The following is a 64,672-nucleotide window of genomic DNA, read 5'->3' as shown; positions in this document are numbered from 1 at the left end:
AAGGAAAGCACACATACACATAGAAAACAAAATACATTTCGACATATTTAATAAATTATTAAAGTAAAACAACTTACTAAATCATAACTTACTTAATCAAAACATACTAAATTAAAAACAAATTTATTAATTATTAGTGATTTCCTTGGGCCTGTCTTGCAGGGCAAAGTTTTTCGAAGGAAGGCTTAGTATTAGAAATAGCCACTCTCAGTTCTGTTTCTATATTTTGTCTTCAAAGAAGCCACAGCAGAAAATTCAGCTTCACAAAGGTAGGATGTTGAATGGTAATAGAATGTGAAATGTCCTTGTTTTTAGTGCAGAAAAATCCTCCTTACTGCTGCCCAAAATTCAAATAGTGATTTATTACTAAATTGTCTTTTAGTTTCGCCACTTGTCTCTAAGTCTATGAATTTTTCTTCCTCATTTGTTAAGAAGTCTTATAAAATGGATCCCTAATCTACTCGTAACTTGCTATCAGTTTGTCGTCAGCATGAAAATACTTCTTAAAATTCTTTGCCAGCATGGCTAAATGATTTTCAAAGGTTACAAAACAACTTTTACATGTTCTTCTTCAGCCTTATAAGTTTTAGTACAATCATCCACATTTGCAACATTGTTAGGTTTTTTGCTTTAAATTTCTGCTGCAAAATTTCAATTTTCTACAAAAAGCATTAACTTTATCACTCGTATCCAACTTATGTGTATTTGCTCCTTGGAGTTGAAGATTCAAGTTATTTAATTTCTCAAATATGTCGAACAAGTACCTCAATTTCATCACAAATAAACCAACGCGAAAATTCTCGACCTCCTGTATGTTTTTTTCTTCTAGGAAAAGAGGAATTTCTTCTTTTAACAAATTTATAAGCACGTTGCAAAAATTTCCCACGTGATGACCATCATGCCTCGCAATAAAATAGTAACGCTGAATGTACTTAACTCATATCTTTACAAAGTGCGGAAAAAGATTCTCGATTTCAAGGGTCTCATTTTTATATAATTTACTACGGTTACAACCGTAGTTAACACAATATTCAAACCAGGACTCATTTCTTTTAAAGCCAAAGTTTCTCTGTGGATCATGCAATGTGTGCACTGAGGCGATTTTTGTTTTACAAGCTTTTATACAAAATTTGCTTGTATACCTTGGAATCTTCGTGACATTGAACGAGCACCATCGGTGCATATTCCGACGCAATTTTTCCATTCTATGTTTGCCTCGTCCATAAAATCAATTAAAATAGCAAATAATGTGAGCGCTGATGTTTTGAGTTCTATTGGTTTGCAGAAAAGTAGTTCTTCTACAACTGACATATTATCACAAATTCGAACATAGGAATTAAATGAGCATATTTATTACTATCTATTGCTTCGTCAAGCTGTATTGAAAACAATTTGTCCAGCAACTTCGAGAAAAATTGACACTGTACATCTTCTATATCACCATTTCGACGAGCAACAGTATCATTTGAAAGAGGTATGAACTGCATTTGTTTTGAAAAATTATCTCCAAACATAGTTTCTACAATCTTAATTGCTGCTGGCAAAATAAACTCTTCACCAATGATGTGAGGTTTTTTTTACATCTGGCTATTTTATATTAACTTTGTAAGACGCAATTAAAGCTTTTTTATTCATAGACAAAGTTTCTTTAAAAAAATGATTTTTGCTTTTTATATGATTTTAATTTTAATTCGAAGAATTCTTTGGGTTTGTTGACGTACTTACTATGAAAAGGCTCCAAATGCCGTTTAAGTTTATTAGGTTTCATGCTGTCTGCGGCTAACATTTTTGAGCAAATGATACACAGGGGCCTTCCTTCTTCATTTACTTCAGTACTGGTAAACCCAAAATTTTAAGCATTCTTGAGAATATTTCCTTGATTTTATTTTCGGAACCACGCTCGTATGTAAACTTGTTGATGCATGACTATCGTCTAATGCTTGCTTACTTCCTCTTAAAAATTTATTCATGAGTCTGCATAAATCTGCTACCTTGAATATTTAATATAGTGAATTGCAATTAACACGAAAACATATATAACATACACATTCACGGTGGATTTGATTGCGATAAAAGGATCGACTCGAATGAGACTGGCTGGAATTGAAACTTGCGTTATCGAACATTTTCCTTCTTCCTATGAGAAAACATTTGCTCTGCGCATGCTCGAAACGGCATCGGTCGTGTGGATTCCCTTCCACAAATATTGCTTATTTTTTTTCACTTTTGTTTTGTCATGCTTCTGTTTTATTTCTTCTATTATTCGAAAAATTGTATTCCCAATTTCTAAATTTAGCTCTAGGTTAACTTTTATTTACGAATTTTCCTGCTTTCGTATTCTTTTACGTTATTTACCTGTTTGGTTTTCATTTCAAATATAATATTTAAATTTTCTCCCTTTTCATTCGCTTCATCTGTTCACCGCCCGCTTGTCCAAATTACAAGATATATGGTTTCTCGTCAACATTGTCTCACTTTTACTCTTGTTTTGGCAGTTAGTTAAAAATAATTTAAAAACAGAATCCAAAATACTCAATATACATTATTATTGTATACATTTTATTGTAAGCGGGGGGGGGGCGATGAAAATTATAATTGAAAAATGGGCCACGAATACTGAAAGGTTGAGAAACGCTGAATTAAAGTGTCCAACAGAACGCTCATGATCTTGAACTACATTTGACAACTATCTCCAGTTATTATAATCCCTTATAAATTGTGTAGATTATTCATTTCCACTTCTTTTCGAAAATAGTATACAATAAAAACAAAATACCGAATCTTGCGTTTTTGAATATATTAATCAGCTGCGAAGCTAGGTTTCACCATTTGGTATTTTTTTTTTCTAATAATACGCAGAGGAAAATGATCTATCTGCAGGATTCTTCGCAAAACATTCTTTGTGTCATGCAAGTCCGGTTTTAACATAACATTCTAAAACTTATTCGTTATAATAGTACTTAGCCATAAATATGGATCACTTATATTCATTTGATGAATATGTTATCGTCATTTTCATCGTTATTTTCTTATTCGATCATATTCGTATAAATATATGGTTCTTCAACGAATTTCACAGTTTCTGCGTTTCCTTTGCAAGATTGTATAGTTAGTGCGGATATTTCTTCTCTAATCGGAGATCGAATTGTAAATCTGAGGTCGAAGCATTTTCATTGCCAAATTTTATACGTAAACAAGAAAATATATCTCCTTATGACTTTTTGAAGTTTAGCATTTCTTCTTCTTTTCTTCCCCACCCTTTCTTTTCTGATTTTTTTTTTTTTTTTTTTTTGTTACTTAGAGGGATATGTTCTTGCCATGAACAGGATAAGATCTAACAATATTAAATATTTTATATTTATATTGTATGAATTTTCAAATACTATATGCATTCTTACTTAATAGGTGAAGTAAATTATTGCCTTAGGTTTGTAATATGCTGCATACTTGCATTAGAGAATAATATATCCGTATATTTCCAAACTCGGAGATTTTTAAATTTCTTCTTCGCTTCTTTCCATTCCGCTATTATAGTTCAGAATTTTATTTTAGTTCTTCATCATTTTGGGGCCCCTCAATCCCGGGGCCTCGATACATAGCATCTGCCGAACCCCTCCAGCCTCCTAGAAGACCGGTCCTATAAGTCAGGTTTATATTTTAAATGACGTCTTATATTTATTTTTGACAGATTGGCATTTCGAGCAGCTAGTTCGTCAGGATTAATGGTCACTTTAATTAATAATGATTTTCATCTAAATATTTTATGTAACTTGATCTTAATGACTTCATCAGATTTTTTTGAGAAGTCATTATGTCACTCTTTCTATTTTTAAGCCTCAAATTTTAATAGTTATGCAACTCTGACTACTTTAGAAGTTGTACATTTTATTTTATTTTTTTGTTTGCTGAAGATATGATGCATTTTCTTGCTATCTCTCTTTAAATTTTAACTTTAATTTGAAACAAATATGATTGTTTCATATTTTTTTTAAATATGAATACATGAAAGCATACATGAATAACATTGTTCAGCAGTCAAGTATTCCAAAATATTTTTATAATTTATGCAAGATTTCGAAGGATTATTCAATAAAAATTTCTTTGAGTCGTCATAAAATTCATTTTTCAGATTCAGTTTAAAAAAGATTTAAATAACGTTAATAATACTTATTTTATTTTATTCAATAATTATACTTCAAAAATTATGAAGTCTAAATTTTGTACAGTCTTATGAACCATACCGAGTAAAATATTTTTGACACTCTTAAACAGAAAAACATTTCGATTTTCTGTGATCAAATTTGACCAAGTTATGAAGATTGAATATCATTATTTAAGGGTAATCAACAATTTCCTTCATCCTTGGGGAAAATCTGCAAACTAGCTTATTTTCTTCGAGACAGTCAATGAAGTGGTCGAATAAATCCCTCATTTTTTATATAATAGTAGCATTCATATTTCCATAAATCATTCAATTGTCGGAAAATGAGAGGAACTTTTTAAAAATTTCAATTGTTTGGATCTCAAAAATGTTTTACTAACTCATACTACCAAAAATCTATGTAAAAATTAAAAATTCATCAAAACATTTTTTTTTCTCACTACATAAAATATTTTTTTACTTCACTTTGATGACCGTTTCTCCTGTTAGAAATCCTCTCGGATTTGAAAACCCTCCGCACTTTTGCGCATGCGTCAGGATGCATTTATTTAGTCAAAATAGGGAGATGTAAGATGAAAAAATGTGATGTTTACATTTAACAATAAAGTGAACTCGGATTATATATCGTCAAAAAATAAATAAATAAACTTGGGATTTTGATGAATATCCACGTGTTAGATCTCTCCGAGTTCTTGTTGGGATAAAGCGAGTGAACTATTTTTCCTCGCGTAAGAATATCTGTGTGATTGCGCTTCTGGCTGCGTTCCAGCGTATTCCTCCCGTCAACTGCTTCACATGATGCGTAACCGTCAATAATTGTGTTCCTTTCTTTTCTAATAAATGCACTGTCTTCAAGAAACATACTGAGATTTATTGAAAATTAACAACAGTTCTAAACAAATTATTTGAGCTAAACGGATGAAGTATGGTTTATAGATTTTTCTAAGTAAGGGGGATTTTAGTTAGTGTAGAGGTTATGTTTTTCTAATAATATTCTGTGTTAGGAAATTATAATAAGGTCAAATAAAATACATAAAATTAAAAAAAAAATATTATCAGGAATTTAAATTCCTTAAAAGGAGTAATCATATTGTCTATAGGAACATAAGTAAAATGGTGAGATATCTGAGGCAGGTAGGATCATACTTTTGGGTTGGAATTTCAATGCTTTCCCAACTATGTTATGTGCACTAATAATATACAATCTTAGAACACATTTAAATAAGCTCTATATTTCGTCTAACTTTTAGTGATAGCTAAATTGATAGGCAAGACAATGAAAATAAAATTTTAGCAATATCATTAACAAATTAAGATTTTTTGAATATTCACGTTTGATCTCAAAAAAAAAAAAAAAAAAAAAAATTGCTTAGTTGCAAAAAAAGGTGTTTAAACTTTCATGATGATGAATTAAACATTTTGTACAATATGGAGTTAGTCTATGATGGCAATTTAATCAGAAAATTTGAAGTGCACCATTGAATGAATTGTCTCCAAAAAATAAAAAAGCTGCATTTAAAACCATATAATAGAATTCAAAACTGTCATATCTTCATCGAATTAAAAAATAATAAATGAAATTTTTAGAAATATTAACACAATTTTATAATTACTAAAATTCAAATAATGAAAACGTTATTATTTGTAATTTTGGACAATAATTGCATTTGAGTTTTTTTCGACCCAGAACCAAAACTCCAGAACTGTGAAGTGAATCCATCACTAATGCATTGTTCCTGCATATGTACGGCAGGAAGATTTCAGAATTGATTGCAAAAATAGTCCCTTCCTACTCCCATTAGAAAGAAATGGAGACACTCTATTTAGATTGAAGCAATTTTCTTAAAAGATTTAAAACGTTTAATAGAAATTTGGGAGGGCAGGCTGATAAATTTATATATATGGCACATTATTATTTAAAAGTAATTATATTTATATACATAAAAAGGTTGCACATATTACTTTACATCAATCATTTATGATGGCTTAATGAAGATATTGTTACAAACCTGTAATGTTGCTTCGCAGCACGGTTAGTTTAATCACTGGAAAGACTCTTTGTTGAATGCCGAATGAGTCATCTCAGAGCTTGGCGATAAAATGGATACTACTGGAAACTTCGAGAATTTTAATGATCCAGCCAATAGGAATTGAGATACGCCTGATTGGTCCAGAATCTTCTCGGTACACCTCCGCGAAATATAAAAGGCCGGCAGTCTCAAGCTGTAGTCAATCGGAGTAACAGACAAATAGCGAGAGGATAATGAAGCAACAGTGAAAAAATCCGATGAAGAACCAGAGTTGTGTGGAGCTCAAGCGATTGCTGAACTAAGCTGTGTGGCGAGTCCTGGTGTTTATTGGGGAAAGAACATCGAGTCCTGTGAGGAGTAGCCAGTTGTATAGTAGTGTGTCAACAGTTGGATACAGCTAAAGCGAGGAGACAGTGGAGAAATGCAGCCGTTTAGAGAGACCGTCGAGTGAAGCTACGAAGATTCCTTCTGAGAATTCTGTCTGGCCGCTTTGTGTGTTGTGGCGATATTGCTAATGATTACTATTTGTAGGCTACTGTTTGTTGTAGTGTGTTGTCTGTGTTCGTTTCGGCAGTATATATTTGTCGCCTTATGTTAGTGTCTTCGTGCTTAATAAACGTCATTTTTTTTTTTTCTTCTACTGAGGCCTGCTGATTGTTTTTACACCATACACCCACTACAAACAAACCCAGTGACTTTACGGACTCAGTGGATTTGAAAGTTCCGTAACAATATTGAACAAAAACTGATAGTTGTTCCTTATCTAATAAATAAAGCAGAAGATTTTTCTTTTGTATATTTAGGAATTGCTATTTTTCAAATACTATGAAGTGTAAGGAAGGTCCTTAAAGTTTCGTAACAATTGAGATTTCTTTTTTTTTTTTATATAATTTCCAAGGTAAAAAAAAGCCACATATTGTGAATTTGCCTTTTTGTTTTATAATAAGAAACTTGTCTTGCACTTTAAATTTTTTATTTTCATTCGTTTTAGTATAAAATGTTTATTTTTTATGATTATTTTTTTGATAACAATTATAGTTTCTAGAAACTGTTACTTCTTAATTTTGCTAATAAGTTTTTTAAATTTTATGAATTCTTATAAACCATTGCTAAGAGAATCAGATAAAAGAGAATATTATTTTTAAAAAAAAGATGTATCGACATTTTATAAATTCTTTACTCATTAAAAAATTGACTGATGATGAGATTTTGCATATTACATTATTTTATAAAAAAGAAAACTTTAAAGATATCATGCCTAAAGTATTTTTGCCTAGAGGAGCCCAATATATTGGCTAGTTTCCCATAAAGCGCAGCAGCAGCTGATTTTTATTTTTCATGTTTTCAATACTACTTTAAATTAAAAATAGTTGGCTACAAAAATTAAATAACTAATTTAAATTATAACACACACATTTTTATTGATTTATTTATCAGACATATGAGCTTATACATGATTTTTCAAATAATCTTTATTCTTCAAATAAACACATCTTTAAAACACAAACAAGATTTACATGCATTAACTTAGTCAAACACAACAAATACATTAGTTTTACCAGAGGATTGTAAATGATTAAAAATTATCAGCATATTACAAATAGTGGATTGTATCCTTGACCAAGGAAAAGAATTGTGTAAAATCCAATACACAATTTATTTCAGAGTGATATTCAATATATGGAATTGAAAATTTTCATTTCAATGTATTATTGAAACATATCACAGTATGTTAACTTTTTTTTTATACAGTCAGAAAAAAAATGACAAATAAATGCCAGTATATAAAATAGTCTGTACAAGTATTTGAATTCCAAAGCACACAATTCAATCAGTCACTGTCACTATCTGATTCACTTAATTGCAAATCTTCACCTGAAAAATACAAAAACATATATTAATAAGTTGTTACAATTTTCCCCTACAAAATAAAAATCATATTTTCTAATGATGTTTCAGTGACCCTATTAATATAGTCACTATACCACTATTAATATAGTCACTGAAACATTTAAGTACAACAAAAGTAAGGTAAAACATAAAAATGGATATATAGTGCATATATATTAGCATGATTTTGGTAGATGCATGGTAGAGAAGATAACACCTTTGAACTAAACATCAATTTATTTCACTCTGGGAGTCCAGTAATTAGTACAAGGAGACAAAAAGGAGAACATGTCTGTTTACATCAGAATACAAGAGCAAAGTGACAAATTTTTACCCAGTTAGTAATTTTAATAAGAGGTTCTGATGGGGATTTCTTTGACGCATGTCAACTAACAGAACGTAATCTTAGTTATCAAGATAGGAATGTATAAGTGTCAGTTTTTTTTCCCTTGATCTAAGTATAAGATATATTGCAATAGTGAGCTCCTGCCAATATTCTGATAATAATGATTACAATAAAAGCTTAATCATCTATTAGTTGTGATCTCTGTTAACTGAGCTAATACAAAGGTTTTTTTTTTTTTTTTTTTTTTTTAATAAATAAAGCCACCAAGCTTTTTAGAAAAAACTATGAAAGTTGATATTGGAGGCAATGTGAAAGATTTTAAAACTCATTATGAGGAGGTGCTTTCTTATAATTCCAGATAATATTAAAAAATATATATATTAGAAGAAAAATTTTTCATAACAGCTTTGGTATCATACCACAGTACTTCAAAAGTTTATAACATTCATACATCATACAAAGAATTTTTAAAATTATCTTGAGAAAAAGAATACTTACTCAATAGACTGAATTTTGGCATGCTAGGTAAGGAACTAGCTGTTGGCATGCTAAGATTGTTATTCGAAGAGAAGGGATTTGGCATCTCCTTCTTTTTAGGAGACTGATGGAAGCCATTTGAAACAGCTATGAAAAGGGAGAAAAGCATTTGTAAATAAATCATTTTTATCTACAGAAAATAGAGAAATTATTTCATTCTTATTTTAAGAAATTCTAATAGACATTGTTGTCTTAATGCAGGAAATTTAAAGAATTCTTTAATTAGTCTAGGTTATTTCTCTTTATTTTAATAACTTCATGCAAATTTTATTTACTTATTTGTAATAACTGAAGATTGTGAAGTATCTGCCATATTTGAAAATATTATGTAATCAAAAATTTAACATTTATAAATATTGTAAGGACAAAGTGAATATAATGAAACATAAGAATCTGATCAGTTTTACTTGACAGTTTTAGTATTACCTTAATTTCTTATAATTCAGGGAATTTGCACTTATTTATAGTATTTTATTCTTAACCTATTTATTTTCTTATTAGTTAATTAAACTAATAACATTTTTTAAAATTTATATATCTATATGAGGAGCCTGTGGCACTCCTCTATCAGCAGAGTTTTCTTCCACTCTTAGAGAAAAAACTTAGATGAAGAACAAGAGTGTTAGGAGAGTGGGCTACTGGTATAAAGGGCCAGAATGAATGGCCATAGTGAATTCTAGGAGAACGATAAAGGCTGAACTAATACTTTTAGAATTCCTGTAACTGTAAATAATTAAGATGTATATATGAAATATTATTTTAATTTAGAGAATTAAAATAAAAGATTCTATAAAATTTTCTTAAATCATTGACAGGAATGTACCAAAATCTTAAAAAATGGTTGTAGGGATATAATTTATGGTTATACCAGAAAGACAGTGTTTGGCAGACAAGAAAGAACATTTTTGTTTGAAAAATACACTGGTAAATTGTAATTCCCTTGGATTATGCATCAATGTGCATAGCTAATATTTGTAGATTTTTGGTTGTACTTTGTTTTTATAATTGAATGTCTCTACATTATAATGGAAAGGTTTGATACAAACAAGGAAATTATGGTACATCATGGCACAGTTGTAGCTGCAACATTGCAGATATTAAAAACTGATTCTTATTTATAAGAGATTGAGTAGATTTTTTTGGTGCATGTATCAGTTTAACAAAATCATATTAAGATTTGTATCAAAGTTAAATAAATTGTTTTATATTTTAAAATAAGTAACATTTATGCAAAATATAATTTTTGACATATAATAAAGTTAATTACTAATAATAATAAATAAAAAATACATCATTTTTTTAGAAAATTGTTTTCATTAAATTAATTTTAATTGAAAAGGAATATCAAATATATTTTGAATACCTAGAGGTTGTGGTTTTGGAGGAGCAGGAGCTGCAGGCACTTCTTCATTATCACTAGAGCTAGAGTCACTGGACTCCTCACTACTGCTTGACCCACTAGAGCTACTCGAAGAGAGAACACCCACTGGTGGTGCATCTAGAAGTGAGAATAGGAGATACATTTTATTTTGTGAAAACAGCACAATCACTTTATATTACATATGCTAAATGAAATAATAAAGATAAAAAATAAATCAATGCAGGTACAGATGGGTAACAAAATATGAACACCCATGAAATAACAGAAAAGCTTTATTAATATCGGGTTGTACTACCCTTTGATTTCATTATAGATGCATAAAGATTATAAACAACATTTAATGGAATATAAAGAAATTCTTCCTTGAGAGTAGTCTCTAATTCTGAAAGGATAGAGTGGATTGACTAATGGTGGAGGAAATCAAGCATGGAGTTTTGAATCCATGTGTCTCCAACAAATGTTCAAGTCAGAAGACTTAGGAGGCCAGGCATTATGTCCTCATGCTCTTCAAACCATGTTTCAATAATTTTAGCAGTGTGGACAAAATGGACCTTCACTTGGAAATAAAATGTGCAAAAATAGATACTCCTGATCTTGAATATCAATATCAACTGTAACTTTCCCATGTAGAGTAACAAGTGGTAAAAAATCATGCCAAGATACTGTATAAAGGAACCACTTATACACTCTACAGTCGACAAGAGGTAGTGAGGAGAAAATATTTATCCTCCTTGAACACCCCAAATAATTGGCTATTTCAATCATCAAGCAATCAGTGAATTACATTCCAACAATCATGCCTTTTTTTAACTTTGATAGGTCAATCACTAATGAATTTTTCAGAAAGTATGGCAGATGCATGCAAAGCCTATGACTGATTTTGAGCAACTGATATTCTTCCTTTCATAACCATTAGGTGGCAGACTTGAGTACATGAAATGGGCCAGGCCTTTATCTTGGGTGTTCATATTATTTTGTAGCCACTTATATTTAATAAATTGCAAGTACAGTTATAGGGTTAGTTTTTGTATGAAGCTTTAATTTTGAGTCCTGATTGCATAATTCCTAAGATGTCATTCTTTCCTCAAATTTATATACAATGCAAATGGGAAATGTTTCTTTCTCCACATCCAATTTAATGAGTTCCAGGCCTAAATGTACCGTGAAGTTTTAACAGAATCAGATGTGCTTAGTTATGTTATATTTACATTCTGTTTTGAAGTTACACAAGGGCTATTTTGAGATGGATTTTGTAATTTTGATCTATAGTAAAATGACACCTGATCATCTATCTCTGCTACAGTGGGAGGAAATTTGGCCCCAGATAGATTTTAATGTTCATCAGATAGATAGTGTTTTGAATAGAATCAGGAGGACATCAGGAGGAGCAACCAAAATTTAACTTGGATGCAAGGACTCTTATGCATTGTAAGATGTGCATTATTATTAAAAATAAAAACAACTTTCATGTAAGTCAAAATACACAATTAAAAATACTCAATATTCATTCTTTTTTTCATTTAGATTTATTAAATTAAAAAAAACAACTTAGGACTAAACGGATTTACAGATAACAATAAGAGAAACATTAAATTATAAATTAGTATCTTACCAATTTCTTCACCTGGCAAGTGGAAAGTGGGAGTTTCTGTCACAACAGCAGGTTTTGATGTTAAGTTATTGAGGGAAGGCATCGAATGACTTGAGTGATTACTGGGGCTTGGCAGATTGTTGATAGGAGGAGACTTGGGCAGTGGAGAGCATTTCTGGACTGGTGAGGAACGTTCAAACGACGTGGAGTGTGGCTTCTGCTGAGGTGACAGCTTGTTGTTGAAAGACATAGGTGATTTCTTCCCACTGAAGCCATTCTCAACAGGAGTATTGGATCTTCTGCCTTCTGATTTAAAGGCCCCTCTGAAAGGACAGAATATAAAATATAAAAAAAAGTTCCAAAATTTTTCAGAATTTTTTTTAAATGTGAAACATAAGGAAGAAGATACAAAAATAAGGATGATCCCAAAAGAATACTCAGAAATATATGAGAAGGAAAAATAAAACCTAAAATAGAATTAAACTTTTCAAGTTTAACAAAAAAACAACTAAAAGTTAAAAGAAAGAATTTTATATTTGGTGTGAAAAAAAAAAAAAAAAAAAAAAACACCCTACAGTTATCAATATATTTCTTTCATTGCATATTTCCTTTAGATGATTTTCACAACAATATACAGAATACTCAATAACAGGGGTGAGCGTTAAGTCAATCGCAATGGACCAGAGGACCACAAAGACATTTCGAGGTGACCACCTTTACTAAAATCTAAGACGTGCACATTAAAAGAAACTAATTGTAACATTCATGTATTACTTATTTAGCAATGTTGATGTCGAAAGAATAACTAAAAAGTATAAATTACATATCACTTTATCTTATAAGAAAAGTGAAGTTTTTCTCCTTCAAAATGACAATTTTAAAAGCACATAGTTCCAAACCTAAGAATAACTTTTGAAATTTAATGAATGAAGTAAAATATCCCAATTTTTTAAAAAAGTTGTGCATTATTTAACATTGTTCTTTGGCTTTATCTAACTATGCGAATTTGCATTTTCAATGATGAATATAATGAAGACAAAATATTGTTCCCATCTCACAACCACTCAGAATCCAGTACAAGATTAACAGTTAATGTTTAAAAAAGATATTCACGATTAATAGATAATATTCAGACTAAGTCTTCTATTAACTATAACAACTAGAACTAATTTTAGATGAAATGATTTTTTTAATGTATTTTATATTGTTTAATATTAAATGAATAATTTGATATTATTATATTAATGGCTATTATAATTATTATTATGTTTGTAGTTATGTAGGTAAGTACATATTATGTATTTATTATTAAGTTATAACAAATATTGTAGACCATTTTTTTAGCTCACCACACTTATGCTACTCGGTGCACCATAACATCTTGAAAAAATTAGAAGTAACCCATATCCTGGAAAATCTGCCCACCCTTGGTAAATAACAAAGCAAGTTTAAAAATTCTTTTTCAGATGGAATTTGCTAAATGCTGTTTTTTAAACATGGAGCAGCAAAATAATTTCATATAGAGAGTATCACACAACTGAATACCTTGTTTAATGAAACTTTGTATTTGTAAATATATATACAGTAGTGATTTTTAGGGAAATAAATGCTTGCTTTACTTTTTTAAATAAATGCTAACACTCTATACAAAGAAATGAATACTACTAAAAAAAGTGTTAACTCAAAAAAGAAACTTTCTTAAACCCTAACAAAGTAACTCAAAATGGATAGATTAAAAATTACTTTAAAAGAATAAGATAATCCAATAATGGTTATTTGTCACAAATAAATAAAAATTCATAAAGTTGTGATCTTCGCCTATAAATTTAGCAACTGTTCTTCCAAACAATTTCATAAGAATTTATAAATACTTAGAATTTTCATATTATTACTACTATTTAGATTTGCCTGTAGCTATGTCCAATATTAATTTTTTTTTTTTAAGAAGTTAGACTTACCTGGTATCTTTCAACTGAACATTGTAAGCCAATTTTTCTAATGTAATTTCACCAGTAATATGATCGACGATAAGAACACATTCTTTTTGATATGGCTTTTTCGATCCTTTAAATACAGTATGAGCAGTTCCTGAACCCTATAAAGAAGAAATTAAAGAAAAATGATTTTCCAAAATTTATCAATTTAAAATAAATCAAGTAGTAACCAAAGTTCCTAAACTCTGATATATTATTGCAAATTATTTTGTACTTTTTCTTTTAGCAAAGCATGTAATAGATTCAAATATTAAAATAATGCTGCAACATAAAGCAGAATGAATCAACATTAGTATGATTACTACATAATCATTATGCCTTTTAATAGAATAAGATAAAGACTAGCCCTTTAATTGTATATTTTCTTTACTATCTAATATAATGACAGCTATTTTGAAAATGCATTATCATTTTGATTAAGATTCCATAGAACAATTGAGATATTTATAAATTCCAGATAATTTTACACCTTCATGACTTATATTTCAGAGAAAAGTTTTGAAGTTTTATAATTAGACACAGGCCCAGCATGCATGTAAATCAATTAAGTGTTTGGTATAAACCTGTAGACATTCAAAATACATGAAAGAGTAATGTCGCTAGAATAAAAGTGTATCATCACTGTAATTTTAAGAAGATTTGTCATTCATATATATAAAAATATAATTAGATAGTAATGAATAGAATATATGAGCAGAAGATAGTAAAATAACACTCCAAGTTTACTGTAATCTGAAGTTTAAAAAATATTTTGCTGAAAGGATTATGAATACAAATAAAACAGCTTAGGGAAAAAAGCACATCAGAAATGGCATGCAAAACAGATAAGAAAATTATAATGAAAGATTTATAAATAAATTTTTTAAGTACTATATAAAGAAATAAATCATTTCAATAACTTAACATACTTGGCAGAAATTAAAAAAAAAAAGTTATCATGATTTATAACAAAATTTATTCTTATTTTCAAATAATTAAATGAAAGTTAAAAATCTAAGGATAAGCTTATAAGTTTTAATAATTCTCACTGAAAAGAAGTTTTTTTTTTTTTTTCTCTTTTTCTTTTCTAATTCTGGTGGACTTCTAATTATGATGGTGATTATTATCACCATTATGTTATTGAAGGGGAAAAGAATGATTTTGTGCATGGCAATAAAACTGTGCATTAAAAGAAACAAGAAAGGAAGAAGGAAAATAACACACCTAAAAAATGTTATAATAATAATAAAATTGTAGACTTCAGAAAAGGGCATTGTTGACAAATTTGTATCTTTTCAATTGATAATTCATGAAGTTTAAAGTTCAATTCAGCATGAATATATTTAAAGGTCAGCTAAATAATCCCAAACTTGATGGAGATCCATTATATTTTATTCAAATCCTTAAATATCTTTACTAATAATAAAGATGAATATGTGTGCGTGCATGTGTGTCTACATGTTGGCATTCTACAGACCAGGTCATTTGCATGCAGCAACAAATTTGGCAAAGACACCTACATGCCCCCCCCCCCCCTTTGAAGGGTTAGGAAGTGCACTTCGAAGATACTTTTTTGAAATTTTAATTAGTGAAAAATTAAGCTGCATTTCAGCATTCTTTTACAATAATTTCTGGAAAAAAAAAAAAAAAAACCCTATTGCATTAAAATAAATTTTATGTTATTTTGAAATTTCAAAAATTGTCTTTTTAATTATATCAATTTAGTAGCTGCACAATTTTTCTTTCATGTTAATAATGCTTTAAAAATATCTTTTCGCTTAATTTCCAACAGATTATATTGTTATTCTAAAATTCAAATTATTTTCATTGTTTTATCAAATATTTAAACACAGATTTTTTCCCCTCCACATGGTTAGAAGTAAATGATTAAGGATTCTGTACAATACTTTGAAATTCAAAGGATAGATGAATTCCATATTAATAGCACTATGATATCATGGGATTGTCTCCATTAGAAAAGTTTATGTACATAATGAACAAAGCATATATAAGACAATTAAATTAACATGACCTTAATGCCTGGCAATTTGGAAGAATCATGTACTTGGAGTTATATCTAAATAAATTTAACAACAATTAAATATAACTAGCATCTCCAACAAAACAGCTGGTTGCTGGTTTTAAATACAGCAAAATATCAAAATACGTAATAACCAATATGAATACTAAAATAATTTTTACACATACAGAGAGAGAGAGAGAGAGAGAAGAATTCTTACTTCAATATGAGGCACAGTTACAGTTACTTGATGGCCTTCTCCTATATCTACAGTGGCCCTTTTTGTTGTATCCGTCGAAGCTGGCATAAAATCATCTACAGAAATTTTTAAAAATTCATTTTAGAAAGTGAATTTTAACAGTTTAGTATAAAAGATGTATCAAAACGAATAAATGCAAAAGCTCAGATTTTAAAGAATACATTACTAAATAAAGTAGCACTAGAAGAAAATAACAGATTTATAGTTTTCTCTCAGACTATGTGAAACAGCACTACAATGTTATAATTAAATAATGTTTTATGAAATTCCCATTTCTTAAAACTTATTATTAATAAAGTAACAAAATTACTATATCAATAATCTAAACTAACCAAATTTAAATTTTTGACCAACTTTAACAGATTAGAAAAATATTACACAGATACCAGGACATTCTGAATGCATGAATTCTACATTAACTACTACCTCTTTATTAATTACATGAGTTAAGTTTTGTTTAGTAAAAATAGTAATTACATGTGTTTTTTTAAAAGACATCTTTATATTCATTTGCATATCTGATGTTAATTTCTCAAATGTAAACATTTATTAAAATGGACAAAAGACCCTAACTGGGATTTAATTGAATTTTTAGTTTACCCAAAGTGGAATTGCATTATTTATCAGAGTTCTTTTAATGAAACGCCTTATCACCTTTGTTCTCAAATTTAATTTGTAAAAGGTAATATTAAATTTTAAAACCCTTTATTTACAAAAGAATCTCATTTACATTTATATTATTGGAATCCCATTGACTTTAGTTAAAATTGAGCTAAATAATAAATAGAAAAGCAAAATTGGAAATACAAATTACAAAAATTATATTTTTTAAGTAAATAAAAAAAATTAATCCATACTTTTTAAAAAATATCTTGCTAAGCTAAATTTTTTAGGCAACTAGTTGGTGAACACACCTTATCAACACGGGATCAAGTTGGATTTAAAGTCTGCTAAAAATTTCCATACTATTTAGAAGTTTCACACTGTTTGTTCATTTTCTATGTATTTTCTTACATTTTTTGCCTACATCTGTAAACAGCAGTTATAATACAGGAATAAGCAGCAATGCTTAAAAATGGGAGCATTTCAAAAAAAATTCCATCAAGCTCGATTCTGAAATCAAGTAAAGAAAGACTTTCGCAATTTTACTAAAGAACATGCCGAATATACTGAAAACCTACTAAACACGAAAACTAAGGAATAATAGAAATATATTGAACACGAACAATGGAAGAAATATTAGTAGCAACAAGAAAACGATCCAAATTTCCATTTAGCAATGAAATAATTGCTGTAAAATACACTTTAAATATTTGTATAAATTAATTAAAAACAGAATAATCATGCGTCAAAACAATACTGATTAATATCATTAAAAAGATAATTTTTTATTGATATCATTAAAAAAATAATTTTTTGAATTTTAAGATTGCGAAAAAATAATTTTTGAGCTGCAATATTCTTACCAAGTTATCATGGAAAAACATCAAAATTTGCAAAATTCTTAACTAAAATTAAAAAAAAAAAAAAAAAAAAAAAAAAATTAAAGTGCGTTTTTTTTTTTTTTCTTTTTTTACTTTTCAACATATATATATGTGCCAAGCATGGTAGCTCTAGGTCAAATGGTCTGACCCATACAACATAATCACATACATTCATCTTTATTATTAGTGCAGGGGTTATGTGAGAATAAGTTGACGGTAAGAACAAATAATACGGATTCAATTGAAACGGAAAGTCTTAAAAATGAAACATGCGGGAAAAAAAGATACAGAAGAAATCAAGAACGATTTAAGATTCCAAGCCGCTCTGAACTTTACTGGTTTGGAGAATTAACAAAACAAGAAAAACATAACGAAATTTTCCTCTTCTCTTTTTGCTTTTTATTTAACCTTTACAATGTATCATAATTCGAGATCGCGTTTTTGGTTGAAGTGAAGAACCGCGTAATACCGCGGGAAGGGGGGGGAGGGGAGATGAGTTGAATAGGGAAACAAAATACAGACTGCCTCAGGACCCTTAGTGCAATGTTAGGTCAGTAGGACTGTTAAAGTCATGCATCCTGTACAGTAGGAATATTAACTTCCTTTTGGTAATGTTCAAGGCTTTTAATATGTGGGCCAATGATTCACATAAATCTGTCACAAAGAAATTAAAAATAGAAAATAAAGGAGATCTATTACTGCAAATTTTAAATTATCTTCTTTCTACAAACGCTCCGGGTATTAGTAGTTGATTCCTAAAATAGAATAGAGAGAATTTCTGTATTATCGATCCCATTTTCATTTTTGTTTTTTACAGGTACCAACATATAAAGATTCAGGGCCAAAGAGAGGAAGGGAAAAAAAAAAAAAAAAAACCGGAGCATAGTACAAAATTGATTTGTGGAGCCTTGAAGCAAGTTAATTCAAGATAAAAAAAAAAATTACAACAAAATAATATGTATTCCATTTCGTTATTTAATACATTGTACAAATTGATATAATAAACTAAGTAGTACATGAAACATTTCAAACCTAATAAATAAAAAATTATGGTTTTTGTAAATTTATAAAAATACGTCTTGATATATGAATTATTAGATTATGTCATTTTGTTTCATTTTCTTAATTGTTTTAAAGAAAACTCGTTGACATCATATTTATTATTATTATCTAAATTGAACCCGATGGATAAAATGCCTAAGGAGGTAAAGTTATGACTAATGTTGGATCTCGTATATTTTTTTTTTTTTTTTTTTTTTATTATTATTATTATTAGTTCTTCAGTCTAAAGGAAGATCTTTCTGTATATGCGACGACAATTAGTAAGGGTAATATAATTTTCAGAACAGTAACAAAATTTAAATAGAATTTAAATACATTTTTAAATAAATATTGTAATATTGGAAAATAAAACTTGATTTTACTAAATAAATCAACGCAATTAATGTTGACTTGGGACAGTCGTATTTAAATCTTTGGAGCATTTGAGAAGATCTTCAAGCAATTTGCAATTACCGGATTTATTTATTAAAAAAATAATAATAAAACCATGTGATGCTTAACGATCTGACAAATTTCGAACCTTTTCTTATGGAATAATGGAATTTTCCATTACCAAAAGAACTATGTAGTCTGTGGTGGATGGGAAATATCCAAAAGTTCGGTGATAATATTCAGATGTATGTATAGTCGAATTAAAAACATACACATGGGGGGGATAGGGAATGAAGATATTTTTCTTTTATAAATTCAGCCCTTCATAAGGGGACCTTATAAACGAAAGAGCGGGAGGAGGGAGGGAGGGAGCTTAAAAAAAATCAATTATTAAATTAAATATTAAAATTAATTATTAAAATAACACACTTTCGAAGAAATATATTCAAATCCAAATACTAAAGAACTAATGATATTTCCAAACTCCATGAATTCCATTTTCAAGCATAACAACAAACACCTTAAAAATTCCAACGTGAGATATAATGATACTGAAAGAGTCTGTACGATAACAAAAACTAATATTATCAGTTTTGTGAAAAGGCATTTATCTCAAAACAAGATAATGAATCTCAATGTTCACGATAACGTGAAAAACAACACTCTTCATTTAAACCAACATGCGTGAATGGAAAATAAATAAATTCCATTGGTAATCTTCAATGGAAACATATTTATTAAAACGACTTTTAAACATTCCGATTAGTGCACAAAAAAGTCTAATTTTCTAACATTTATTATTTTCGTCTTTTTGTCTTTGACAATTCAAAAATAATATAACTAGAAATCAAACGTTTTCCTGAAACTTTCTAGTGGATGACACAACCCTCGTATGGAGTCGAAATTGAATCGATTAACTTATAAATAAGTTCGAAAATTATTAAGAAACGAACAAAACACATAAACGCACAAAACTTGAAAACACAAACACAGTTGTAGGTACGCGAAAAATTCATCAACTTTACAAATATGAAACCGGTAAAGACCGGAAAAAAGGACACATATTAAAAATACTCTGAACATTTTTTTATTTTCAACTATGTACCTGGAATTGAAATAATACTTTCATGTAAAAACTAAATTTGTTACACAATTTTCTTTTAATATATCACACTGCTTGATTGAAGTGGCCCATAATCACTTGTTGAAAGGCACAACTGTTCTTCCTTTCATTGACTTATAATTATGTTAATGAATTAATTGCTTTAATCAAATAAAAAAATTCAAAAGAAATGATAATAAAAAAATTCTCATAGAAGAGTATATTAGAGTTTTACTGTTATCGCATTTCAAAAGCATATGCATTAAAAACCAGCGGGAGTGCTCCCTCCAACACTTTCTCGCATATTCTCTAAGAAATTTATCATGCCAGGGAGCGTCTTACCACAACCCCCGATAGATCGGGGGTTGTGGTCTTACATGGCGCTGGCGTATAATACAGTACATTCCTAAGTATCCGGCCAAATGTGGCGAACGGGCAGACCGGATAACAAAAAGGCCGGAGTTCTATGGAATCATTTCTTTGTCCACCAATACCGGCTGACAAATTTTTTCTTAATATCGAAACTGTTATATAATACATATTTTATCACTTCTTATTGAGTACTAAGCCCTCTATTTATCTCAAGTCACGTAGAATATGAACGCGGCCGCGGCTCGGTGTATCATAGAAGCAGTTATCGATAAAATGTCGAGTTAAAATATAAGGCTCTGTACTGGTAATTTATATATATTTGTATATTGCACTGCACGTTTCAAGAATTTCTTTTAGAAAAATTAAATTAAGGGATATAAACTGTTCACATTTTAAACTAAATTCAGTAATGCCCGACTTAGATGTAGTAAATATAAACAAAACATTAACATAAATCGTAGGATTGATTTATTGATTTTATTTTTCACTGATAAATGATTACACAGATACAAAATGTTAACCCCAAGATACGAGTCAAAATTTACAGTTTTTTAATAGATGACTGCTTCTGCATTTTAACCCGCTTCCAATGCCTTGGCAATGTTGTCAATGCAACGCCTTCCCTTCCTCATTTATTACGATAAATTAAAAGACAACAAGGCCGGATAATCGCGAACCGGATACACGGCAGTGTACTATAGTTACAAAATATTAACTTTTGGCTTGAATTTAGCATTTTTACAGAATCTATTGGGTCATCTTGTGCGAGTTATTTGGCGATTCATTCCTGACATGTATTAATAGTATCCAGAATCGAATTTGTGTTTTAGATGCATTTTTTTCAACTGACTGAAACAAAAGACACAAAACTGCACTTGTAGCCACAAAATTCCGTACCAAATTTGATATATTTCACTGCATTTTTAAACTATCGCTTTTAAAAATTTCTGAAAGTACAGACGGACAGACAGGTAATCCCTAGTTGGATTTGGCTCAAAATCTGATAAATGTCTGCACTATAGTAAAACAATTTAACATTTTTCATTTTCGTTTCGTTAACAAACTAGCAATTATCCAAGCATATCGAAAGAAACTGAAGATGTCACATTTAACACAGGTGCGATCATTATCCAACCACAAGATGATCATTAAAGCAAAGGAATAACTATCAGATAAGGCAAACGTTTGTTTGGAGCAAACTAGAAATCACTACCTTCGAAAAGTGGCTATTCCAGAAATAACATTTGTCGGTCGACGATTTCTCATCATAACAGGAGTATTACTATCGAAGCTTATCCTTTTCTTCGAATATCAGTTGTTATTTTTCCGCTTTTACTAGGCAGTGCCACACATACACCTATCCGACAGATAAAGCCATCAGAGAGAGAATAAACTCACGATAGCGGAAATCCGCGCAAAAGAGAACGATGCGCCCATTTTCATCACAGAACAGATTTTTACGTCAAATTTTAACTAACGCAATCGCTGACGAAAATCGGTGTTGACAAAATGTTTTTAACACAATATTTGACACATTTTGCAAAATTTGGGTTGCAATTAAAATACATAAAAAATTAATTGCTTACACTCTGAAAAACAAATTAATTATGCTTATTCAGTAACAGGGCGTGTGCTTCTAAAGCCTTATTCCCTAGGCCCTGTGATTGACATGCCTATAGTCGCACGCACTTGGGGCCCAGCGAGGGTCAGAATCCAACCAGTAACACCGTCCCTATATTACTACCCGTTCCTTGCTGTTTTTTTGTTATTCAAGTATTTGTCAATATTTCACAGGAAAAGTCGCACCACCCCAAATCGCTGAAAACAATAGAACTGCGTTATGTCGAAGACAAATATGGCACATTTATCGCTATATCTGCCGCGCCATAGAAACAAGGTTTGTTGTTAATTGATCTCAAATAATAAATAAAAACAACATAGTATATTAGCAGTATTATTCTCTAATGATTTTTTTTTTCGTATTCATACACGTACACAATAAAGCATGATTCGAAGAATCAAGAATGCATTTGGACCTCTTACCTTTGGGCCGAATAGATCCAAAATGATGAAATTTTACATTTGTGACTTTCATTAAATATTTCATTTCGTTTTATCTCTTTGCGTTTTTTTTTTTTTCTCTTGCGTTTTTTGAGGTATGGCATTCGAAAACAATTGAATAGAAAGACAGTAAACCTTTTGTATAGAAGACTGTCACCAAGAATGTTACATGTATACAGTATGGTCTAAAATCTGTATACATGTAACATTCTTGGTGAGCAAATTATACGAAAAACGCCAAATTTCATTCATTTAACTTGCCATAATTTTCAGTTATATGAAAGCGATTAAACTGTCAGACAGATGGAATTTCCCAAAATTAAATAGAAATCTGCAGTTCAGGTGTTAAGATTAAATACCAAATTTCCAAATTTCATGCGTCTAAGAGCATTGCGTTTTTGACTTGGTACTTTCATAGATGGATATTCCAAAACTGACCTGAGGCGTTTGAAAGTGTGGAAATTCATTCAAATTTCGGAGTCGGTTTTTTTGATAATAATTTTCACAATCCATACAATAGATAGTGAAAAAAGACTTGAATTTGGGTTAAATAGGCCAATATGGCAGCTGCAGGTGACCTTGATTGTTATATTTAAAGTCGATTAAAAAAAAAAAACTAGGATCGACTCTCCAGGACTTCCTCAAATAAATAGGTATCGTCCCCCGCCCTTTCCCCACATAAAAATTGAGAGGAACCACGAGTTCTCCCATTTTTTATTGGCGTCCGACTTTTAGGGGCAAGGATAAAGGGCAATAATAAGTGGGAATATCTATCTCCCCCTTCAGTCTTTAAAATATATAAAAACAATTATGGAGCAATTCGGTTAATTAGTCGAATTTAAACACATACACACATTTTAGATGCTTTCTTTGTGCCTGATTGAGCCCTAAATTTGATACATTTTGGGTACATGATAACCTTCCAAATTTCAATTTCAGCTCGATATATATTAGTTTAGAAATAATTTCAAAAAAGTTTTTCAAGATTACAAGGAGGTCATATATGCGGTTGTTCATCAAAATTTAAAATTGAATTTTTTGCCGATTAGAATGTTTTAAGTCTGTATATACTTCGTTATACGAGAAAATAAAAACTTTGTTTGGTAATAATTAGCTGACTAGCCGCCTTAGGCGACAGCTATTCGCCCAACGTATTAAAAATACCAATTTAGTGATGTAACTAAAACTTTGATAAAATATATCTTATCACACAAAATGAAAAAGCAATTTCACCATGCTCGCAATAAATAAAACCTTCTGACTGTTCAGCTAAGCAAGCAATATGGCGAGATTAATTGACAAAGCTGGTCCAGTTGTTGAACTTAAAGACTAAGCCAATGTTTTATTTGGCGTTATCTTTCGAAATCAAAGAGCAGTAATGACCACTGACGACGCATCTAAACGTATAACTTTCAAATGAAATAAAAATTAGCGAAATTGGCACCTTGATTGTGACTGAGTCCCCCTTCCCCCTCTCAAACAGAAAACAGTGAAGTGATGATATTTGGCTCACAAATGGAGGAAAGGCTTTAGGAAACCACTTATGACATATTTAAGGAGACATTAGCTTTCATAAGAAATAAAAATCATCGAAATCAAACCCAGAAATTAGAGATGGAGTACTAGTTCTTTAATTTTATCATTATTTTAAATATGTATGAATTACATTTGCCACGTACTGTAGAAATCGAAAACAGCAAAACTAAAAGAAACACTGCCCAATAAATAACAGCAGCTTCAAAAGCAGTGGGTAAACTAAGCAAATTTTTAAATAAAAAAAGAAATTCTGAATTAATAGCTTCACGCCTGACAGAAGTCGTAGTTGCAAAGTTTCTGACGAAATTTCTCACTTCACTTTCAAATTAAAAGAACGAGGCGTGTTTGGAAGCGAAAAAGTGAAAGGATACCATGAAACAAATATGAAATTAACGAAACGAGAGAGAGAGTTGACAGACTGAACAAGAAACCCGAGTTAAATGGAGCAGAGCTAGTTCCGCCACAAAACGACCTCCTTTCCACAGCTTTCCCTCCACAATTTTTTTTTTTTCTTGCACTCCCTTCCAAACCATTAGGACTATGCGTCACAGGTGGACGAAACCGCTTTTTTAATAACTTACCTTGAAGCATAAATGCATACGATTTCGACTTCCAACTCGCCTTCAAGCTCTTCTGAGATTACCACTTTTCAAGGTTTAAGTACATTTTATTCGGAATTTTGATTTTAAAGAGATTTCAAAGAACGAGTTTTGAATTAACATACTTTAAAGAAGAAGTTAACATACTTTATATATGCAAACAATAATAATAAGTTAAAATATTTTAAACTTCATACATTCAATATAGCTTGGAATGAAATTATTTTATTAGTACTAACGTACCTAAAATTAACTATTAAATTAGCACAAATCTTTCATTAAAATCTTTCTTGTATTTTAATTTCTATGATAAAAAAATCAAATGCTTATAACAAATATTTCAAACAAAGCTATTAAATGTCAAATCAACTGTTGAGAGCTACGTGATGTAAACATCGCATCATAGCTTGTAACGCTGAAATTTATTTTAAACATACTATAATAAATAAAATCTTTCTATCGTCCACAAATTTTACCTTAGATGAAATGAGAAAATCGTTTGCTCTAAAGAAATATTGCTGCTTATCCAAAAAGATTTTTTTTAAAAACTGCTGACATTTAATTTTTTTCCTCATAAGTTACAATTAATTTTTAAAGAATTTTCATCAAACATCGTGAGTGGCAACAACTTAAATACTGACGCTATAAATATAATATTTATAGTATGGAATGTCACAAGCGGCTATATCTTTCGATTCCATATTTGCCATCTTGAACGTCATTGACTGTTCTGGTCATGTGATTCACTGACGTTTGAAAGATGAATCTATAATTGCATTTATAAATAACTGAAAATATTACATTATTAAGGCTTTTGTTACTGGATTTAATACATTAATAAAATATGAATATGAACACACAATAATAACACATTTTAAATTAATCATATATATTCATATTTCTGTTATGCTTAAAAGTAATAGAAAGTCCATTCAAAATATTTCAAAAAAGAAACTACAATCATATTTAAAATTAATCGCAAATAACGATGCTACCAAATCGTTTTTGCTTTTAAATTAATCATATACATTCACATTTCCGTCATGCTTATAAATTAATCGTAAGTACATTCAAAATATTTTCAATCCAAACAGCAATCATATTTAAAATTAATCGAAAATATATTCAAAATAATCTTTCAGTTGCAATGAGTAAATGTCAGTGAATCACATGATCAGAACAGCCAATCATATTTAAAATTAATCGAAAATATATTCAAAATAATCTTTCAGTTGCAATGAGTAAATGTCAGTGAATCACATGATCAGAACAGCCAATCATGTTCAAGATGGCAAATATGGAATCGGAAAAATATAGCTGCTTGTGGAATGTCATGACAGCCATTTTGAACAGAGGAATTAAACAGAATCGATCTTCAAAAAAAAGTAGCCGTGTTTTGAATCAATTTTTAGGTAACAGGAAACTCCAAAATAATTTTTAAATAAAACATTTTTCTACATCAAGGTTTTTTTTTATTTATATATAATATTTTAAAAACAATTAAACTAATCTTCAGCAGCCTCCAATTGCTTGTTTATGAAATGGAAACAGTTTTTCATTATTAACAATTATTTGATGAATTATTACAAAAACTTATAAAAATAAAACATTTAACAATTTAGATCGCTATAAACGACACAAAAAAAGGACATTTTATAAAAATAATTTATTTAGACAGATTACATAATATCGAGATGTTCAGGAGAAGCATTAGATAGAAACAGATTCTGAATTTAAAAACATGAAGTAGCGTTAATAATAAAAAAGACAAAACATTTTATTTCCATGTGTTTTTTCCTTTCTTTAATGCATATCTTAAATAAATTCAAACGGATTTCATCCAAAATTTGATAGAAATATAAAACTGTAGTGCCAAACGTCATCTGGCCAATTCATTGCATTTTTGAATAATTGTATTCACAGATACTGTTAGAAACTGACAGACTAACATAATTCCAAAAATGTGTTTCTCAAACTCAAGGAAGTCTTAACCATGGAGATTCATCAAAACCTCAGGATCAAATTTTTTGATGGTAGCAAGATTTTCTCTCCGTATTCAAAAAAGTAAAAAGACATAATTCATTCGGGAACTCATTTCTTATAGAAAATTAATAAAAACCATCAAATTATAAATTGGGATTAGGTAGATTATAAGTATTTTGTAAGCGCCATTCTTTTTCGTGTGTCTCTCAAGCGAGTGAATCAATGGTAAACATTCTGCAGCAGACCGAAATAACATTAATCGAAAACAATGATAATGACAGTAAATGAGTATTATTTTTGTGTCGTTTCCTTTCTGCAGGCAAAATATAAAGTGAAATTCACCAATTTAAGAGAGGAAAACTCACACAAAAACGATGTCCTGAGGCAGAGCAGGTCAAACTAGCGGTTTGCACGTCGCTCAAACTCTTTAACCGCCCAAGAAAGTGGCAAGATTTGTAGTGAAATGTTCTTATTTAAATATGAATCCTAAACAAAATGATTGACAATATGTTTATTTTGGGGATAAGTAAGGCAAAATTAAAATGCAATAGGGGTAATATACATACGTATAATAAATAAAAACCTTTAGGAAAAGAATGTCTTTTCTTCGTCTTTTTCTCACAAAAACTGATGTTTTTAGAATTGCAGTACATAAAAATTTAGAGTTTTAGTGTGTTCCGCTCGTTTTAGAAACATATGCCTCATAAAAGCTTTACTTCTCAGAGGATGATACGAAGAGAGTAAAATACTTTTCTAGCGTCCTTTTCTTTCGTGCGCTTTTCTTTTTCATGTTCATAGTCATTTTTGCAATCAATCGCAACATTTTTTTTTTTCAATAGTTCAGTTGCGTTATGTTTCTCTTCTCGTACATAGTTTAAATGCACAAAAAAAAACTTCCAATTTTGGTGAAATTAAAGTCGCTGGCGCATGCGCAAAAGCTCAGATTTCAGCATCTCAAAAAACAGGCAATATTTTCACTTTTCTAGTTGTTGAGTGGAAATTTTCGCGACTACATAAGTATCCTAATTCAATTCCCACCTCTACTCACAGGTAAGTCCAGATCTGAGGCATCTAAACCTTTTGTCTTTAGCTAATTAAATAGAAGATTTAAATCTGGATTCTGAAAACGTTAGAGAGATAAGTTACTTTTTTAAAACAATCCCGATAAAAACCTTTTTAACCGATCATAATCATATTAACACTCTAAGCTACCGACGATATATCAATTCTTCACGCTGTTGACATTTTTCACACACAAACAAGGTACACACAGTAAAGGTATTCTTCAGATGTGTATTAGAAAGTTCAACCTATCTAAACTGGCATAAGAGACAAGTTTTAGCCCACAGAAACCTGTAATTAGAAGTATCTGAAAGATGAGATATCTCGTCGGTAGCATTGAAAGTGTTAATCAATGTTTTGCTTCAATTTTCACTTATTTTCAAGCATATGAAGTGCACATAAAAAAGTATTGAAAAAGTTTAAAAAATCGGCCTCCAAATTGTGATAAATCTCTTTGTGCTAGAATTATTTGTGTAATCATGCCTGTATGTCCACCCAAAAACATAGCACATTAAACGGATAAAATTTGGTTAATACTAAAATTGCAAATATTTACCAAATTTTCAATGAAATCCATTAACGGCAAATCTGTTCTGTCAGAGTTAACATAAATGAAAAATACAAAGGCCAAGATGGATGGTTTTTATAATTAGAACCGCAGAACTGAATGAAATTTTGAACCAAATCTGACAACCGTCTGCCAGTCTGCCTGTTTATATGCGTGTGCACGCGATTCAAAAACGCAAGAACTATAAGAATTTAATACACCTATGCTCTTTTCTCCACAACTGTAGAGCTGCATTAAAAATGAGACCCAAGAGAATGGGCACCAAAATTCAAACTCCGTTTTCTTCTCTTTGTAACGAAGCATAAAAGGCGTTGTGTCTAAACATTGTATAAAATGAAGTGTCCGGAAAGCGACTGTATGTTTAAACCAGAAAAATTCGAGAAATATTTAACTGATATTGGAGATATTTGTACCATTTTGTAGGGCATTTACTGGGGAATGTTTTAGTATATTGAAGTCATATCAAAATTAAAAAAGCAGTTTTATAATTGCGATTTTAATTAATTACTACGATTCGTGCATGTACGAAAACTTCACATGTGCAAACAGCAAGAGCTGTGCTTTGCATGCGATACATTTCTTTGTTTACATCTGATTTAAAACAGCGATTAAGAAATCATTATGTCCCAAAAATTAACTAATATTGGAGATATTTATACTATTTTGTGGGGCATTTATTGGGAAAGGTTTTATTATATTGAAATAATATTTTTTAAAAAAGTTTCAAAATTGCGATTTTAATTATTTCAAGGACAGACGTTTCACACTGCTGGAATTGACTTAAGCGAAAAATGTTTTTCTCATGGACAACTTTATGTGGCACTTTCTAGAGTTGCATCCAAACAAAATCTTTTTGCCTTTTCATCAGGAGGAAAAACAGCCAATATAGTTTACAAAGAAATATTAAAAAGCAAGGTGAGTTTTATTTTTATATCAAATTATATTGAGTTGATAAACAAGTGTGAAACAGTGGGTACAATGAGATTTTCGTATACTTTTAAATTTCAAAACAGCTTTTCTATTGAATATTTTTAGTGTATTGTTTTGTCTATGAACATATCACATTTTTACCTTTTTAGCAGTCTAAATATTTCGGAACAGCATTAATATACAGTCATTTTCACCAAAGAAATAATTTATTGCCAAATTTTAGCGAAATGGCAGAATGTGGAGCGAACGGCAGCAATAGCGTAACAGTAGTAAAAGCGCCACCGAAAAATTGTCAACCTAGCAAGGCGCCAAATGACTGTATATCAAAGCTTACCAATATTTCTGAATGTGTGCAATAAGAAATGGTTTTGTAGCTATTTTTGATTATTTCTAAATATATTTTTAGGTTGTGTGATATGCCCATGTCATATCGGGTGGAGATAGACTTAAGTTTAAAACTAATTTTTTCTCTTGGGCGTTATGCCATGGGCAACGCTGTGCGGGTACTGCTGGTTATGATAGCATATGAGAAAGACAGTGAGAGGATACTATCAATTTATTATTTATCAATTTTTGAGGAACTTTTTATTTTTAAGCATTAATTATTAAATTTGTTTAGCGGTAAAGAATGGAGGGGGGGGGTGATAGATCGCCCAATTTTGCCTCAAGGAATCATATTGCGTTTCTTCATGTCCCCCCAACAAATAATAATAGATCGTCCCTCTGACTCATTCACAAGTGAACATCATAGAATTGCTTGAATGCCAGTCACTACAAAAGAAATTATTTTGCATCCACTGTAGCTTGAAAAATTTATGACTCTGCTGCATATATTTTTTTTAATTAATACTGAAAAGAAATATAACTATCCAGAAGAATAGAACAAAAGTGTCATTCTCTTTATATCTTGGCTATCTAATATTTATTTTCAATTTAAATAGTAAACGCTTGTTTCAATACCAACTGGATACAATTATTTAAAGAAGTGTTTAAAAACTTCAGTAGCTAATTAACATTCAGACAATGAACAAAACTCATAAGAAACAAATATGCACAATACAGAAAGATTAATAACATAAATAAATAATCTTGAAATTTACAAAAATTAAGCTTGTAAGGATTACTTAAGAAAGGCCATAAGACTTATAGTCTATTTCCATGTGAAATTTTAAAAAATGAATACTGAAGAATAATCAGATGGAATTTTATAATTAGGTCATAAACATTCAATCCTAAACATATAATTTGTCAAAATTTGTATTTATTAGATATCAAATATAACAAAAAAGATTTAGCTAAACCGAATTAGATTTTTTATTAACAAATGTAAAGAATAAAAGAATTAAAAGTACTGATTTTGATGCAGTACTTTTAATTTTATGCAGTACTGATAATGCTGTACTGTTTTGATGCAGTACTTTTAATAACTTTTTTTCTTAAGCAAAATGTTTCAAATAATAATTTATGACCAAGAGATCTAAATAAAGGATATTATAAGGAACCTGCATGTATCTAACCAATTTATACTTCATAATAATAAAAATTCAGTACATAAGCTCATGCATATACAAGACAACAACAGCAGAAGTATTATCTTCAAAAACTTTCTGATATACCACTACAGTAGGCCCATTTTGTGCATAATGCTCAAATATACACACTTTGTACATCTTACAGTGAAGAGATAGATCGATTTTGAAACATCTCTTCTCTTTGACTAATCTAATCTAAAATTTAATTAAGATATAAAGTTTAAATGTAAATTTTACATATTAAAATAATTTAAATAATTAAAAACTAATTTTTTTTCTGGGAATAGATGTGTTAACTTGTTTTAAGAAAGAATAAAAAAACTGAAAGACTTAATGTTCCTCAAAATCCAAATTCAACTGGGATGTACTGATTATACTATTTCAAAATTTAAAGTATCCCAGATAAAACTTTTGAGGCAACTGCATCTACCTACAAGCTTCAGTTTGCCCATCAATATTTTAACACAGATTGTCACACACTATTGACCAAAAGTTAAATTTAGGTTGTATTGTGACAAAATGTTTTAAAAATGTTGCAGATTTTTTATTTTTTAAATCCCTACTTGAACATATTTGTTTCTCAATTCACACCTGCACCAAAAAACAGATTGTAAGTCTTTTGACAGATTTTCCAAAATTATATACAGATTTACAATTTTGATACCAAAACTAACCATATGCTGCATTTCATATATTTAACTCCTTATGCTTTTGAGCAATCAAATTCATATGTACAAAAAAATGTACACTTCTTTTTGATAGATTTCATCCAAAATTTGATAGAAATCTATGGAATAAAGGCCAAATATTTTATTCCTCCCCTTTACATCATTTCATTTTTTTAATTTCTCATATATGTAGTGCATAACAAGAAAGTATCATAATTACGAAACAAGGTATAAAAAAAATCAAACTCCAGATTTTGATGAATCTTTATATTTTGGATCTGCTTGAATCACTTCAACTCAAATAGCTTTTGAATTTGATTGATGAAATTTGGTATATGATTTTTACACCAAGTTTGCAGGTTTTTACCAAATTTCGAGCAAAATATATTCAGAACTATGCCTGTATGATAGTTCGATTACAAATGAATACAAAATGTATATAACTGGGTAGATAAAATTTGATATACTGGTTTAGCAACTATAATGGGAATCCATATCAAATTTGGAATCAAATCTGTCAAGGATATGACCATGCACTTTTGCATGTATGGAAATGTGATAATTAAAAAATGCAATGACTTATTTAAATGAAATTTGGTGTGTGATCTTGTGATTGTAATTTTAAGTTCAATGTCAACTTTTGATTTCCATTGGTTTGGGGAGAAAGAAAAACATAGAAAATACATATTCAATTTCCTAGTATAATTGTATATTTCCTAGCCAGTAACTAATTTATAAAGGGGGGGGGAAGAGCAAAGATTGCATATTAAAGATAGTAGAAATACTAGATTCAAGCTAAAGATCAATCTTTTGCAGCTCCTCTGTCAACTGTATAATACCAGTACTATATATATACAAGTACCAGTTTTTACTACAAAACACGCCAAACGTGAACTCTCAGGCATGAAAATAAAATATAAGGACTTGTGGTATTCAGTCTTTATCCAAGGTCCATAATTTTTTGTGGAGGGGGGGGGAGCATAACACCTTTATTAGAAAGTTTTGAGAAAATTTCGGGGATATCACTTTTTTTCATAATTATATTCACAAATAAATATGCAAATTCAAAAATTGCATTTCCATTCACAAGAAGGCCTAAGATGTGAAGATTCGTTAAAAATTCTGAGAGCATATTTTTTGGTAATTAAAATATTTTGTATACACAAAAGTAATAAAGTGATAAAGTAAAAAGTCAGTCATTTATTCTTTATGTTCCAAAATTAATATGATATCATGATGTATTAAAAAATTAAATTTAAAAATTTTATCTTACAAATAAAATTTGTGTGGCATATTTATAAATTTTAAAAAGCAACTTAAAAAAAATGAAATAGATAAAATATATTAAAGTACTTCAAGACATTACAACAAATTAACATTCAGATACTAATTATCTGCAGACAAAATATTTAAAAAGGCACAAAACCTAAAATAGGAAAAAAGTCTTTATATTCCTTTTTATATGATTTATTTTCAAAACCAAGCAAAAGCAATTCTCTTTTTATTTATGAATCACAAGAACCTTTAAGTTTAACAAACCTCATTAAAATTACTAAACTAGCAATTTCTTTAGTCTTGCTTCAAAAACAACTTCAAATTCCTTGTTTCCAAATTGCATAAGATGCCACAGTCTCTTTTTCATCGTCAGTAAATCAAAGAGAGTATGTCTAAATAATACCCGATTATAGAAAAATATTTTTTCTTCAAAATCCCAATTATTTTTTCCATCTTAATTGGAACTGCAGAACTGCTTCATATCAACAAATAAAATATGTAAAGAAGGTACTTTTCCTTTGTTTCTAGAGTTACCTAAATTTTAGTAATTTAAATTAAAAAAAAAAAAAGTTTGAGTTTTAAAAAATCTTGATTTAATAATTATTATTTCCACTTCTACCAGATAAATTTTAAGCTCTATCACTCAAAAATAATGAGGAAATCTTTTGGATATTACTAAAAAAAACCCAGCAAAGAATGAGTAATTGCCTACAAGAATAACAATCATATACACATCATAAAAAATAACTTCCAAAATAAGCTAACAATATTATCATAGAATTTTCTCATACTAGCTTCATGGATGAAAAAATTGTTTTGTTCAAAAACAATCAAACAGCATCAGAATAACATCAAATTCACATTTCACAATCATTTTGCAGTCAGTATTTTTGCAGCTTAGCCAATAAAGCAACAGAAAACCAAAATTATCCAGCTGAAGTCCAATGCAAAAAAAAATTTATACATTATAAATAACACACAGCATCTGCTCCTAAACAAATATTAGTTATCTGAATCAATGTAGAGGCTACTTCTGTGCTTCAATTTTTTTTTTTTTTTTACCCTAATATAAAAGAATATTTTAACAGTTGACAAAAATATCTATCAATTTAACTTTCACTGCTATTCTTCTGCATCAACATACAGAAGAACAGCATTTCTTGAGACATAATGTGAACTCTTTAACGACTAACTATGACAGTTCCACCTCTCCAATAATTCTATTTGAAGCTGTTTTCGCACCCAAAGTAGTTCCGATATAAAACACTAGGAATATGCAAACATGCCAAGAGGAGAAAAGAGAATTTCATATGTCTCTGCAGTATGAAAGTAAAATGACAAATAATTAGTGAAGTTAAAGTACCAAATAACTAGTAAATTCAGTCAAAAGTGTCTATGAACAAGAGAATAAAAATTCCTACACCTCTAAACACTAGTTTTACTGACAATCACCTTGTATTAATTTTTTTCCCCAAAACAACCAAAATAGCAAATATAAATTCACTTACAATTTCTGAAATAAACAAACATTGCCCTCTTCACGCTAGCTAGCAAAATATAAGGCAAACAACAAACTAAATTTTAACAAATACATTTAAATGGGAAAACTGCTCATTCTAATAACCTAAGTTTGAAAATAGAAATAATTTATTATAAAAAATCTTATTTTTTAAAAATATTATTGAAATTCAAAATTATATCAGAAAGAGCAGACATTTTCATGAAATGCAAATACACAATAAGTTTATAATATGCATCTTAAGAGCTTAAAACAATTTTATCCTCTGAAAAAATACAGCTTGTTCTGTTATTTATCTAAAATAAGGAAGAATACTCTACATTTGAGCATATCATGTAAATAAGATAAATCCAGTTTGGCTGTTTATATGGTTAAATTACAATTACCTAACAAAAAAAAAAAAAAAAAAAAAAAAGAAAGAAAGAAACATCTATAATCTCTTTGATTATCCTATATGATTCAAATAAAGTTTAATTAAGAAACATTGAGAGTAAAATGAAGGAATATTGATGCCAATTATAAATAAAGTATTATAATTAGGAAAAATAATTTATTTTCTAAAAAAATAACCCATAATATGATGAAATTTACTATGTAAGACATAATAACAATAAAAACGAACTTTATGCATTGCAGCATTAAAAAAATTAGAAAATGACAAAGAAATAAATACCTTCCAAAAGTTCTATTTCTTTAAGGAATGTTCAGACAAAGGTTTAATTTTATGCACAAAAACAATAAATTTAAACTCAGTTGTTAAACTTTAGTCAAAATTCAAACACCTAATTAGCTTTTATCTATATAAATAAAATGTTTGTACATCAACATATAAATTAATAAGTTTTATTTAAATACTAAAATTTGCAAACATTAAAGAAAATCAGTTATTTAATATATTAAAATTTACTATAATTGTAAATTAAAATTTAGAACATGCAACAAAATTATAAATTCTTTGTTTCTGCCAATTTTTTTAGATTTTTAAACATTTTCAAATAATAAAACAAATATTATATGATAAAGGTAAATTTCCCATTTTTCTACATATAAAACTACAGAATTAGGGAATAAGTTATACAGCATTAAGTTTTATTCCTATAGTGTTAAAAGGTTCATAACAGTATACAAAAAAATCTCGCTGGAATTCATTTTTATTTTTCAACACGAGGATGATCATAAAAATATACCATGGGCATCATGCTATTTACATTATGCAAATGTATATATTGATATCAATTATTTTCAGAACATCCCAACTTAGGTTTTTAGAAATGGGAAAAAAAAAAAAAAATTAACAAGACATCTGGAACAATTTAGCTATAAAAATAGTGACCTATAAATACATAAAAGTATTTAAATGGAACCTAAAAGTAATTCATCCCCTATGAAATCAAAATAAATGTTATTAATCAAATAACTGTCATTACATGCAAGCAACTAGTTTGAAATTTCATAGAAATGTTTTATGGGCTCAACAAGTTACATTTTAATTTATATAAACATGATCAATGAAGATGTGATATAACAATAAAACTCATTATTACAGGATATTAAAATTTTCATTATTTTCTGCATTTATAAATATACTTTTTATACTAAAAGTGTAGACTGGAAATTCTTTAAAACATTATTTAAAATAAAATGATGCTTTTAATTTGAAGTTCAAAATATAGTCTTCATTTCTTGACTGATAAAACACCTCATTAAGATTACTTAAACAAATGATATTATATGATTGCACAGTGATATTACAATCATACAAACAATTTTTCTAATAAAAAGTAGAATATTTTCATTCAATAATGTCATTAAATTATCTTAAATATATATTACTTTCATGCAGTGCTTTTCAGTTCAAATAACAAGCAAAAATTTGGAATATTTCATTTTGAATTTGTTAATTTGAAACTGGATTTTACTAAGAATATATTCATATCGTATTTCTTTATTGATGGGAGAAAACAAGCAAAATATTGCAAAAAATGCTGGTTCCTGAGAAATTGCTAATCTTCCAGATGGACATCTTAATCTTGATTCACAAATAAAAACTGACCTCGTAACTCTTGTAAACATAACACTATAAAGTAGAATAATTAACAGAATAAATATGAAAGCATAAAATTACTTACATCTAAAAGTATGAAAACTTTGCTGATCGTTCTTTCCAAAACTTTTCCCTAACTTCATTTCTTTTATTTCATTGCTGAGCCCTAATTTGCCAGCCATTGTAATAAATTTTAATTTTAAAATTCTATAAAAACGACAGAATAACTTTTATCTTCACCATACGTTTTCATTTCTAACTATAGAAAAATCCCAGATTCTTTACTTCAGTGATGAAGAAACAAAGTTACCACTGCCACTGGAATTCTGGAATTCATGTCATATTAAACTATAGTTACAGTTAAGGACAGAGAAATGAAAAAAAAAAAAAAAAATCAATTCTTAAAATCTGTTATTAAAGTTGCTATTTTCGGATCATTATTGCCATCACTAGAATTTGATCAAACGCTCAAATATTTAAAAGATTTTTATGAACAATTATTTTTTTAGGTAATCAGACTACCGAGCATGAAGCACGACACTTACGGATGACGAATATTTTACGAGCGGTTATTAAGTAATCAATATCAAAAAGTCACAAATACCAGTTGATCAATACTTTTCAAAAAGGGGTATGATTCTTGTATGGGCATTTGTGTTGTAAGTTCTTCTGTCTTTCAGTTTTTTTTTTTTTTTTTTTCTCCTTTATACATTTTGAAATTTAAATTGAATTCTAAAAACTTATAGCTATTCACCCTATTTGAAAGTTTTTAATTATCTTCAAGTTTCTAGTCTTAGAAGATGAAGATCTTAGAATTTTTAATATTTATTGCCACTCATAATAAATTTAATATTTCCTGTTTATTTTGGTTTTTAGAGGTTGCATTGCATCTTGTTCCAACTAGGAATCTGGCAATCCGGTTTATTGATTTTAGCGAGAGTCGTTAAGCGGAGGACGCTTGAACGGAGGACGTGTTTGAAGGGGGGAAAACATTAGAAGCGATGGGAGGGAACTAGCACTTGAGGACGGGTTTCATCGTAGCCGTCGAGAGATAAGGCCTCAGTGCTGCTTCGTGACGTCATCGTCACTAGGGTTATTCTCTACCGATTCGGGAATAGCGAACTGTTGCATACATCGTTTTGTCACCATTTTAGATGGGGATTTATTTCCTTTTATTTTCAAAATTTGTTGACAATTTTATTTTAAGTTCAAAGGAGATATACTAAAATCATAACGTTCCTTTTTCGTTGATATTAAAAATGCTAACTAAATAGAAATAAAAACTTACTTTGAACTTTAACAAACATGGGAATTTTTTTTATTGCCTATCTTTCATATACCGATTATTTAAAAAAAGGGAGTATTTTTAATCTTTTTAAAGTAAAAATTTATGATAAAAGTATCTCTTTAGAATATAAATTTCAAATTTTTCAATGCATTTAAAGAATTTTGCCTGTTTTCTTGAGGGGGAAAAATAATAAATTTCTTCCATTATCAATTACATAATTTGAGAACTAAAAATTATTATAAATATTTGTTCTATTTTATTATTAAAGTTTTATTTGATTTCAAATATATTTTTCCGGAGAGAATATTTACAAATATGATAAACATATTTAAACTATTAGTGATTAAGATTTAAAGACCAAGATCTTGAAGTAAAATAACAGAAGTGTTTTCTTACATTACTCTGTCAAATGCTTAACAAAACAAATCACACAGTTTACAAATTATCAGATCTCTCGTCGGCTACGGTTTCATTCCGGTAGTGATGGAAATGGGAGAAGATGCAATAGATGTATGGTTGCTTGTCGCGGAAAAGCTTTTTTTGAGCCAAGAGGAGAAAATTTATTTACACGCCAAGAATGAAGCACATTTTTGGAATGTTTAGTGTGGACGATTATCGTTCGGATGTAGGAAGAAGGCAGACCTTATTTATGCAAGATCTTTCTTAATAAAAGGATAATACCGTGATCTAATTTATTTATTTTTGCTCATAATTACGTTTTATGAATCTAATTTATGACTAGAAATGAATGTTGACTGTGGCTAAGAACAGTGAGAGCTTGGAAAAGCTGAATTTTCCACAGACACATTCTATTTATAATTAATTAAATGGCACGAAACTAATATTTTAACTCAGAATTAAATTCTTCTATTGGTTTGTTAAATGAAATTTAAAGTTAAATTTTTACTGAGTAATGGAATGAACTTACAAGTTTCTTTTAAATTTTTAATGGCAGCTAAAAATGTTGCATTATTTGCAATACAAATTCGATGTTGTTTTAATTTTATTTCTTACAATTTGGCTGTATTCATTGGAAAGTATTTTAATTTTTTATACTATTAATTTTAATGCTCATGTTTTTTAAATGTACAGAGCTAAATGTTTTTAAAAAATTAGCTAAAATCTTTTAAATGTGGAAAATTATATATATATATATATATATATATATTACCTAATTTTTACCTGTTATAGAAAATTTAAAACATTTTTTATAACTGCAGGCATGCTTTGATTTTGTTATTTGCTAGTATTTGTATTAGCAATAAAGCATTTATATTTTGTGGTCTAAAAATTGCAATAATAAAAATCTGTAATCTCTTTCTTGCAGTCTTGTCCATTTTTTTTTTAATGTTGATAATGTGCATGATTAACTCTTAAAATTTATTTTAAAATTGAATGATTTATACTTGTAAAAATATGCACTGTAAAGAAATATATATATTTGAATTCTTTTCACTATATATATAATTTTAGCTAAGTTTTTGATAAGATATGGCTTATTCTCTGTTAAGAAAGTATGATAACCAAAAATCTCCAAAGGAATCATCAAAATATTCAGTATTTTCTATTTAATAAAAACTAATTTTTGTTTTGTTAAAATAAGATTTATATTGAATTAAAAATTATAATCATGAGCTGATTAATATTACATGATTTTAAAAAGTACCTTTCAATACATATATTTCTTATTCCATTTTTTCCCCATAAATGCTTAGTAAATTTATTTATGCATACCTCAATTTAATTCTTCTATTAATGCTGAAAATCAGAATTTTGATAGAAAGTAGCCAAACTAAATCTGAAAAGGTAATAGAATCCATTCTTTCTAGTTATATGGCTGGTGTAATAACATTTTAAAAGTGAAATTGTGCTAAAAATTCTAATATCTTGGATAAATTTGTTCAAAATGTAGAAAAATACACAGAAGTAAAAAGTTTTAAAGAAAATTTGGAATGTAATTTTTAATTTTAAAAAATAAAAATTATTTTTAAATTTAATATAATAATATTAGTTTATTCTAAATTTGTACAGTAGAATTTTAAATTAAATTGTAAAATTCATTTGCTAATTTTTGGATAATATTTAAGTCATATTTTATTCAATACTTACATTTTCTCACAAAATTTTTCTTTTTCTCAGTTTTTTGAAGCTTAATATCTCCTCATTTTGATTTTCAGTAATAATTCATGAAATAAAAGTAATTTGCTTCACAAGCATTCATTATTGTAATATACCAATGTATATTAGTTAACCAAACCGTTAACGAAATTAGAAACATTTGCTCCACCTTAAAAAATGCTATATTAATATTGTTTTAACTGATTCAAATGATGAGTGGATAAATAGAGAGTGGTGAATATTTTTGAGATATTGTGTAAAAAAAAATTATAAAGGATGATGAAAATCCTTAAAACTTATATAATTTATATACCTACTTTATTTTTTTAAATTAAGGTGTTGACTAAATTATTAAAAAAATTAAAAAACAACAATTTCTTTGAGGATATAGAAAAAAATATTGTAGGAAAATGAAATGAAAGAATAATTTTTATTGATTTAAAATAATGATAATTACAATGGAATAATGAATTTTAACATTGTTTATGTTAAGTTGAAAAAATAATTTACAATTTAGAATCAATAACAAAATTAATCATAATCTCACAATCAAATTATCTGCAAATTCATTTGTTCAATAGGCAATTTAATAACTTGGAGAATATGTTTTTAAAACAACTTCCATTCTCCTCATTACAAAAACATGAAGAAAGGCTAATTTCCAAAAAAAAAAAAAAAAAAAAAAAAAAAAAAAAAAAAAATTAGTATTGATTCAATTCACTTTCAGTAAAAATTTTTAAGCTAATAATACAAGTTGGTTAGAACTGTCTGAATGGTTTAATTTACATACATCAATTGGATCAATAAAAAAAAATTGATGGCAATCAACTGAAGACAGATTTTATTCATTACAGAAAAAAAGGATGGACAGAGAATGAAAAATATGAGAAGGATCACAAAATATGTTTTGTTGACTGTTTTGATGAAGGAGTTTGCATGAAACCAGTATTTTAAAAATCAGAGTAGTTTTGTACATTCTAAATGCAACTGAAAGAACTTCCTGGACCATTGTATTCACAAAAGAAGAAAAAAGAAATCTTCTAGCATATGAAAGGGCAGTTGAACGTGGATATGTATCATATAATTGGAAACTTCTAAAGAGATAAAGAGAACTTGACAGAAAAAAAATGAAACTTTACAGGTGGAATCATTGTTTCCAATCATTATCATTGGAAACAATCATTTACAGGTGGAATATATGATATAATATATTCCACAAGATATTATATAATAGCCGATAATCTATGCAACTCCTTTCAAAATTCAAATTGTACCTCTAAAACATGATTCTTATAAATGCTTAAACCACAGTCTAAAAATTGGAAGAAAAAAAATCTGTAAAAATATCTTTCACTTTTGTTTCCAATATCATTTTAAGTAAAAAAAAATAATAATAATAATAATAATTTACTTAAAATTACTTTTTAAAAAATTGTCTACCTCATTATTGCTCATTGTAACTAAAAAGAATTGAAAAGTAAAATGTGTGATGTTATTTTTTTTTTTATTAATTTTTTAAAAAAATTATAAAATTAATAAATTCATATACTTTTACCTTTATACTTTTTCTGCCTCTTTATAACATTAGCATATAAGATCATACAGTTTTTTTTATATGAATACAATTAATTGAAAAATGAATATCCATTCTGGATATTTACTCTTAAAATTAGATACCCGAATACCATCACTAATCACTCACACTTAAATTTTTTTACAGCAATTTTTTTTGAAGAAAAAGTAATTCTTTTGCGAATAAAAGAAACCTTTGTTAATGTTTCAGGAAAAAAATTTCATAATTTCCAAATGTTATTTTTGAAGTTCTAAATACTAAATCTGAATGATAAAATGTTGATGTTTTCCTCTTATAATTCCCAAAATATATTATTGTACTGCGATTCATTTCATTCCCAATACTCTATCAAAATTTAACGCCTCAAGTAAAGACGAATTTATTCTTTTGCCATTCATTTAAACTTGTTTTTTCTGTCACTCAATATTACTCGTTTGTTTTTATGCAATATAATAATTACAAAAAAAAAAAAGTATGACAGCAGTAATATTATTAGATAACAATAATTTTTGAAAAAAAATGGAATATTATGTTTGCAGTAGTAGCTGAAAAGTATTCTACAAACGAGGATAACAATTCCTTACGACACCTTGACACAACGCAATTTCTCGTACCCGTCAAGATATTTTATTTGTTTAATAAAAAAGCTTAGGAAAATTAGCATAGCCATATTCAAAATTTTAAATTAATTAGTTAAAATTATAATTGGAAATTTTGATGTATTGCATCAAAGCACACGCTTTCAACCTTTAAGCATGTTTGATAAATTCAGTTTCTGGAGTCGTTGTCTGTCTTGTAACTCATGTTAAAGTATGAATAAATATATGAACAACTATATATTTCTTCAGTACGATTGAAATTACGATTGCATATCTGTATGTTGACCTAATGTTATTCTTTTGATTTGATATCCACTGGAATGCAGCATCTTGTAAAATTTTTATTCGTCTACTATTTTATTTAAAAGTGAAGGTTTTTTTTTATCAAATAATTTTAATAAACATTATTTTGATATTTTCCCCTTTCTTCTTTAGCATTTTAATCATCAAAATAAAATTGCTTAAATATATTTTCTCAAAGAAAGCTTATTTGCAGATAAGTATTTCTTAGATAGGGCATTAACAGATGCTTTTATGAGCATCAAGAAAGAAAAATAGATACGTATGACAGTTCTGTATGACCATCTACTTACCTATCTCTGCTGCTTTTGAAAAACTATCCCAATTTGCCTATGGCGACAAAACCACTGAGTGATCGTATGGGAGATGCGCTCTCTTATATATAAATATAATAAGTAATGTAAATTTAGAAATATCTTTTTGAAATACTATCAAAATTCTATTCCCTTTTAATATTAAATTTTCTTAAAAAAATGCCGGAGTATTTAAGGACAATTCAAGTATAGTAAATGAAGGTTATGTATGCGATAATGTAACCAAAATTATGCAATTATTCCTTATTAAAAAATTTTTTTAAATAATTTTTGAAAGGATTTTTAAAAATAATGGGTAAAGAAACGGTAGTAAAGTAAAGATCTGGTTTGCTTAGAAAGGTAAAAAAATACTGCATTTTAATCATAGAGTTTAACTAATTAATGTGTTTTTACTAATTAAATTTAATAACAATGACAAAAATAATATTCATATATACAAATAAATTATTTTCTCTTAATTAAGATATTTATTTCAGAATATTACAATAATATATTTATGCTGTTATTATAGTAATATATCTATTATATTATTTTTTATTTGATTGTTTCCTAAATTAAATGTGATGTTATTTAGAAAAATTAAAATGGAGATTAAGTTTCAAGACATACATTTTGATTATGCCTCTTTGAATTACATAATTGTGAATAACGCAGATAATAAAAAAAATATGTAAAAATTAAGTTACTTATTAAAAAAAATATTTGTTACTAAAATTTTGCTCAATACATTTTAATTATATTAGCAACAAAAAAAAAGTTAATTGTAAAACGATGGTAACTAAGATCTATTTGAAACAGACAAATTTGCGTTCAGAAAATCGGTATTTTACCTAAGTAAAGCAATCTATCTATCTTAAAAAGGAAGCGAGGTGTTAAAGAAGAAAAAAAATAAGTAAGGACACATTCTTGGCGTTTTTCTAAATGTTGGTGATTACGAAATATGAGTCAGGTGGATGGATGATACCACGTGATTTTAAACAATAATGGTTTCACAAAATAACTTAAAGTTTGCGATAGCAGTTTTTTTTTTTCTTTTTTTCTACAGTCTGTATTTTGAATTATAAATTGTATGAAAACTTATTTGAATAGAATGGTAGTCACACGGTTATAATGAAAAGGAAGCAATGAATTTTCCTTAAACCGAGGAAATTAATCTCAGAATGTTTCCGCGGATACAAATGAAAAAACAGCAGTCTCACAAGTTACAAAATCAATACTATTCATAATTCCATTGAATGATATTATCAGAACTGAATAAAAATTATGACCATGCTGACTCTTTTCGTTAGTTTACAAGATTTTTATATGTGTATGAATTAATTTGTGATTTCAATGTATATCATTATTTTTTCAAATTAATTGGAATTCAAAATATTAAACAAACTTTGGATTCATTGTATATGAAACAGTGAATCCAAAGTTTATCCAAAATAAACTTTCCGCGGTGACGCATGCGCGAAAGTGGGAACCGTTTCCGAATCCGAAAATGAACAGAAAATTCAGCTTAAAAAATAAACTTGCAATGAATTACGAATGGAAATAAATATACAAAATAAGATTTTTTTTTAATAAATTACTAGGTAGGAAATTTTTAACCTTATTTGTAATAATTTTATGTAATATTTATCCGGTAAAATACCAAGAGTAAAATATGTATTATTTTTCAGAAATCGTCTTAAAGAACGATAAATTAAATTAAATTTTTCTACAACCACATAATAATACAATCATAAACCATCTGCACAATGAAACACAAAACATATCATTACATTCTAAATTTTACACCTTATATTCGAATTTTTAAGAAAAATGCACAAGAACTATTCCAATACAAAATGGTTTAAAATAAGATGCACAGTTGAAGCAGGATACTTCCGTACAAAGTCATACATCTGCATATTAGATTTTATATTTCTCATAATAAATCACAGCTTTGAAACTTCAAGAAAACATACACAAAAGTAAAAGGGAAGTACTACTTTAATTTGCAATAATTTTCAATAACATACAAATTTTTATTCGAAACATTTTATCGCATGTGCATAAAACATATTCACATTAATAAACTAATCTGGGACTAGAACAAACTGCAGGTGCTTATTCAATACTATCAATTGACGTTGATCAACTTAAAACATGCGTATCTCCAGGCTTTCAAAGCATGATATTGGAGAAACTGAAAGGGTATGGGATGAGTTATCGTATCGTCTTGATAATGTTCTTGTGTCCTGGAAGTGCTTCTATTGAACATTTATAACTGTATTGTTTAAATTTCCAACGGCTATTCGTAATTTCGGGTGAACAACAAGAATATTCTTTCTTTTGTTTTCTTCAATAGTCCTGCAAAGTTAGAATATTCATTTCAGTAAAAGAATTTCCCTGTAAAATAGCAATGAATATGCATTATGGGCTTTCGCAATATAAAATGGAAATCTAGAAGACATTATTTCATATATTTTAGCACAATAATAAGCTTTTTTGGTCCTTGTTTTTTGAAACGTTTAACTTACTAAAAAATCATTATTATCAGTCGTTCTTTTTAAGATGAGGTAAAGTTCTCCCAATAACAAGTGCTTTATTGAACATCACAAGTGCATAATTCATTCATTTTCTATGATATGCTTCGGCAAATGTTTCTTCAAAGAAATGGAATGAGAATATCTTATATTACAGACGTCACAAGCGTACGATTTCTCTTTCGTATGCGTTCGTAAATGCATTTTTAAATCCGCGTTCTTGTAAAAGGGCTTTCTTGCAAAAGTCGCAGACAAAGAACTTCTATTCCGTATGCGTACGTAAATGCTTTATTAAACCCCCCTTATACGAAAAGGATTTGTTACAAATTTCACAAGTACTCGGCTTCTGTCCCATATGCAGACGTAAATGTAGTTTTAAATTATATTTATGGACAAAGGCTTTTTTGCAAAACTCGCATTTAAACGGTTTCTCTTGTGTATGCGTCCGTAAATGTTGATGGCAACTTCCCTTATCCGATAAAGGTTTGTTACAAAATTCACATGTGTACGGTTTTTCACCCGTATGCAGACGTAAATGTATCTTTAAATAACAGTTCTGGAAAAAGGCTTTTTGGCAGAACTCGCATTTAAACGGCTTCTCCTGTGTATGCGTACGTAAATGGGTTCTTAATTGTGAAGTAGCCGAAAAGGATTTGCTACAAATGTCACAGGAATATGGTTTCTCTCCCGTATGCGTCCGTAAATGTGTTTTGAAATGCCCACTAGTTTTAAAGGGTCTGTTACAAATTACACATTTATACGGTTTCTCTCCTGTATGCAGACGTAAATGTACTTTTAAATTACTCTTCTGGGAAAAGGCTTTCTTGCAATGCTCGCATTTAAAAGGTTTTTCTTGTGTATGCGCCCGTAAATGTTGGTTGAAATTTTGCTTACTCGAAAAGGATTTCTTACAAAATTCACATGTAAACGGTTTCTCTCCCGTATGCAAACGTAAATGCACTTTTAAAGCTTTGTACCGGTTAAAGGCTTTCATGCAAAACTCGCATGTAAACATTTTCGCTAGTGTATGCGTCCGTAAATGTCTTTATAAATTGAAAATAATAGAATAGATTTTGTTGCAACAGCTGCAAGCGTAGGATTCCTTATTCGTATGCAACATCAAATGATTTTTTAAATGTGACCGTTGAAAATATGCTTTACAACACGCGTCACATGTATGTGGTTTCTTTTTAGTATGAATCAGCAAATATTTTTTTTTTAATTCGGAAGCTGAGGAAATATCACAAAATTTGCAAGCATATAGTTTCTACATTAAGTGGGAATGAGAAAATTAACTCAAAACTATTCTTTCTGCATGTCACTTTAATTCCAGTTTGTCAATAAAATATTCACGACGAATACAATTTAATTCCTTTGTCTGTAAATGACAAAAATGAAATTACTTCATTATGTGAATCAGTATGGAATCTTTTGAATGTAATTTTTGTTTTATAACATGGGTCATAAGAATAAAATTCCTCTTTTTTTTGTATGTGAGTAACATACAGTAATAAAAATTAAAGCGTGATTAAAAATTTCTAAACATGCATTGGGGAATTTATTATTTCATGATTCCCGATTCCATCAAGATATGCTGCATGTTGAAGTTGGGATAGTGTCTTTGGTAAGTCAAGCCTTTCTTATTGTTGCCACTTTTATTCCGAGAGATGTGAGGATTTATCAGCTTTTCTCATTAGCATGTCATTACGTTTGCGACAACACAATCTTGGAATCTAAAAAAAAAAGAAAAGAAAAGAAAAAAAGATTAATGCAGTGTTATATTTGGAGCTCCTGAAAACGGCAAAAAATAATCAAATATTTGGTATTTATTTTATTAATTGGCTAGTCATTTGCTTAATTATAAAAAAAAAATGTGCAAGCACATGGTTATTCGGTTTGATTCAGGAATATCAACAGAAATTTTGGGAAATGAATTACACAGCATAATTCGTTCTGGAATCTTTCTCGTAATGCGACACACGTGTTAAATGAAACAATTTTTCAAAAGGAGTCTACATAAAATAGAACAATGCGTTCCACTGTGAGAAAAAAATATTCAAACAAATCTATAGTAACGTAATTTATGATACATGTCTTTTTTTTTTACAAGAAAATTGTATATAGACACTTTTCTTTACTTACGTTTCAAAATTTGATAAAAATGAGATATAGCATTATCATTAAATGAATTTGTAGCGCACCAAGCTATGGCTGTATTAAGATAATGCTTCTAGTATGATGCTATAAACTTCCTATACATTCGATATTTCTCTAATTTCACTTAAAGTTGTCCTCTCCAAACCAAATCTCCGCTGGCTTTTTGCTCCGACACAGAATACGTTTTTCGATAATTTTGGATATGTTCTTTCAACACCTCATCGATGTCATTGCATTTCGCCTCTAACCCCATAATCATACCAGATACAAAAATTTCGTCGATTAAGGTTTCCTAGACAGGTGCTCGAACCTCTCGGAGTCGCGTTCGACAACGCAATCAGGCCAAAGCCTCCTCCAAGTAGACATAAATGTTCCTTTCAAACAAGCAATCAATACAAACTGATACAGACTAATCTAGCACACTACGTCATAGTGTCTCCTCGTCACTCAGTTTTGTCTCCTCATCATCGCTCGTTCAGCCAGTTACTTTTTAACATTTTCCTTCGCTCATTATGATAACTACTCGTTAAGAAACATTAACTTTTTTTTAATAAGAAATACAAGTATAACATTTATTTATTTCAAAAATTATGACAACAAATACATGGGAAGCCCAGATGATTGAAAATACTTCATAAATCAATAATTTGCCAACAAAACAGGAATATTTGCCATTAAACTGGAAATATTAGAATAAAGAAAATAAATAAATCTATAAGAACAAATGGCAATGCAAATAGTGAAAAGAAGTAATATATAAGCCAAAAATTATTCGGCATTTATTAGCTTGTAAATGTTCAATATGGTTTCTAGAATACTAATCGTGAAGATTATTGACACATGGCTATGAAATGATTCACTTTCGGAAGAGTAAGCAGGAAGTTCCATAGAAACAATATATATTGTTATGACAGATATAATTATGGATGGTATCTTTATATATTTAAAATGTCACTATTGACCATTTAGTCAGAAATCTCAAGTTGCTATGTCGGGAAATGTGTCTTGTCAGACATGCAGCAAGGATTGGCTAGGGGTAAAGTTCTATCCAAATGTTCAGAATTCCGAAGGTTGCACAAGTGCAACAACGTATGGTGACACTACATTTTGCGTAAAGAATAATATATATCTACAGGATTTCCCAAAAATTGAACAAGTGAAAAAAAAAAAGGAATATACGTTCAGTTGCTAAGTGTCGTCAAACAAGATATACAAATATACGAAAATATTTCGGTTTTTCTAGAGAGGGATAGTAAAAAGGTTTTAAAAATTAAATTTTTATTATTTCTGCAGCATAGTAATGATAGAGCATTTTGATTAGTTAGCTGCACATAAAGTGACGAAATTAATCAAAGCGAAAACGAGAGGGGGGGGGGGTATCGATATATATATTTATATACACACACATTTATATACACACATCATTATATATATTTATATACACACACAAGGTCACAAAAACCTTGACCGATGCTTTCATTCCTTAAATATTGATCATAGACATACACTGTAAATTACAAAGTTGCGTAAAAAAGGAGCAAAATGTTATGAAATCGATTAAAATTGTCAGGGGATTAAACAGAAAAAAATACAAAATTTAAATTTTTATAAGGATCCCGTACAAAAAAATTCCCAGTGAGTAAAATGTAGCATATATATATGTACATACATACAGGATGTTGCCAAATTCGTCCAGACAAATTCAGAGTGGTGATAGTAGGCATCAAGAGGATTGAAAATCAGCATACAGTATAGGGTACCAAACGACGTTTAGTAGGTAAAAATCGCAAAAATATACAGAATCTTAGAATTGTTGAAAACTCTAAAAAATTTACTAAAACAAATAACAAATGATGTTTCAACTATGAATTTTTTTTTAAAGCGAAAACACATTCTTAAAAGCATTTTTTTTTTTTTTTTCATGTAGGTAACATGCCGATTTGATGATCCAGGGGGTCGCAAATTGCTGTAAACGATAAAGTAGTTTAGAACCTGTCGTAATTAGGGTTGCATGTAGTTGTTGTTGACTCCAATTATTGCGACAAGTTACAAAAATAATTTTATTTGTATTTATACTTTCAAAATTAAACAATTAATTTTGACTACAAGCTTCACCGAAGCAATGTGCGAGGATTCTGAAGAAAAAAAAGAGAATAACTTTTTAAAAGCAACGCGAGTTTCAATCCCGGATGATGGGCAGCGCGCCAGTAACGTCACACGTAACCTCGACGGAGCCTATAGTTTACAGATTCATACTGATATATGACTTATAATAGGCATTCACTATAAACCCTTATGTGCAAAAATATTAAAACTTGAAGAAAAATAAAAGATTAAAAATGTAAGGAGCTTTATACTTTTTAATTTGATAAAATCCTAGTGTGAAAACTGTGGAGTTATTAATATATTCGAGAAAAACTAAATTATGCACCAGAAAACATCGCTACAAAATCGGTACCGATGTCTGCAGAGGGTGTTGTCAAGTTCGAAAGAAATTCAGAGAAGTGATAATAGGCATGAAGGAGATGAAAAATTATCATAAAGCATAGGGGCGCAGGTCACATTTATTCGATGAAAATAGCAAAAAAGATGTCGAGAAATCAATGCGACTGGCTAAGAGAATAGCCCTATGAATGCGAAGATTAGGAATAAAGGAGTCAAGAAGAAGAGGCCTTCTCGTATGTAAAGTTTCTATGCGTTTGGGTAAAATAAAAGCGGCGAGCAAGTATTCATTAATGCACATTGCAGAATGGATGGTCATTAAACTTCATTTGCAAACAGCATGTCAGATTTTACGAATGCAACTAAAATCTGCTGGTGTACCATCATGCTCTGACGTAAATCCGGAGGGATGTGTTGCAAGAAAACTAGGTACTTTGCGCCACTGAGGCATTCGGGCAGAAGATACGACCTCAATAGATGATCTTCGAGAATACCTGCCTACATGTTGTTATTAAATTTGTGCGTTCAACGAGATAATGATGTGGGAACTTCGCACTGTGCGTGTTGAAGACGCCTTCTCTCTTAAAGAAGGTTTCACCTCAGAATAAAATTCTAGCAAAAAGTGTGTATCTTCCTGTGTGGCATGAAGCATGCAGCATGCGAACTCCATCCGAAGTGGGTAATCATCATCTTATTGGAGCTAGACTTTCTGCAAGCGGAATAACTGCAAAGAGCTGCAAAACTCTGTTTTTGGTGTCAGGTGTGCGCATTTGGCCTTGTTTTTTGAAGGATCCTGTCTCTCAAAGACTTCGATCGATGTTTGCAAACGTGGTATGGTGAGGACAACGCCTCCTCTTATATTGCTCTTGGTACATTCTTTGTTCTAGACGTCCACTGCCATCCGGTCGGCTGTAAATTAAATGCATATCTGCATATTCGTCATTCGTAAAATATGTTAAGTTGTTTTCGAAGAAGTTTAACAACCATCAATTCCACAATGCACATTACTGAATATTTCCGTTGCTTCTATTTTCATAAAACGCATGGAAAATTTACATACGAGAAGTCCTCTTGTTCTAGACTGCTTGTCCTAATCCTCGCATTCATAAGGCCATTCTCTTCGGCAGTCTTATTGATTTCACGATGTTTGCATTTGCGATTTTCACCGCATAAACGTCACCTGTCACCTTATGTTTTACGGTAATTTTTTATCTTCTTAATGCCTTCTATCAATTCTTTCAATTTTTCTTTTGAATTTGGCAACAGCTTCTGCAAACTTCGGTACCGATGTTTACTGGTGCCCATTTTAGTTTTTCTAGAATATCTTAAAAAGTCCTCAGTTTTCACACTACAAACTTCAAATTAAAGAGTATAAAATACCCCTTACATTTTCATGCTTTCATTTTTCCTCAAGTTTTAATATTTTTACAGATAAGGATTCTAAACTATTTTTTTTTCTTTCAATAATTGACGATCCACTGCTTTAAGAATGTGCTTCCGCTTTAAAAATATTCATAATTAAAACATCAGTTGTTATTTTTTTAATAAATTTTTCAGAGTTTTCAACAATTTTGGGACTCCGCATATTTTTGCTATTTTTACCTACTATACGACGTTTGGGACACTATGTTGTATGGCGATTTTTAATTCTCTTCATGCCTACTATCACCTCACTGAAATTTTCAGTCGAATTGGGCAATATATATATATATTTATATATATAATTTTTAATTTTTTTTTAGCTGGCAAAAAAAATTTGTTGAGCTCGAACGATTTTGCGATGGGGGAAAAAAATCGTTTTTATAAATATTGACGATTTCGCAATACAATAGTTACGTTAACATTCCAGTTGAAACAGGCTTCAAAAAAAAAAAAACTTTTTTGACACTCCCTTACTCCCACCAAGCCCAGGAAAAGTATTTGGGCTTGAACGAAATATTTTAAGATGGAGGGAAAAAAAAGAAGAAAAAAACATCGGTTTTTCTCAATATCGACACATGCGTAATCTGTTAATCACATGATTGTTTAAAACCGGTTTAAATTGGTTTTTCACGGAAAAAAAAAATCTGAACTCGAGATGATACCCCAGGACTTCAAAAAAAAAAAAAAAAAATAGTAACATGTTCACATGAAATTTGCGACAGCAGATTTCAATTTTTAGACTTTATTTTAAGAATATAAATAATTTTACATTTATTTAATTAGACCTTAAAATAAAATGACACAAATGGCAAACTTATGACAACTTTTTTAACCCTTTGAACTCGGAAAAATAATTAGATGTAAAGTTAGTCACCTAATATAAGAACTTGTTTCTTTCTCAAACACACAAATTTGCATAATACAGGCCAGACCGTTTGACCTACAGCTACCAAATTTGGTACCTTGGAGGTCGGGAATAAGCACCTTGGAGCTCTTTTTTTAAATTTTTAGTTAGAATTTTAATTAATTAAAAATTAAGCAAAATTTTGGAACCTTTCCACCCAAAAATTCTTTTCATTTCCCCACCGCCAAATGAGTAAGGCTTCGGCTTTTTTCCCATGCAAACGAGGTCAGGCTTAACATGTTTTTGATCGATTATTTTCAAACGATTCTGTTTTTTTTCTTTGATTCATTTAAAATTAAACATTGTTAATTAATAGATCTATTCATGATGAATCAGTAGAAAATTTTGTTGAAAAATTCTTGAGATATTACATAAATCAAGAAAGATATTCTTTAGTGCCCATAAGGTTTAAATGCTCAGCGACTGTTTTCAATACTCATATTAAAAAAAAAAAAAAAATGCTTTGTTTCAGAAAAAAATGTTCTTATATTAACTGAAATTTAATCATGTCCACTTTAATTTAAAGCATAAATTCTACAGAAAATTAGAGAGATACATATTACATTATGGCTGAAGGCCTTTATAATATTATGAGTGATTTATATGACTATCAAAATTTAAAGCTTTAAAATATTTTGATGAAGAAGCTATTAAAATAGGAGTTACATAAAATATTTAACTATTAAAACTTTAACGAGCACTGGCGAATTTTAGCGAGATTGGCGAACTGGCTGGTTGCAAAGGCGGCTAGTATTCAATAAATCAATCATACATAAAATATAAAATGAATACAAATTCATTAAAAATATTTTCATTATAAATTAACTGTAACTTTAAACAAAAGATTTTATTCATATAAGAAATATTAATAATTAGGTTAATAAAATAGTTGAAAATAATTTACAGTTGTAAAGAACATAGCTTACTCAACAAATGATTCGGTGGTTGCATTCTTTCACATACAGCTTTTAAATGCAATCTTTTCAGTAATGTATCAGTAAACACCAGATCTGGAAAAAATAATAATAACATGTGAATTAACAAAAATATGGTTCATTTAGAAAATACTGAATAATGATTTGATTTGTCAAATTGAACATTGTTAAACTAATATACAAGTATTAAAAGATAATTAAGGAGGAATGTATCAAACAAATATCTGATATATGTATATATTTATACTTTTTATCTATTTCTAAACAAAAATTTTCATGTAGCTTCAATCAAATATATCAAGACAATTGTTTCAAGAAGGAAAAGTTCCTTTGCCTTCTTCTAGAATTTGTTCCAAAATATTTAAGATCTGTATTTTACTATTTTGAATGCCTTAAATAATTCTTCATATTTACCATATGCTGTACTTAAGGAATCTAAAGCACCAGTTAGCACAGTTAAAAGTAAATAATAATAATAATAATAATAATAAATCACAATAAAATAGAAGGATCCAAACCCAAACCAATAATTAAAAGAATTCTTTGTTTATTCGTTTAATGAGAAAGATCTGAGGGACTTTTACAAATTCTTTAACACAGAATTTTTTTTAGACATGATGAATACTATCATTCTTTCTTTCTATTTCTCAAAAGGGCCTAGGCTTTCAAGAATATATTATTGTTAACATAAATCTTTACTTTAATTTGAGAAGCACAATTCAAGTGCATATTTTTCAAAAGAATTCTCAGTAGAGTGCTTATGTGTGTTCCAGATATTTCATTTTTCTTTGAATTAGAATGTTCGACGTAAAATCATAATCAGTTCTCGAATATTTGTTATGATTTTGATGTTTGTATATATTGTACTTAGATTAATATTTGCACATATAATATTACAAATATATTAATTATTATTACATTAATAATAACATAGAATAATACATTAATATTCTTACATTTTATCTATTGTACTTACATTAATGTTTGTTTTTCATTCTCTTATCATGAAATTTTTTTTTTTTTTTGAATCTTATAAGATTAGATATAGCTGATATGTTGCAGATGTAATTGCACAAATTATCTTGAAATACAATTTAAATAAAAGATTCCAAATAATAATTTAATTTAAGGAATTATATGTTTATGAATTTATGCACATTTAGGCATTTTAGACTGATGAAATTTAAAATATTTAAATTTCATTAAAACATTATGACAGTAAATGCAAGCTTTTTATAGATCTCTTATCAGCCCAAACTTTGATCATAAATAAAAGAAATGATTTAGTATAAATAATATGCTCACTGTTTAATTAATAAATGATTCAATATAATATTTATAATGCATAACTCGAAAATTATCAATATGCAAAATTATCAATGTAATCTATAGTACTTCAGTTTATTTATGTATTGAATAATGAACTAATTGAATTAAACTTTCAAAACTTCACACACAATTAAATGCAATAATAGTACCTTATAAAATATCTGCCAGAAATCAACAGATTCCTTTTTTATTATTACAATCGAAAGCAGTTGCATGGAATGATATAAACTACCATTTTAATTTACAAAACAATTATTTTACAACAAATAAAAGTATTCAGGAAAATTCCTTTTAAATTATTTAAATACTTAAAAAAAATGTACATATTTATCTAATTTGCACAAGAAAAGTAGACATTTGTCCTACTCTGAGGAGTCTCAAAAGAATTTATTTACCAAAAAAAGAAGAAAAAACAGCTTGATATTAATTAGATTTTATAACTGTCAAAGAAATGTAAACAAAGTGCAACTATAAATACAAAATGTTCTCCTTTCTGTCAAATTACCATCATCCACTGTCAATACATTGGAATAAAAGTCATCACATTTACAAGTAAGTTTCAATACTTTGATGAATGTTTAAAAATACTTAAATTTATTATAAAATATATGAAAGGTTACTGAAAAAAGTATTATTCTTAAATATGACACTCTGAGCTGTAACTTTAAGGGATTTAATAAATAAAATACAACTCATAAAAGAAAAGATACTTTGCTTCATTCATTTTCATTAACATGTTAATTTTCATGTTTACTAAAAATGACAAATTCAAATTACCTATACTGCATTAAATAGTTTTTGATTAATTACAGCAGAATCTATATTATTTATTTGAAAATAAAACATTGATGAAAGAAGCAGTCTATTTTTAAGAAAAATCATGAAGAATTTAAGGAGATGAAGAAAAATAAGAAGTACAAAAAGGGGAAAAAAAAAGCTACTCAATTAATTGGGTAAAAGTTTACAATTGGGTGCCCCTTAATTGAATAATCATCAGCGAGTTAATTTTAAGGCTTATTTCATGTTTTTCATGCATTTTGATTTTCAATATTTTTTAATGCAAAAGATATTTTGAGTGTTCCATATCCTCGACCAGTTAAATACTATATACAAGAGACATAATAATCACAAATTAATAAAACCAGTTATCTTAATGATACATCTTTACATGTTTTTTCCTCTATTTTGATGACATACAAAGACAAAAAATCCATCATTAAATAATAAGGTATATACATGAGCTATCACCTTATTTTTCAAGCATTTTAATTTTTTGTCATAAATGTGTTTGTGGCAAATATTTAATATAACAAATATACATTTGCAAAAGTGCATTATTAAATTATAAAATGTATATTGTCAAAGCTGCAAAATTTATATCTGATTATAAAAAAAAATTCTATGAAGGATGTTTATTTTTTTTACAGTATTTTATTTTACGGATTAAGAAATAAAAGCAAAAAACAAAAAGGAAATATTTTTAAATTTTATTGTTAATAATTTGTATATTAAGAGTATCAGCAAAACTTCAGAACAATTAATGGTACTAGTGTAGATTTGGATGCCCCTTCGATTGACGACAAATTTTAGCGATGAAGCACTACTTCTGGTTTCCATACTGCTTTGTTTACATTGACATTACTGTTGGGTTACCTACCGAAAACCCTTGTGGCGTCCAAAAAATCGAGAGGGCACCCAATTGTAAACTTTTACCGATTATCCTGGAAACAAATAGTTTAATTTTTCATAAAAACAGTGAAATTGGATAATTACGCCTTTCTCCTTCATTTTATTTTAGATTTAGCACGGTAAGATATCTAACTGTTCGTAAACGTTTTAAGAACACGACGATACACAATGTTTTCATTGGAAAAATCCTAGATGGGCCCACCTCTTGACAACTTATTTGAAATCTCGCCAAATTGACTACAAATTGAATATTTGTTATTATTATTATTTTTCAATTAAAAAACGATACTTGAAAGCCAGAAATAATAATAAATATAATAATAAAATAAAATAATAAAAATATATAAAAAAAATAAAATTTAAAAAATCCGTCTAGGTTGATTATTTATTAATAAACTAAAATAATAAATAAATAAAAATAAGAATAAAAAAATAAAATAAAAGTAATATAAAATAAATAAAAAAATCCGTCTAGGTTTCCACATTGGCGACGTTATTTCCACTCGTTTGGTGAGAATTCAAAAAGACGTCAAGAGGTGGGCTGTGCTAGGACTAGGATCCACCCTTTTCATTTTTTAGCAAGATAAAAATAATAGAGCCAAACAACAGCAGGGGAGGGGGAGGGGGAAATAGTGCAACTTCAAGTTTACAGTTGCAGGAAGACTGAATTTTCAGCATTCCATTTCACGTATTACACATTTGATATAGCCTTCTAATAAGTTTTTTTTTTTTCAGTTTACTGATTGTTTTAGCAGTTTTAAAATTAAAAACCAAATCTTAACTAGCATGGATATCTATAAAAATATTCTTATAACTGGGAACTCTACTTTCGGTTTGGAATCAGTTATTTTTGCAAAACTGAAAACAGAGAATTTGGGGGTACTTACGAAGATCTGGATGGTCACCAAGTAGTAAACAAAGCGAGCGATAGCTCACCGACGCCGGTTACCCATTCCTTTCTGTATGGGGGTGATATGAACCATCGATCTGTTAGCTGTGAAGCAGTTCTTGTGTATCCGCTTTAGCAAATAGTTCTTTTTTTTTTTTTTTTTTTTTTTTTGGCCCTCGCTGTAAAAGCGGTTTTGTGCCTCCGCTTTGGCATAAAGTTCCACTGAATAATGATATTAATGAAAATAAACAATAAAAGTTTCGCTATATGCTAATCAGTAAATTTATTACTTATATAATTAAACTCCTTTTTAAAAAAATAAATTACTCCCTATTTGTAATAATAATAATTTTTTTTAACTATATTTTAAATATTTAGTTACGTTTTGTTCCTGAAGTTAAATTGAATAATTATTTCCTGTACTATTTTAAAACTTATTTTTTATAAAAATTTATATTTTCTCTTCCTTTTCAATTCAAGTTTCGGTATGTGTTTACATTATCCCTGTTCCAGTTATATATATGTAATCTTTAAGCTTCCTTTTTTCATTATAATGATATTTTTGTGTGTTTCTTTTTATAAATTAGGCTGAAATACTCAGATACCTGGGGGCAAATCGCCTGAAATTTTCATTTAATCAGCAGAAACATATTGCATTTTTTCGATCTTTTAATTATGCATTTTTATGATAATAAAAAAAAATATTAATCAGTATCATTAACATTTTCTGCATATTGCTTAAGTTTTTATCCAATAAAAAGAAGTATTAAATATAGTCTTTTTATAGGATTGCCTACAAATAATAGTTTGATTAAATTTGTTGATACAAATTTTTTGGATCAGAAATTAGTGCCAAGAGTATTTATATTGCTACGAAATTTCCGGGGTTCGTTTGGATAGTCGGAGTTATATGGTGTGGAGAATGCTCAATCAGCAGGCGGCAGTAAAAAAAAAACAACGACGTTTATTTACACGAAGACACACAGGACAGCACAAAGACGACAACTATATACAGCATGGAAGACGATTATCTTCAGCCGAGATGTGCAGCATACAACAAGACTCTACTGCAGACAGTAGCGCACAGCTTAGTTCAGCACTAGCTTCACTCCGTCGCTGCTCCGCTTATCTCTGGAAGGCCAGTTCTTTACCACCGATTCCAACTACTCTTCTCTGTCGCTTCCGCCTACTCTTCACCGTCGATCCCGACTACTCTTCACCGTCGATCCCGACTACTCTTCCCTGTTGCTTCCGACTACCACCACTCTGGCAGCTGCGGCTGCTTCCTTTTATAGGTCTCAGGAGGCCGGGCTAGAAGCCTCTCAACCAATCAAGAACGTTCGAGGCGTATCTCGGCTCCTACTGGACGGATCGGGAAATTTCTCGATGTTTCGGGTATAATTTATTTTGGCGCCAAATTCGTCAACAAGTCGCCAAATGGTCGCCAAGCTCCGGGACCTCCGATGCGACACCTAGACTCCGTCCTATGCAGATGACTGTAAAACATTCGTTCTTAGGATGGAACCAACTATGCTGGGAAGCCGCATCATAGATTCGTAACAATATATATATATATATATATATATATATATATATATATATATATATATATAAATTTCAGCTTTTTTTACCCCTAACGCAATGAGTAAGAATTCAATAGACATCATATCAACTAAATGTAATCTGCTTTACTCTGGTATACCTTTCTGTGGCATAAGAGAAAATAAAAAATTCTGGATTTTTTAACAGAAAAAAAAAGTATAGATAAATAGGAAGAAAATATATTTTAAAAGAATAAAAATGATTGATTTTGGAAGTGATAGGAAATTATATTGTGAGAAAAAATAATATTATAGAGATGAATTTTTTCAGACTTGAATCACCGGGGAAAAAAATGTTAATAAATGATTTCATCAAAATCACAAGATAATTTTGTTAATGATTTTTGCTACTTTGAAATAACATTTCATTCCTCTTGAGATAAATGGAAGAATACACAACAGAGATGTTTTTTTTCTACTTAGATTTGTTAAATGATCTCATTGGTGTGGTGTGGAAATTCGGGGAGGAGTGGCGGCTCGGTTGTCATCCTCATCACTTAACTATGATTAAAAATGACGTCTATCTCAAACCAGCCATCACGCTGGACTCATTTCAAAATCGAATATTCATCTCATTAAACTAACTTGGTAAATGGAAATATCTCTGGAACAGAATATTACATTTTCTTCATAATCTAACTGCTTTACAATAACTGGTATCCGATGCGCTGCTGCCGCAGAAGAAATAATTTTGGAAATATCGTTTGATATAGCTTTGTTTAATTAGAAATGATAGAAAGAATGTTATTTATGTTTTTGCGATGAATACATTCTTGAAATGGAATGACTTATAAAACATAACATATTACTTTATTATTCAAAAATTACTTTAGGATAGACATTATTTTTAGTTTTTCTGTCTTCAGCAAAAAAGAATAAATTTTGAGGCTGTCTGACTTGTGAACGTCTAACGTGCAACTGGCCGTGGCTTTTCTGCGTTCAAGGCAATGAGTTGGCTAAGTTTTATCGGGAATGGGGCATTTGCGCTCAATAAATTATTCCCTACCCCTGTTGCATTGTAAGTTTACTGGGATTTGGACCTTTGGCAAGAAAACTTGGCGCGCATCTATACTCTGTTTCACCCTAACTTGACAGTAGTGTATATTCTAGGCTAGCCGAATCGCAGTCGTTGTCAGGGGAACTGGGTTACTTTAAAGTACAAAGTTACTAGAAATGCAGATCGCTGGCGAAACTTTATCTCGCAAATTTTTCGCCAAATAGTAAATATTTATTTACTTTATTATATTATCACTTTATCGGAGATTTAATTGTTTCCTTATTTTCCTTATTTTTTCAATATTATTGATACATTATTTTAATAAATCATTACTGTTATTTCATTTCGTTTCATCGTTTCTCAAAAGAAAACCCTAAATCTTTCAATATTCTGTAAAGCGTAGTTCGGTTAATTTTTTTCGAAAAGATATCTGTATCATCGTTCTCATCTTTTAAAACTTTATCTAATGTTGGGATCTCATTTCTACGAAAATATGCATGGATTTTTCGTCAAATACAGGATAATGTAAAATCATCATATTTTACAAGACCTGAATGTTTACCTACTGAGCCTGGTCATTTCTTTCCAGGGGTACGAAACTTTATCGACAATTTGATTGATAGAATCTTGAGGGTTTCCTCGGAGTCGAGAATAAACGTTTAATATGTTACTGCATGCTGCACTTTTTGTTGGTTTCACTCATCTTGAAGGTGTACGCAGCGCAGTCGGTGATAACACTTTCTCTTTTTCAGAGATTTTAGAAGTGAATAAAAATAACGAACGGAATAAATATTCAACAATCAAAACTAATAACTACTAATGTGATTAATAGTATCTAAAATATCAGCTGCTAAAAAAGCGAGAATAAAAAAAGTACGAAAGATTATAACGGTTGCGAACTGAATGAAGCTGAGTTGGCGGAGACGTAAAAGAAAAGGGCGCCAAATATTTGACCTTGAAGACCGGTCCTAGCCAAAGTGGAATTCATTATCTCAATCTTTTAGCTTTATTCGTTCGCTTAATTTACAAAATACTTAACAGATAAGCACTTCTAACTTGAGAATAATTTTAAATACATACTTATAGAAAAAGGATTTCTGTAATTTATGATATTATTTGATAAATTTCTGCGTATTTTAACTATTTTAAAGTCAGAATTGATGGGAGAACTCTTTCCCAACGCGGAGCGTCACATTTTCTACCTTTTACAATACTGCCAAGTTAGGGTGAAACAGAGTATAGAGGGGTGGCGGTTTTTAGTTCTGCATAGCTGCATTTCCGGTCGAGCTAATTGGTGATAATGGAATGGTGATAATTTTTGTAAAAATTTTATTTGATTTTGTATTTATGAGATCTTGTACATACATTTATCTTATTCATATATCTTGCAATAAATGATAATTAATTCTATTATTAATAGAAAAGTAAGACTGTTTTGATCAGAAAAATAAATAGCGGAATTTTAAATGCATTTAAAAAGAAGTAAGATATAAGAGAATTTATAGCTGTTTTATTTACTAATATTTAAACAGTCTCATATTTCTGAATGAATTTTCTTGAAAATCGCTATCTATACTCATAAAAGGGGAAAAATGTATGTGTATGTATGTATATTACAATAGTTCACTAGCAATATCTTTATTAAGAAACTAGCCACCTTTGGTGACCAGCAGTTCTCCAGTATAAAAGATCTCAAAAATTTTCAAATATGTTTTGTGTAACTTGATATCTTAATAGCTTTTTCTGCAAAATATTTAGCTATCAAAGTTTCAGATATTGAATAATATAATTCAGTCATACTATTATGTAGGCCTTAAACAGTTCTGTTCATTGTATTACTTACTAATTTCTGTCAGAGTTCATAAAATGTGCACATTAAATTAGAGTGGAAATGTTAAACTGCAATTAATATAAAAATATTTTTTACTGAAAACAAGCGCAGAATAATTTTTGTAATTTATACAATATCTTAAAGAATTACTCAACAAAAATTTCTCTAATTCATCGTAAAATTTGGTTTTTATTTTTACTTTCAAAACATTTAAATGATGCAAATGAAAATATTTTATTTGACTTCAGTCAATAAATGTTCTTATGAAAAAATTATGATGTTTAAATTTTACAAGTCCTTTTGTCCTAAGGAGTCATATTCTGCGAAATACTCTTGACACATCAACTCTTAACTAAAGTTCAATAAATAAACTTTCTATCTTCTGCAATCAAATCTGTCAGTTTTTACATATCAGTATTAGAACAATCAATATTTTCATAATCATAAGCCAATCACTGTTGAGAAATCCTGGTAAAAGATTGGCGTATCTTCTTTGAAATGGACTATGAAGTGTTCTAAAATCGCCAATTTTTATAGAAGAGTGATATTCAAATTTCATAAATTATTTAGTTTTAATGAATGATTTAGTTGATTGAAGTTCAAAGATTTTTATTCAACCCTTAGCGCTGCGAAAAGTAATTAGATGCATAAGTATTTGCCGAATAAGAGAACTTGTTCATTGCTCCGAAAAATTAATATATATGAATTTTCCCAGAAAATTAATCTACATATTTTTACCACTCTTAAGTATTTTTACCAGTCAAAATTTAATAAAATAATTAAATAAAACACCAAAATGATGCACTGCCTTGAATGGTTCCTGAGAGGAGAGATCGAAGTGCTAAGTGTTAAAATATTGATGTCTCAAAAAAATTTGTTAAACAAGATGCAAAGGTTAATGTAAAAGGGTAAACATGTAAAAGGATTACAAAGGGTAATGTAAAGGACTTATGTAAAAATTTAAAATTCTTAATTGATCGGAGCATTTATTGACTCAAGTAACATAAAATGTAATTGTTTAGCTCATTTAGACCATTTTGTTAGTAGATGCGTGCCCCTGATTAAAATTAACTGATGGGCGCTGATTACAGTGATTATCCAATAGATATATGAAACCATGTTTGCATTAAATTTAATTGTTTGATTTAATTAATACTATAGATATTGTAAAAGGTTGTTGCTACTGGCGATAGGCGAGGATCGAACTCGCAACCTTTGGGTTCGTAGCCGAGTAACAAGACCACTAGACAAAAGAAATTTCTCATGTTTCGTAGCTGTTATCTGGCTTATAAAGCGTCACCACATTACTCCCCCTTCAGTGCGTCGTATGTGAGACGAACGATTTTTTGTCCTGTTTTTGCTGTTATTAGTGGTGATATATTGGCTGTTGCACCTTATCCCTTTTTTATTGGCTGATTATTTATCAGCTTTGATTTTATTTATTTCTGGTAGAGGGCGCTACAACAGTTGTATGAAGGTTTTTTGGGTATCACGTCATCGGGTTACCAATGTTGCTACTGGCGATAGGCGAGTATCGAACTCGCAACCTTTGGGTTCGTAGCCGAGTAACAAGACCACTAGACAAAAGAAATTTCTCATGTCTCGTAGCTGTTATCTGGCTTATAAAGCGTCACCACAAGGTCATAGAAATTTTTTCCTCCATTTAATTTTTAGAAAATATATTTCAAATTTTTTCGCTTCACACAGACACTTGCTGAAATTTACACTTTTATATATTTGATTTACAATAATAGTTGATTTATTTTTTTAATTTGAACTTCTGTCAATGGGATGGCAACAGGTTCATAAAAGCTAATTTTTTCCCATTGACGTGCTCTTGCAGATTAAATTTTATTTTTATTTTGTGCGAAATACATTGTTGAAAAATATAGTTAAAATATTTCTTTAAAATCTTGTTAAATATCGAAACTTAATTTGTAGATTAAAGCATTGATATCATTAAAAAGAAAAATTTTTGAGTTTTATCTTAATGCAAAAATCAATTTTGTGCTGTAATTTTTCGGAAGTTATAGCGTTGTAATTTTAGAAAGTGTATCTATTTTTAAATCCTGTTACTCCTTAATGTAATAAATTATTGTATGTATAAGGATCAATGTTAATGAAATGAATTAATATTAGATAAGAATGTTATCTGTAATGCGCATAGACAACGCTGAATGAGAAAGTTTTTGTATTAGTTGAAATTTAAACACTTTCGTTTTTCAAGTTTCCATTTTTGTTGAGATTACTGAAAATAAAAAGAGATGCATTGCATAAAAAGCGGAGTAGTGTAAGGTTTTTAGAACAGTAGTAAATGTTACATGTCCAATAGAATTTGAAGTTAAATATGCTCTTGTGAGTAAGCGATCAAGAACAAGCTAATTAAATTTAGCAACCATAAATCTGAATTATAAAATTAAGTTGGTTACTACTTTCATAAAAACTTTTAAAAAATGCTTTTTAATGTGTATTAGCATTTGTGTAACACTATATTTTACAACTATTTTTCTTCAATTCATGGTTATATAGGAGTAATCATAATTTCTATTTTGAAAAAAGTAACATTCCTACCAAGTTATTTAATTGAATCTCTCAAAACTTTTTTTTAAAAATTTTAGTTACATACAAATGAACAAAAATTGCGGATAAGCTTTCAGAAATGCGGAACAGTCTTGCCTATGCTGAATGTCAGAGACAGAAATGTTTGCAGTTTTTCTAACGCCAAAATTTCTAACGCCATTTTATTATTTTCATATTATTTTTTTTTCTGTAGCCGTTTAAATGTTGCATTTAAATGTCATTTCCGGTACATTGGATTATGTATAGTTAAACCTGACAGTAAATAAGCTAGGAAATGAAGTAATATATTTCAGATTTGAAGAAATTTCAGTAGTTATCAACATTTTCTTATTGAAAATATGTTTTTTTTTTTCTCCTGAGAATTAACCAGCAGCTGTTTTTAAAATTATTAATATGATTCCTATCACTTATTTTAGCCAGCCAAAAAGCTTATTATTTTGAAAAAAAAAACTCATTTGAACAGCTTTAACGTAAAAAATACATTAGCTCATTTCAAGTATCAGCTTGTGGAATATATATACATAAAAGCATACATACATATAGAAAGGACTAGACATTATTGATATCCATTTAAATTTGAATTTAAAGCCCTTTCTATGTATTTCTTTTTTTCATTTTATTAAATAAAGTTAAACCGTAAGAGATATAAAGATTACATCCTCATAAAACTAAAAATTATAATTCATTTTATTAGATTAAATTTGTATTATGCACATCAGAATTTTAATTTTTATAAATGTCTTCAGTGTGGGAAAATTATAAACGTATTCCTTTTAATAAATACATTTTTAAAGCAAATTTCTCACACTTTATTATTTTCAACACTCGTC

The 64,672-nt window shown here is 29.1% G+C and overlaps 1 protein-coding gene and 1 long non-coding RNA gene across 4 annotated transcripts; both read right to left on the bottom strand.

The window, feature by feature from the left end:
- Positions 1 to 7,671: 7,671 nt before the first annotated feature.
- On the bottom strand, positions 7,672 to 36,697 carry LOC129981336 (ELL-associated factor 1-like). Its single transcript, XM_056092130.1, has 7 exons — positions 36,444 to 36,697; positions 16,151 to 16,245; positions 13,896 to 14,032; positions 11,959 to 12,260; positions 10,329 to 10,463; positions 8,927 to 9,052; positions 7,672 to 8,067 (listed from the first exon to the last, which is right to left on the bottom strand). The coding sequence occupies exons 1-7, from the start codon at positions 36,538 to 36,540 to the stop codon at positions 8,024 to 8,026; spliced, it is 936 nt and encodes a 311-aa protein (XP_055948105.1). The 5' UTR covers positions 36,541 to 36,697; the 3' UTR covers positions 7,672 to 8,023.
- Positions 36,698 to 46,090: 9,393 nt separating this feature from the next.
- LOC129980501 (uncharacterized) lies at positions 46,091 to 56,923 on the bottom strand. 3 transcript variants are annotated; one of them, XR_008785239.1, is made up of 3 exons: positions 56,832 to 56,923; positions 52,918 to 53,001; positions 46,091 to 46,799 (listed from the first exon to the last, which is right to left on the bottom strand). It is a non-coding gene; the product is annotated as an uncharacterized LOC129980501 (long non-coding RNA). The 3 variants fall into 3 exon arrangements; XR_008785241.1 differs by lacking the exon at positions 56,832 to 56,923 and adding an exon at positions 55,913 to 56,157; XR_008785240.1 differs by lacking the exon at positions 56,832 to 56,923 and adding an exon at positions 56,029 to 56,157.
- Between the last annotated feature and the right edge of the window lie 7,749 nt (positions 56,924 to 64,672).

Source organism: Argiope bruennichi, chromosome 8 (genome assembly GCF_947563725.1).
Source record: "Argiope bruennichi chromosome 8, qqArgBrue1.1, whole genome shotgun sequence".
NCBI lineage: Eukaryota > Metazoa > Arthropoda > Arachnida > Araneae > Araneidae > Argiope > Argiope bruennichi.
Note: the sequence above shows the minus strand (reverse complement) of the source record. Positions and strands in the feature narration are given on the sequence as shown.

Coding starts and splice junctions, on each gene's coding strand:
- LOC129981336 (XM_056092130.1), bottom strand. CDS start 36,540: ATGGCTGGCAAATTAGGGCTCAGCAATGAAATAAAAGAAATGAAGTTA. Junction 12,261..13,895: donor GTTCAGTTGAAAGATACCAG/GTAAGTCTAACT, acceptor CTGTCCTTTCAG/AGGGGCCTTTAAATCAGAAG. Junction 10,464..11,958: donor CTTGCCAGGTGAAGAAATTG/GTAAGATACTAA, acceptor TCTCACTTCTAG/ATGCACCACCAGTGGGTGTT.